The 72,089-nt window shown below is 30.6% G+C and overlaps 3 protein-coding genes and 3 pseudogenes across 5 annotated transcripts; all 6 read right to left on the bottom strand.

The window, feature by feature from the left end:
• Window positions 1-796: 796 nt before the first annotated feature.
• Window positions 797-5,670, bottom strand: LOC111306207 (transcriptional regulator STERILE APETALA-like; annotated as a pseudogene).
• Window positions 5,671-16,394: 10,724 nt separating this feature from the next.
• LOC111306485 (receptor-like protein 20) lies at window positions 16,395-17,058 on the bottom strand. Its single transcript, XM_022904330.2, has 2 exons — window positions 16,688-17,058; window positions 16,395-16,581 (listed from the first exon to the last, which is right to left on the bottom strand). Exons 1-2 carry the CDS (start codon window positions 17,056-17,058, stop codon window positions 16,395-16,397), a joined length of 558 nt encoding a protein of 185 aa, XP_022760065.2.
• Window positions 17,059-20,859: 3,801 nt separating this feature from the next.
• LOC111305550 (glucose-6-phosphate 1-dehydrogenase 1, chloroplastic-like) lies at window positions 20,860-24,891 on the bottom strand (annotated as a pseudogene). The gene is made up of 9 exons (XR_016331291.1): window positions 24,171-24,891; window positions 23,386-23,573; window positions 23,135-23,229; window positions 22,909-23,023; window positions 21,937-22,143; window positions 21,701-21,850; window positions 21,488-21,608; window positions 21,096-21,325; window positions 20,860-20,959 (listed from the first exon to the last, which is right to left on the bottom strand). The product of XR_016331291.1 is annotated as a glucose-6-phosphate 1-dehydrogenase 1, chloroplastic-like (transcript).
• An 8,613-nt stretch (window positions 24,892-33,504) lies between these two features.
• Window positions 33,505-36,845, bottom strand: LOC111306206 (receptor-like protein 7 pseudogene; annotated as a pseudogene). The gene has a single exon (XR_016331354.1). The product of XR_016331354.1 is annotated as a receptor-like protein 7 pseudogene (transcript).
• Window positions 36,846-44,606: 7,761 nt separating this feature from the next.
• Window positions 44,607-49,454, bottom strand: LOC111306205 (transcriptional regulator STERILE APETALA-like). Its single transcript, XM_089750542.1, has 2 exons — window positions 49,227-49,454; window positions 44,607-46,253 (listed from the first exon to the last, which is right to left on the bottom strand). The coding sequence occupies exons 1-2, from the start codon at window positions 49,449-49,451 to the stop codon at window positions 45,138-45,140; spliced, it is 1,341 nt and encodes a 446-aa protein (XP_089606668.1). The 5' UTR covers window positions 49,452-49,454; the 3' UTR covers window positions 44,607-45,137.
• Window positions 49,455-65,658: 16,204 nt separating this feature from the next.
• Window positions 65,659-66,322, bottom strand: LOC111306476 (receptor-like protein 9DC3). Its single transcript, XM_089751100.1, has 2 exons — window positions 65,925-66,322; window positions 65,659-65,845 (listed from the first exon to the last, which is right to left on the bottom strand). The coding sequence occupies exons 1-2, from the start codon at window positions 66,320-66,322 to the stop codon at window positions 65,659-65,661; spliced, it is 585 nt and encodes a 194-aa protein (XP_089607226.1).
• Between the last annotated feature and the right edge of the window lie 5,767 nt (window positions 66,323-72,089).

Genomic DNA, 72,089 nt, shown 5'->3' with positions numbered 1-72,089 from the left:
CATCTTGATCATGCGACTTGAACTAATGAATCAAACGAGGGAAGGTGCCAATATTAAAAACCAAAATACCACCTTAAACAGTGGAGCTGAACAGTTGGGATACAATCAGCATAGACAGAAACCTTTCCTTTGTCAGGTAGCAAATGCATTTGGGTTTTCCAAGTTCAGCCCGCAGTAACCCATAACAAAGAGTTACTAGTAGTTACTTCACCACGAAGAAATGTTGAAAGGTGACAAAGATCGTAAAATACCTTGTCAATGGCAATAACATAAGCTGCGCCAAGCCTAACTCTGGTAGTCTGGCTCAACCATTAGCCTGTCGGGGAATGAGTCCACCAAGTCTTTGAATTGAAAGATACATGGCCAAACACACTCAAGTGCAAAAGTACATTTAATTTTCACTATAGCGATTAAAGATTCACACCACACTTTTGGGGATCACAATTCACCATTTTAGAACATTCAGCTTCCACATTTTTTTTTTCATATTTTGACAGTTAAAGTCCATATCTATCGATATCATATTCATTCCTATGATATTTAATTTAATATGTTTTACAAGAACTCCATCCGGATATGAAAATTGCCCGGTGATTGTGTAAACCCAAACACACGAACTACCATTGCAGCATGATGGGCCAAAGGATATATTATCAAAATTAATGAACATGAATTTTATAAGCAGAAAAGCAACAATAACAATATTAAAAATTTTCCTTTTTAAAAAAAATGCATTCTTTTACTAAATGAAAGAATACAAAAAATTAGAAACCAAATGTTGTGGATTAATATTGGAATCCAAGAAAATACCCAACTAAGATCAGAAATGACCCCACTTGCCTACCCAGGAAAAGCCATTTCCATCTCTCTCCATTCTCGGCACTTGGCAATTCCCCTTCAATTAAAAATATAAGTACAGTGCAGAAGAAAGGCACAACTCGAAGGAGATAGAGATAGAGAGAACTATGGACCCATAGGGCTTTGTTCTGCCATCTTTTGTTTGCTTTTTTTTTTTTTTTTTACTTTGTTAATTTCAGTAAAAACACCAATTTAAACCAGTTTCCCTAGGGAAGTCATTGGTCAACACCGGGACACTCTCCCCGACCAATTTTTTTCAAAACCCAAAAAAGTTCCCAAAACAGCGAATCCCACGCCCATCCACATCCCTCTTCCGTCTTCTACCAATATCACTTCCCCAAAGTGCATTTTCTCTGACTCGCTTCCCCCACCTCGGGCCCTTCCCTTCCATATCCCTAAGATCACGCTCCTGTCACCATCCCCCTTACCCACCTATGCCCTAAAATCCATACCCTGTCACTCGCTCTTACCCTACTGCGCACCAAAATGCCATAGATGTATCGTCGTGTCACTACTTGCTGCTGCCACGTGCCTGTCACCCACCACCATCCCGTTAACCGCCCTATGTTCCCATTAAAACGATACAAGTGTTGCCCAGGCTGATGCTCTATGCCCCACACCCTAATTACACCTGCGGCGCATATTAGCGCGTATCCTAAGTTCATGCAACCCATGGCGTTCATCTGCTGTGTGTTAAACCTACACAGCTCCTCCAACGTATCCACCCGGCGTACGACGGCCCACCCACGGCTGTCCACCGTAATGAACGCCTCGTTGTTGGTATCCAAGGAAGTCACTATAAGCCCTCTCGTACTCTCCTGGTCGTGCAATGGAAACTCGGGATACCTCAAATCCAAAACCATGTACCTCGAACTCGTAGATGCCACCGCGGATTCCTGGCTCGTCATCCTGACTCGGCCTAAGGTTTCAGTCAACCTGGTCAACATGTTTCAACCCCTCAGGGCTTCTGGGTCAGTCAAAGTTGCGTTCACGAAGACTAGCTCTTCAGTGTTACCATCCCAAATGTGGAAAGAACGGCCAGGTACGCCTGCGTAAAGGCCCACCCACCAGCGCCCACATCCGGTGAAGTCCACCAATGCACCGTCGTCCACGACGTTACCCATGTGAGCCCTGCGCGCTTGGGGCTGCCCGTCTATGATTGCCACGTGGATGTCGCCATCCAAGGTGGCGAAAATGATCCTGGGGTCCGAGATGACAATACCAGCTACGGCGCGTGAAAAGCGGCCTAAACGATCACGGTGGTGGGGATGGAAGGTGCAGACTTGTAAGCCGGTGGCAAGGTCGAAGAGGCGAACGATGCCATCAGTGAAACCGCAGGCAAGGTGGGTGTCAGAGAGGTTAAGGCAACGGCACGTAAGCCCATCCGGTATGTCCACGCAGGTTGGATCGAAATGGTGGGTCTCGTAAAATGATCTCCCATCACGAAAATTCTGAAACGTTTGATGACGGTATACGTATTCCTCACGCCACGTGGCCCTCATGCGGTGGTCCGGGCCCATATGATGCTTGTGAGACGGTGCTACAGTGGATCAGAACTAGAGACAGCTTGCCACGTGGAACAAACCTGAATGCAAACAAATTCCTTGTAAGAAAAATCAGAAAATAAAAAAACGAAAGTACAAATTATTAGCACATGCATCCACGTAAATCTGTATAAAACTTTAGAGTTGCAATTCATAAAAGCAGAAAAAATGAAAACGAAAGAAGCTTAACCATAATTAAAAAAGATAGAAACAGACAACAAGAATCGCGAAGATGATGTAATAATTAAAATATGCGTTACGTTAGTATTCGTATAATTGGAAGACAAGCTATTTATTGCTTAATAAAGGTTGTGGATTGATCCAGCAAAAGTCGGTTGATGAGAGCAGCAACAACGTAAAGAAAAGGATTCAGTTCAGGAAGCAATGCGCTTTTTAACAGTGGCACCAACCATTCCATGCGCGTAAAGGGCTTTTAATAACGAGAGAGTTGAAGCTGGCCAGGCAGCGATTGGCCGGTAGGAGAGAATATGCCATAGAAAGAGCAGATCACAGAAAAAGGTTGTTTTAGGGTTCAGATGTCAGAATCAGCCAGAGCTCTTAATGAAAAGAAAAAGGGCGTTATTTGTTTCGATAAAATTTTATTGTTTTTCATTTCTTAAAAATATCAGTGTTGAATCGACTTGTCTTGTAGCATAGATTAGTAGTCCAATAACCTAATCACATATCCTACTCGGTCAGGGAGAGTGTGACAGCTCTTTCTCTTTCCAAACCCTTTTGTTTCAAACAATTTTTCTTACAATTAATCGGTCGATTTATCTTGGTTTCATGAGAGACAGCCAACAAGAGAACAAAGTTACAGAATTTGCAGCTGCTGCTGCAAGAAAATGACAGAATCCTCAGAGAAAATGACCTTAAATGTGAAGATCATGAGAAAATGAGAAGCACGATATTCTTGAATGATTTTATGCATTATGAGAATTTGAGAGGAAGGAAAAATGACAAGGAGGGATACTATTAGCTGTGGTATATAAAGAGTTATATATACAAACACTCACGTAAAAGCACGGTATGGCAACTTTCGAGCGTGCTTCAATAGCTAAGCGTATCATGTATATTAATTTATATTTGATATATATTATTAATGAATTAAATAATGATAATTTATTAATAAAATAAATCAAATAATAATATTTTATTAATAAATAATTTATTTTAATTTTTATATATTTGTTTTAAAAATTAATATTTATTTATTAATAAATTATCATTATATGATTCATTGAAAAAATATAAAATTTATATATTAATAATATATTATATTATATATATATATATATATATATATATATTCCTCTCTCTTTCATTTCGAAGAAAGGGTTGGCCAAAGGCCTGTCTCGTTAAAAGCAGAGAATCTAATAGCCTTCCCCAGCTTACCTTTTTTTGCTCTGTCTTTGACTCTACCCCATGCTTCCACTTCCCACATACTTGCTCCAGCCCAGTCCTCCTAGTATATGTTTCACTTGGTTTTGGCGACCCATCTATAGATCGACCATTATTATTATAATGAAAAGATTGGATTTACTTCCTTTCTTTTAAACATTCATAATAATAATTATTAATTATTATATGATTGTTTATTTATTAATAAATGATGTTTGACCGAGTAAAGTACTGAACAATAAAACACCAAGGAAAGAAAAATCTTAACTTCTTCCATTAGTCTTTGAATAAGCCTTAAGCAAAGGCTTGAATGTTTCCGCTTATAATTATTATATAAATTTAAATGCTTTACTATGTGTTGGTTGTGAATTACTTATCATTTTCTTACTCTGAATCATTTTCTTGATTTATTCATTTTTGAGTCACAGCAGACAATAATAAGCATTTGAATTGAAATTACTACTAAGATTTTAAGATTTAAAACAACGGTTTATGGTATGATCATGTAATTTAAATGTTGCAAATCTGGTTTAACTTGATTACCGAAGCTTTTCCATTAACATGCTCCTGCAATGAAAATTGTTATGGCTTGACTGGGGTAAAAAACTGTAGATGCGCCTGATCTCGTTTGACACATAAAATGACAGACATTATTACAAAATGAGATTGAAGCATCAAGCGCAGAGCATGCTGTGAACTTGGGGAGAAAGAGAGAGTAGTGCCTACACCTAAAGTCCTTAACTATTTCTACATATATATATGTATGTATATAAGAGGCAACAGTCCCTATATATCTAAGAAGTTTCCAGCAAATGTTAGACTTACATGAGCAAGGTAAGGGACATGCAAAAGACCATTGCCTTAAATCATGCAATTAAAGTAGGCCTCAAAGGTCTCTACATTTGAGCATTTGGAAAGAAAGAATCCCATGGATTTACTAGCAGCATATGGTTTAAAAGGTCAGTCAAAAAGTTGAAAGGAGTTCTAGAGCTTAAAAAAGGATCATACCAAGAAAGGGAAAAAGGAAATTCAAAAACCCCAAAAGCCATTTTTCCTCTTAACAAGTGAAAAGAGGTCCAAAAATAGACATTTCGGTTGTGGTAAAAAGGAATTGGAGTAACTAACATTGCCGAGATGAATGAAACTACACCATCCGAAAGGGACATAAATTTGATAGAAATGGACCCATCCAAAGTCAGTTCCCTTCCCAGAGGCAGTTTCCTCCTTGGATGCTACTACATCCAAGACTAGACACTATATATCCGCTTTCACTCTGCTCTCTTTCATTGATTAGAATTTCTCAAGAAGGAAAAAAAAAAGACCAGAATCTGTAAAATTACAGTGTTTTTTCAGGGTTCATAACGATATTGTTGACCAGACTCAAATTTTGTCCTTTCCCAGAACTTCCTATCTTCTTAATGTAGTGATTTTGCTGTGCCCTCCCCATGCCATTAAGATTGAAATGAAAACATATATTCTAAGTTGATAAAAAAAAAAATGGTAACAAAAACAAAATCCGAATCAAGAATTCCCTAATTCAATCAATTCCATCTCCTTAAAATCAATAAAAAAGAAATATGAAGAAAAGGGCATTGCAGATGATAAGAAAGAAACCTACCTGAAACACATTGGCAACTGCAGCAGCTGCGGCAAGGCGGCCAAATGAACGAGAAGCACCAATGGCAACTTGGACAACAAGATCTTCAACAAAAGGCCCTGGCCAGATTTCATTATTGGCACGTCTACGAGTTCAAGATGGGCCTTCGAAATCACCAGCACCTCTTCTTGCACCATTGCCATTGCCATCTTCAGAAGAAGACGATGACGATGAAGAAGAAGACATAATTTGTAAGTGGAAAAACTACAAAGGGAGAAGAAAGATATGGGCTACAAGGAAACAAGGACAAAAAGGCGTCGATAAAGACAGCACCTGAAGGACCTAAAAGAGGGTGTTTGGAATTCTTGGATAGATATATATATATATATATATATATATATGAGATGAGAATTTCATCACTTTATTTTATGTTATACTATCCATACATATTTTTTTACATACAAAATACACCATTTATCAGTATATCTATATATATACACATAAATATATCTAATAAAGTTATTATTTGGTATTTTTTAGAGGTTTCCCCGCCCAGCAAAGACGGCGGGGACTTTGTTTCAGTTACGCAAGCGAAACTGATGGACTTTTCGATTTGCCACAGTGTTTTCAGGTGCTTTGCTAGGCGTATCTCTCTTTTGTCCAACTTTCTCCTTTATCCTTTGTTAGTACCATTTGGGTTCAAAATAGAAATAAAAACTTTGAAAGGCAAATGAACGTATGGATATAACAATGGCGTGTTTGGAAGGGTTCTTATTCAGTCTATAGACTGGCCTCCTCCGATTTAACAGACCTACTCAACTATTGTGGTTGAAAAAGCTAGAGTCACAGTCTCTCATAGCAACCTTAGTCCCGTATGTATTTTATTGAACTTTCGTAATGATACGATTAAGTTTATTATATTTTTAATTATATTTAAATATTAATTTTAATAAAATTAAATCAATATAAATTTTTTATTAAAATTTTTTAATTATAATAATAATTTTTTTAATCACAATTATTTAAATTTTTATTATTATTTTTAATCTTATCATAATTTTTTTTTGTAAAAAAAATCGAAGATAGATAAACTATTCAATTTCTCAAATCAAGATAAAATATGTTGTATTTCATAATTTAAGATAAATAATTACAAGTCATATATATTTAAAATGATCACAATAAATTATTACTGATAAAATTCGAACTTAAAATATCTTCGTTGAAAAAAATGAATCTAACTAATTGAATCAATCACTTGTTAATCGTAATTAATCTCATCGTTATCCAAATTGAGCTTTAATCTTCAGTTGTTGGGCCCGGCCCCCATCGCTCGCCCCTGGCCCCTGCCAAACTGCCAAGTGAGCCTTGCATCCATAGCTTGGTAGTATAATAAGGGGGAAAGGGCCGATCTGTTTTTCCCCACTGCTAATATTTTCTGTAAAAATGATTCGTTAATGATCCCATTTCATGGGAACCTTAAAACATTCCAGAGCATAATGAAATGACACTAATCACAGGAATTTTGTTCTCTCAAATATGAAATGAGAGAATCTACCTGAGATTGGCTAACCGTAGGGCTCCACACGCCATTTCGTTGTAAGCGTCTTTCTGAGTTAATTATGTGAATCGGTCAGGAGGGTGAAACTGAAATATTTAAACTTCATATATTTAAAAGCTGTAAGACCTGACCTTGTTGGAGGTAATTTTTTAGGAAATTTTTTACAATAGGTAGGATATGTAAGGAATTACATTCAGTTTGTTAATCAATTAAAAACACAATGCAATTTGTTCAAAAAAGACACTCTAAAATTGAAGTTTTGTTTCAGTAGTTTTTAGGATTTCGAATTTTGAAATGCATAGATTGAGATTTATTACGAAAAATAATATAATATTTGTACCTTTTATATATTTTTCATTTATCGAATTTAAGCAAATTATTAATATGATCAAATTATATGATTAAGAGAAACTATTCACTTATTGAGTTTTTAGGTTTTATAAATAACATTAGTAAAATAACACATATCTTTATATAGTAAAAATTTTTTAAAAATTAAACATATGATAATCTTTTAATTTTGTTTGAAAAATAAAAAAAATAACTATCAATATATTAAAAATAAATTTTATAATTAAATCATTTTATTTACTCAAGCAAAAAAAAAAGTCATATACTTTTACTTTTATTTATAAATCATGAAAACAGTGAATATAATTATGGGTGTTGATCTTGCTCTAGCTAACTTGATGGCGCAGGCAATTAAAGCACTAGATGAAGGGAAGTAACTAAAGGCAAGTGGCTTTGACTAGATCTTTTGCATATGATATGCAATGATGAATGATATAAATCTTGAGATTAAGCGAAACGTGCCAACTTAAATCAAGCGTGAAAGGTTTTGTCCCTTTTCCTTAGGCAGGAGCATATGATATGTGATGATTATTTTGCCATGTACAATTAATTTCTTCCCTCGAACTTATTAAAAAATGATTACAAAGTTTTTTCTTTTTTTAATTTTAGGAATGATTTGCTAGTGTAGGGTCTAGCAAGTTGCGAAAGTAAGATACTTTAAATTTTTTTTCCGATAAGAAGTAGTATTTAAAAAATACAAAAATATAATTATTGAAATTGAAATTTTAAATTAATTAACTAATATTTTTCAAAAAATACTGTTATTCAAGCTTTTAAACCTAAAAACTTTGGAGATTAAAGAATTCCATTGAACTGTTATTTTTTTCTTGATATAGCACTCATTTTTAAATAATTTAAATGTAAATTTTATCAATTTAAAATAGATAATACATGTAAATTTGCATATGTATTTATAGTACTCTAAAATCTTTTAATAATAATTTTATCAATTAATTTACATATCTTAATTGTAAAGACCAATGAACTTGTAATAACGTCTAATCTTTTAAAGTTAATTGGTTGAAGGTTTTTGTATTTTGCTTTTTTTTTTTTAATTTTTTATTTTTATCAAAAATAAAAATTAAAAAATCGACAAGCAGAGTCTTTTTTTTTTTTTTACTTTTTACATATATTTATGTAACAGTTCAATGTACTTGTTGTGATTCCTAATATATATTATTTAAAATTTAATTCAATGATATGTAGTGTAAATACCTATTTTGTTCAAAATAAATAATAATAAAATAAAAACAAAAATAAGTAAAAAAAAAATTTCAACTCTAGCAATTAAAATCAAATTTCTAAAAACACAAAAAGGCAAAATCGATACATTTTCTTTGATTTAAGGTTTGGAATTTAAAAAAAAAAAAATTTTGAAACAAGTGTTTATGAGATAAAAATGATTAATTTGAGATTTTTTGAAATTTTTTTGGGTCATCAGATTTTGAAAAATCTTTGAAGTTTTTGATAACTAATGAATTTTTCGATAACCGAAATTTGAAAAAATGGCCTAAATCTAAAAATGGTTTTAAATTTTTGGGTGCTAATTAAAATTTTCGATGACAGTGCAGCAGCTATTGGCCAAAAACTAGGTATTTGCTGTTGTCAGTGAAAGGGAAAATTTTCTATAGAGAGAGGGGAAAGAAAAAAAAAAAAAAAGTAATTTTGACATTTTATAAGTCCACCTAAACGATGTGGTTTTGAAGCTTATTTCCATACCCGACCCATGCTAAAATCCGTTCATGGACCTACGCCTGACTCGACCAAGTGGTGAGTTTTCATTTTTTTTCTTTTTATTTTTTGATTTTCTTTTTATTTGTTTTATTTATTTTATGATATTATTTATTTACTTATTTATTTCATTTTATTTTTTGGACAAATAAATAAATAATTTTAAAAATATAAAATTAAAATAAAAGGGTCGGTTTATTAAAATAAAAATAAATAAAATCTTAAAAGTATAATTATAAACAATTTTGTATTAACTTTTTTTTGCAATAAATTATTTTTGTTACATGATAAAAATAAATAAATAATAAAATTATAATAATAATTGATTATTTAAATAAATATTCTACAAATGTAATTTTTAAAGAAAATTGAAATAGTTCAATTTTCTTAATGCAAGTCAAAAAAATATTTTTAGATTTCATCGATGAGTCGGGATAATTTAAAAATTATTTTTCACTAAATAAATATATATTTAAATAATAATTAAAAATAAAAATAAAAATATTTCTTTAAATAAATCTCTTAATTATTACCAAAAATATATTTGTGGATTTCACCAAATAGTTTGAATAATTAAAAAAAAAGTATTATTTTCAATAAATAAACATTTATTTAAATAATAAAAAATTAAAATAATAAATAGTAAATAATAACAAAGAGTAAAAAAAAAAAGTTACAATAAAAATTAATTAAATGTTTAATTAAATCTCTTAATTATCATCAATAAAAATGATTTTATTTAAGATTTCGTTAGAAAGTTTGGATGATCTTAAAATCTATTTAAAATTTTTAAGAAAGTCATGATAATTCTAAAATTTGTTTAATAAAATTACTTTTAATAAATGAATAAATTATTTTATAAATAAATTTTGAGAATTTTGTGAATAGTCAGTTTTCTCAAATTTTTTTATAGATAAAGATTTTTTATAAATTTTGCCAAAGGGTTTGAGAATTTATAGAATACAACAACAACAACAACAATAATAATAATAATAATAATAATAATAATACTAGTTTAGTAACAAAAAAATTTTTCATAAATAAATTTTAAGAAATTAAATTTAAATATAAAAAAATCGTATTATCAAAATTAAAGGATTACATATGTTTAATTGGTATCGTTTTTTAAACAAGCAATATGAATGTGTTAATACCTTATTCACTCATAATCGTAATCCAAAATCCAACATTGATTTTCCAAACCTAAGTGTCTTTCAAATAAATCTTAATTAATTTCAAGGTTTTTATTAAAAAATGATTTTTTTTTTGTGTTAAATCACATTCTACAAAAAAAATTTGATAATGACTCCGAAAATTTTCATCAAGTCTGACGAATCATTCTTGATAAAAAATTATTATGACACGTAGCTTAAAAAAATGTAAATATTTATCTATTCAAAGCATTAAAATTCAACTCTCTCTTCCTCAACAAGTATAGTAGGATGCTTAATTAAAAAGAAAAAAAATATTATGAACAACTGATCCAATCAATGGTGAATCTTGACATATAATTTAGAGGAAACTAACTAATAATATATTTATAAGAATATAAAATTATAAAACAAAAAAATCATTATGATGACATTATACTTTTAATAATAACATGATTTACAATTAACTGTTGAATTACTAATTACATATAAATTTTTGTTGACAATTTAAAAATGAAATAAAAAGCATGAATAAATCAATCATTAAACATTTTATCAAAACAAGAAAATTAAATATACTTTTAAAATAATGAAGATGAAATTTTGAAATTAGAAGTTTGATGTTCTTATGTTCTTTTGTAAAATAGTTTAAATATGATCTTTTTGTTGAAAAAGAACTATAATATGTTATAAATATCTAAAGTAAAAATAAAAATAAAAAATATACAAAGAAAAAAATTCTTAACAAATATAAATATGAGATTTTATAAGTAATAAATATTGAATATAATAAATAAATAAATATAAATATGATTTGAACATATCTTAAATTATAATGCATAAATTTAATTTATAAAACAAAAAAATAAAAATAACATTTTTTAATTGAAGGACTATTTTAAATGTATTTAATATAAATCTATATACATACTAAGAGGATTTAAAAATTTTAGGGGCCCAGGCCTCCTCAGCTTCCCATTAGGAACTGTCCCTGGATCAAATTACCTTAAAAATTAATTATTATTGTTTAAGTAAAAAGACAACGAGTCTAGATAAATCATTTTTTTCCTTTTTACATATATTTATGTAAAAGTTGAACGTACTTGTTATGATTCGTAATATATATTATTTAAAATTTGATTCAATGATATGTAATTTAAAAAAAATTGTAAATATCTTCCCATTGAAAGCATTAAAATTCAACTCACTCTTCCTCAACAAGTATGGTAGGATGTTTTATTAAAAATATATATATTTCATATTTAATATATCAAACATAATTTATAATATAATAATTTTTAAATTATATAAATAAATATAATATTTAAATTTTTTGCCGCAATTGATAACTGATTATTAATTCTCTCTTTTCTTTTTTCTTTTTCAAAAATCACTATTATTAGAGAAAAAGGGTTCCCGTCGTGGATTTATGCAAGAAGATAAAATCCCACGCTTTTGCCCTGCAAGCAAGGTACAAGTTGCCTCATCGCTTTTTCAAGTTTAGATAATTGAGAGGGACATAATTACTGGGTCAGGGTCTTGACCTACTCTCCCCTCCCTACTCTGCTCTGTCTGCATCTGCCACAAACCGAAAACTACAGCTAGCTAACTAGGATTTAGTGCTTTTTCGTTTTGGAGATTTGCAAACAGCAATCCCTATCGGGATGAAGAACTTCGAATCAGGTAGAAGAAATTTCAAACTTTCATTAATTTGGTTAACTACTTAATTTATCATATAATAATGTTTGGATTAATTTTTAAATTTTTTAAAAATCAAGATTAAATATTTTTTAATTAACTTAAATTTAAAATTTTTAGCGGGAATGAATTACGCATGTAAAAACTAGAGTGAAGCATATTAATTTATACTTAATTTAAGATCTCATTTGAATCACCTACTATTGTTCATGGTGAGATGGGATTAATATCTCAAATTAAGTGGGTGTTTAGATGCTATTAGAGGTGTAGTTAAACTTTAAACATTATTAGTTAAATTTAAATATTAATTTTAATAAATTTTATTTAATACAAATTTATTTTTAAAATTTTTTTAATTATAATTATAACCAAAATTTTAATCGTAATTATAATTTTTTTTAATTATAATAATAATAATTTTTTTTTTAATTTTATCGAAATAAATTCTACCTATCCTCCTAAACTAATCATCCTTGTGGATGACATTTGCGGCAAGGTACAAATAAATTTTTACTGCACACCGCCTCTTATCTTTTCAAAAAGAAAAAAGGTCTCTTTCTTTTGTTTTTGCTCTTGAGATTAAGGGTATAAAAGTCTCTTTTTTTTGTTTTTGCTTTTGAGATTAAGGCTGAAAATGTACTTAGCTTTACTTCTCCATTATATAATTATAATTATAACTATAATTATGATTATTTATTAATTTAATACATTAATTAAAATTTATAATTATACAATAAAATATAATTATTATATAATTAAAAATGGAATAAATACATAAATAAATAAATAATTTATATAATCAAATAAAAAATTAATAAATAAAATAATATTTCTGTAACGAGTATGAGTTAACTATAATAAATATTTACATAAATGATCAAAACTAAATATTAATTCATTTTTATTAGATAATTATATTATTATCTTTTGAAATAATAATTATTTTTTATAAAAATTATCATATAAACATAAATAATAATAAATAATTAAATATTACATTGTGAAATATTCAATTTATGTAAATATATTAGTATCAATTTTTAAAATAATAATTGATATATTACCACCATTTTTTTCATTTTTTATTAATTAAAAAAATTTATTTGTAATAAAAATAATTTCAATAATTTTTAATTATTTATTAACTTCATCAATGACGAATATTCTAAAATTTAATTACATACAAACTTTAATATAATATTTTTAATGATAATTTTTCTTCTTATAACATTTCATCTTATTTATTATTGTATTTATATATAAACACATATTTCATCACTAATTTTAATCTCTTCTTTACAGTATTCAATCTCACTACTATGATAATTAATCTCACTATCATCATTATTTTTAATTTCTCCAAAATTAATTTTATCACCTATTTAAATAAACCCTAAGGTAGAAAAATTAGAAAAAATTGTACATTAAAGCAAGGTTAAAGGTATAAAAAGCCCCAAACTATAGCTAAAAAAATCATCCAAGTACTTTTGTTTTTTTATTACAATCAATTAACCCACTAACGTGTATTTGCATCTAATTAAGCCTTTATTTGGATAAAAAGTTGGCATTAGTAATTTTTTGCCAATTAAAATAAAATTTATATGACATCAATAAAATAAATGAAATTTGTAATGTTATACAATTAATATATGTAAAAATAAAATAAAATAAAATATTTTATTTTTATTTTTATTTTTATGTCTCTATCTCTTTAGAATTCCTCTAAAAATTAAATTGACTATAGTTGAGAGATTGATTGATTAAATTTTATAACGTGATTAGATTTCATCTATTAAAAATTCAATTAAGTTGAAATAAAAAATTAAAAACTTAATTAATTTTAATAAAATATTAAGGATTTAATAATTATTGAATTATAATTTAAGGGTATCTTATACCCTTTAACCTTTAAGGCATTAAACTAAATCAAGAAAAATAAAATGCGGTTTATTGTTCTCCTATCTCGCTGTAATTTTAATTATATTAATTGGTTACTAGAATATTAATAATTTTTTTCAAAACAAATTGATTTATAATTTCATTTTTTCTTTTTAAAATATTTATTTTTAAATCACTAATTAATAGATTATGAAAAAATAAAGACATTTTGTGTTGGTACCATTTTACTTAAATTTAATGGATAGTAGAATATAGAAAAGTTATATGAAATAAATTGAATTTGAAAATATTGAAATTAATACAACAATATTGTTTTTTTTTTCAACCAACTGAAATAAATTAAGGGATAGAAAAATATGAAAAAATTTCAAAATTGATTGGAACATTTTTTTTTATTTTCTTGTTTTCAAATAATTCATTAAAAAAATATGAAATATTAATTCAGTATGCTAACTTCTAATATTTTATCTTTTTATTAATATTATCTATTAAAAAATAATTAATTCTTACAAATATTTAAATTAATATAATATTTATTTCTTTATTTAAACTAATTTTAAATATATAAACATTTAATATGTGTATTTATTGCGTAGATATCTATCGTTGCATATATATAATATATATCTTATATTTAATTATTTTGATCAAAAAGGTAAAAAATATGTAATTCTTACATTAATATAAGTAGATCTCATCTCTTTCTTTATCTATATATAAATATATGCTAACTTTTCATATTTTATCTTTTTAGTAATATCAAAAAATGTAATCAATTTTCATGTTCAAATCTTATCAAAAAGAAAATGTATTCAATTGAATTTCTAATTTAACTCTTAATAAATCAAAACATTGCACATTAACCGCGATTTTTATTTTAAATCGAACACCGCCAAAGATAATAGTAACGGAGGAGCTAAAACGTCTAAATTTGGGAGCTGGGCAGGGTGAGCTCATTTAATTGCTTCGGCTTTTCTATTGCTTGTGTTGGACTGGGCTTTTGCTCTTCCATTTGTGGCTCTAAATATTTGAAGCAGCTCCTACTTCCATTAGAACCCGGGTTCTGCTGATGCTATCGGAGGCCGAACCGTACTTTGTGGTAGAATGTTACCGGGAAAAATTAATGCATGCACATGTTGTAAGAATCAGGATCTAACTTTATTTTTTAATACATATTTAAACGTATTTCACACATGTCAAGTAATGAAGTTCATAATTTATTGATGTGGGTTTTTTTTGTCACCGTTTTGATGTCCTTCTTTGCATACGAACAATAAATACATTACGTGACATGAAATTTCACAAATAAAAATAATGGATCTATATGACATAAAGACTAAAATAAATTGTTTATTAATTAAATTGATCAGACTTGAAAGTGTCTGATCATATAAATATAAAATGATTGTTTTATTTACTCTCAATTAATTTTAAATTGAATTTTCATTTTCTATTTTAGGTTTAAGCTTTTTTTCACTTGAAATCAGTGGCCGAAAATTTCTTGAAAGATTATAGAGTCCAATGAGAAATTTTCTCATAAAGCTTGACTTGTGGTACACATAACACAACGAAGTGAGTCTAATATATTTATGTTTAAACTCGACTTTTATGTTTTTGGTTAGTGAGCTGATTTTATGCAATTCTTTTTTTTTAATAATTTTTTGTAATTTACGATTATCTTAATTTTTTAATTTCTTTATTAGAATGAGGCTATAAATACCCTCTTTTACATAGATCTTTAGCTAAATAATACATCTTTAGCTAAATAAGTTCAATATCAATAAAATTTGATTTTTTTAACAACTCCGATTGTAAACTTATTTTTTCATTCTTAAAATACTTAAAGTGACATGTATATTTTAGAATATATTAAAAAATAAAAATTAATGAAAAAATATTTATTCATTTTTTAATCTTACCTGTAAAATTAAAAAAATTCACTAAAAATGAATTATTCTGTTATCATTGTACCATAAATTATAATTTATTGATAGTGGATAAAAGTGTACACTTTATTCGTCAAATATAAACTCTTCAATGGATTCATTTCATCATGGATGAGTGAATAGCAGTTGCAACCCCTTAACAGGATAAATCCAAATCCCAGCAGCACATTACCTGCAACAAACAAGATACCAGTTATCATTTGACCAACAATCATAATGAAGAAGAAACTGAAACTAAAGTAGTGCTATATTGCCTGACTATGTATGGAGTATTTCAGTTTTCTAAGTTGACAAAGCACAAATTTGGTTTCTTCCTTGTAGCCTGCAGCCCTGCATGAACCTTGTCCCATGATTTCTCCCTTTCCTTCTAGAAATCATAATCCATTTGCCTCCAATCTTGCTCAGTGTTGTATATCCAATAGAAAACCCAATTATCAGTCCAAACCCATATTTTCCAATGAAATAAGCTGCTTCTCCAAGAATCATCATCTTCATGGTGCAAAGGTGGTGGCAAATCATTGTCATTATTTTTGCATGTTCTAGTCAATGGTGACCCACATAATCCAGGGTTTCCCTCATAAGAGTCATTTGAAAATGTATTAAATTGGTTACCTAGTGGTATGCTCCCTTCAAGTTTTGTAAGAGAGATACATTACTTCAAGAAAATTCCGGCTCGTCAATTGAGGAGGAATTTCCTGAGAGTTTGTTCCGTGAGAGGTCTAATGACTCCAGTTCAGTCAAGCTTCCAAGTGATGGGATTCGGCCCATGAATCCTTTTCGAGACAAGTTTAGCACTATTAGTGCTTTGAGATTTCTGATCCCTTCAGGAATTTTCCCATAGAAGCTGTTGTTGGAGAGATCAACACAAGTTAAGATGGTTAGGATTTTTGCTACTTAATTTCATTCCCTTTGTTATAAATTACCAACGAATCCTGATAGTACGCATCTACAATATATTTTGGCTGCCATCACTTGCATTAGTCACCATCGTTGCCCTCAGAGATAGGAAGAATTCAATAGACAGTTCCTCCGAAAACTTGTTCGAAGCAAGGTTCATTGTTTGCAACACTGGGAAGATTTTTGCATCTGAAGTATGATCAACTATTGGACCGTAGAATTTATTTTTTCTCAATACAAGAACTCTCAATGCGGGCAATTTCTTCAACCAAGAAGGGAACCTATCACATATCATATTGTTGCCAAGGTCCAAAAGCTCTAGCCTGGAACAATTTGCTAATGATTTTGGCAGCTTCCCTTCTAAATTATTGCTATTGAGTTTGAGTGACCGGAGCTTGGTCCCTCGGTCAAAATTCAGTGACATGCTGTGGAAGTCATTTCCTTCTAGATTCAAACCGTAGAGATTAATGATACTGCCTAGACAGTCTGGTATTGGGCCAATAAAGTTGTTATTGGATTCATCAAGCAGAATGAGATGCCTCAAATTGCATATAGCGTTAGGTAAAAACCTTGTAACAAGTTGGCTTGGAGATCAAGAGTACGCAAGGAAAGAGACTGATTCAGAGAAAATGTTTCCCAAGAATGGAGTTATGAGAAAGATTCAGGTGGAGTAATTCCTTCCCCCAAATCCAGTTAGGTATTGGTCCCTGATGTCGTTGTCTGAAAGGTCAAGATACCACAGGTTTTCTTGGTTTTTTATTAGTAACTCTGGAAATCTAGTTATTTTACAGGAACGCATATGCAATTCATATAACCTCGGGAAAGAAGTATTTTTATCACCATTGAAGACTGACATGCTGCTATTTTTGACCCTAAACAAAGGTTTCTCCAGAAAATCTGTTATGAATAATGATTCAAATCTCATAAAAAATTTGTTTGAAATTGGATAGATATTGTTTGATGGATAAGAAGATTTGTAAAAGAAGAATTTAAAAAAAAAAAAAGATTTTTAATAGATAAAGTTTAATTTATTAAAGAATTCTAAGAGGAAAGAGATTCGTAATCGGTAATTACGTATGGCTATAAATAGATAAAATTTCTGCAAGATTATATATGAGAAAAAAATATAAGAGAGTTATATGATTTTATGGAATAGACACTCCATAAGACTACTGGAGATTTATGTCTTATGGGTGTGTATGTTTATTTGTGGGTGGACTAGAGGAGACTGAAAGGATTCACATAGATATGATGAATTGATACATATGGATATGTGTTTGTTTGTGTTAAAAGAGTGCACATGAGATGTGTTTGTTTAGGTTGAGAATACTCCATAGGAGTAGAGAAGATTGAGAGAGTTTATGTGTTTTGATTGTTAAGTGGTTGATATATTTTAATGTATGTTTGTAATTCTCTATAACTAATGGATCTTGTTTCTCATTCGTGGACGTAGGTCAGTTAGATCGCATCACATTAAATTATTGTTTCTTATGTGATTGATTGTGATTATTTGATTATACTTCCGCTATGTGATTGGATTGGGGTTTTTTAGTCTAACAAATGGTATCAAAGCATAGTTCAAGATATGGAAAAAAGTAAGCTTAGAGGAGTTCGATTCAAAGAAAAAGTTTGAGTTCATGTTTTGAGGATCGATTTACGTGAAGCATGAAGGCACACAAGAGAAAATAATTGTAAAACTTCTATTGCGGTAGAGCCAAGTGTGTTTAGCATGAAAATAGATGATTTGGTGAAATTTGAGTCAATGTGAAGATTGTTAGGAATAATGACTCAAATCTCATAAAATATTTGTTTAGAATTAAAGAGATATTACTTGATGGATAAGAAGACTTGCAGAAGAAGAATTTTAAAAGAAAATAGATTCTTAATAGACAAGTTTGACTTGTAAAAGAAGAACTTTAAAGGAAATGAATTTTTAATAGATAAGTATATATGGCTATAAATAAATGAAGTCTTTGCAAGATTAAGTATAAGAAAAAAATATGAAAGTTATAGGGTTTTATGGGATAAATACCCTATAAAGATTTACGTCTTATAGGTATATATGTTTATTTGTCATTGGACTATAAAAGATTGAGATAGTTCACATAAGTATGATGAATGGATAGATATAGATATGTGTTTGTTTGTGTTGAAATGTTGCACATGAAATGTGTTTATTTGGATTGAAAATACTCCATAAGATTAGAAGAAATTGAGAGGGTTTATAAGTATTGATTATTAAGTGGTTGACATATTTTAATGTATGTTTCTAATTCTCTACAATTAATGGATCTTGTTTATCATCCGTTGATGTAAGTCAGTTTGATCGAATCACGTTAAATTATTGTTTTTTATATGATTGATTAATTGTTTGATTATGCTTTCGTTATGTGATTGGATTGTGATTTTTTAGTCTAACAAAATCAACATTGTTGTAGGAAAGATCTAACACTGATAGACTAGTTTTCCATATCCAACTACGTATGTCACCAACGGTTTTGTTGTTGGAAAGTTATCGAAATTTCAAAACTGTTTTGTGTTTTAAGGAAACTTGAGAATTCAGTAATGTTACAGTAACTCAAACTCAGTTCCTCTAATCGGGGAAGGGTAGAGCTTGTGTCGTCATTTTGAACAGATAAGTTGTTTCCAGAAAGATCAAGAGAGATTAAGCTCTTGAGATTCAAGAATATGCCTAGTTTCAACGAACCAGTGAAGTTGTTATAAGCCAGTGAAATAACGTTGTGCTCTGGAAGTTCAATGATTGATCTTCGAATTGGGCCTTTTAGATTGTTTCCTTCAATAATTAAATACGTTATTGGCGAAGAAGATGCATTATGAAACTCTTCGAGTTCTCCAACAAGTAGATTTCTCGAGAGATCCAATGACTGCAGGGATGGGAGTGCAAACAGAGAGGAAAATACGATTCCATTGAGTTGGTTTGAAGACAAGTCAAGTGTTTTAAGATTTGTAGCTCCTTCTCTATGAAATGGAGGGAGTGGACTGCTGAAATTATTTTCGGAAAGATCAGCACCCCTGAGGGTAAGGTTTGCAAGAGATGATGGGATTGAACCAGAAAATTTGCAAGAACACAGTCGTCAAGCCCCTAAGGTTACCGTCTTACCGAATGAGGCTGGCAAACTTCCATAAAAGTTCGTCACAGAACTTCAAAGTACTGTTAGAGGAAATTCGGTAAACATGCCTGTAAGGAGTGGGTTTTCTGAAATGTCCTGGCTTTTCAGTCTTGGCAATTGGAAAATGTGATCCGGAAAATTCCCATTCAAGTTGCAATATGCTAGGCTGAGAGAAGACAAATGAGGGGAATTAGCATACAACATGGGTGGTAGCGAATGAAGTTTGTTCCTGTCATTCAATTATCTGTACTTTCACAAATCAACAAAACAAAGAAAATCACCCACCCTAAAAACACATGATGCACTTAAATGAAACAACTGGGAGTGATATAATGAGCCCTGCCATGGTTCATGAGTAAACAAAATTAGTTTGTTCAAATTTTTTGGGAGCATTATACTTATAAGTCTTCTCCGCTGAGATCACCCCATCGAACATTGTACTTGGCCGCAAGATAATGTGCTCCAACTGGTCCTCTACTCCCGTACGGGTACAGCTCTGGAGCAATCGTTTTTACTTCGAGTTCCTTTAGCAATGGTGTAAACGGTGACCAAGCAGCATCTAGCTCATCACTTCTAATGAACAACCTTCGTTCCCCTGCTGTAGCATCTAAGAGCAATCTCTCGTATGCATCTGGGATTTCTTTTGAATACCTTCATACCATAACCGAAGTTTTAAATTAATTGCATCATTGACACTTGAAAGGAAATAAGATGAGATATACTTGCATGAGTTTTCAGACAATGCTAGTCCAAATATGATCTTTGTTTTTCATGTTGAAGCCTGGTAGATATCAGCTCATTTAATCCATTTGATTTTAAGGGAAAGCTAGATGAGTTTTACTAATGAGTATATGCTACTGAAGATAAACATATGGCAGCAACTATTGTTTTAATAGGCAGAACATTTTAGTTTCAACATCAAGCTCAGTGATAATACACTCCAAATGTCAGTTAAGTGCAGTTCAATAAACTGAAGCAGCATATATATTGAGTTAATAAAAGACTGAATATCCCCATACCTTGCCTGATAAAGCAAATTAAGGTCACTGCGATCTAATCTCATTCCAAGACCAGGAACTTTGTTATTGATCTTCAGATAAATGGCTTCATCAGGTTGCACACGCAGCACACGCAGCACAAGCTCAATTGTAGCCTTGTCCAAATCAGTTCCAAAATTCCGCTTGTACAAATTACCTGGAACATGTCTAAACTGAACTCTGATCTCCGCCCTGGATTTTCAGCCCACAACTTTTCAGGCCATTCAATTATAGGGATGATTACAAGGCATGGGCCCTCAAAATAAAATCAATAAATAAAAATATCCACCTACCGCTTAGTATGGAGTGCTTTGCCAGCCTTCATGAGAAAAGGGACACCATCCCATCTTGCATTATTTATAAACAGAGCTGCTGCCGCAAATGTTGGTGTAATACTGTTATTTGGTACAGTTGAGTCATCACTATAACCTGGATATCTTCTACCGCCCTTGTTGTGGCCCTTATACTGACCAACAATGACATCCTCAAGCTGCAGTTGTTTCATTGATCTCAGAACCTTTACCTGAAAATGGGCCATTCCCATCATGTTGTACCAGATTTTAAAAATAGAGCTTTAGGAAACATAAGAACAACAGAAAGTAAATCAATGAGATAAATAGCAATTAATCACCAAGTCAAAGCACATTCTCAATGGTACTTATCACGTCAAAGGAAATCACAATACCTTTTCATTCCTAATGTCCTCAGCATCTAAGCTGACAGGAGTCTCCATTGCAAACAGTGCCAGAATTTGCAGGAGATGATTTTGCATTATATCTCGAATGATTCCATAATGATCAAAATAACTGAAATTAACAAGAAACACTTAAGGGATCTTGGTCTTTGAAAAGAACCATGTTTTTAAATACAAAAACATCAGCAAGAGTATACAACTCACCCCTCTCGTCCTTCAGTACCAAAGTCTTCAGAAAATATCAATTGCACATTGCAGATATAATTCCTTGACCACAAAGGTTCAAAAACAAGATTTGAGGAGCGAAGGACTGAGAGATTCTCAACAAGTTCCTTGCCCAAGTAATGGTCAATCCTAAAAAAAGCATAATCAAAATTGAGCTGTCCTTTTAGTTTTGTCAATTGCAATTTTCTATATAAAAACTATAAAGCAACATGTACCTGAAGATCTGATCCTCAGTTAAAAAACGCTTCAGACATCTTGTTAGCTCAGCAGAGGACTCTGAATCACGGCCAAACGGCTTTTCAACAATGACCCTTGTCCACCCATTTGCTGAAGAGGCTTTGAGGCTGGCACATCTTACCCACATCCACGAATATGTTTGGAGGTATTGACAAGTAAAATAACCTATTTAACAGTTTTCCAGCCTGGAAAGAAGCATTTTTCAATATTAGGACGGAGAGAAGTCTAAGACGGAACCAGCAACTCAGTTTCCATCCACTGCATATTTAGTAGGCAAAAAAGGAAATCCATCAGTTGGTTAATTAACATGATACTATTTTGTTTTAGTTCAATAACATACAAGGTGTTTAGCCACCATTCAAAATTTAAAAGAGCAATCTAACCTTCTGTATTATACTTTATTAAGTATGAGATCTTAATCAATCTTTTCTTAGACCAATTCTTCTTGTATTAATCCTAAAAGAACGAACATGAAAAACCTTTCCTTAATGCACCATTCTAAAACTGCCAGGACTAAAACAAGAAGACCAGGGGGCATCACAAGTTGAATGTGAAACAAATTGTAAAATGTTATGAACACGCTGGATGTTTTTGTTGCGATAATTCAGTTTTACTCTCAAATCCAATACTTCAACCTTTTAAAAGATAAAATGGTTTCAGAGACTATTATAAGATAAATACATCAAACTTAGTATGCTAAAAAGAATAAAATTTTGTAAAAGAAAATTTCCCTAAATCTTAAGGATAATTATCACATTCTCAATTTTATTTCATCCTATTCCATAAAGAGATAGTAAACTTAGTGCCATGAGGTACGCAGTGATAAACCTTCCAACTCTTGTAACTACCATTACATTCCTAAACTACTTGCAAAATTAAACATGAAAACATTAGAATAAGATTCAATGGAGGTTAAGAAACCTGAGGAAAAATGCAAAAGAAGATGTTACCTCTTTCTCTTTCAGCTTGCTGTCTAGTTCTGCAAAATGCTCCTCAGAATTATACTGACCTGAATGGTAAAAGCATCTGTTCAAGAACTGCTCCGTTTTAGCTTCACAATTTTCCCTATAAGTCATACCAGACACCACATAATAAATTAACACAACGGCATACAGAGTTTTTAGATATAACGTGATAGAGATTAGTCAAATTACTTTAACATGATATCAATCTTACCTCTTATCAATTCTACAAGTTAAAGTTCCATTAATCATGTTCCTGAGCTCTTCATCTGTCAGTTTAGTACGAGCATAACCAAAAACCACAAAGTTCTGCAATACAAGAGAAAACATAAGAAAAAGATACAAAGTCACTAGTCATTGAAAATATCTTAGCTCTCTGCCAAATATAAATTATCTTGACTCTGGTTAATGAAAATTATTCTATCTTCAGAAAATGAAACCCTGTGAAGAAATGAAGGGCATTACCTCAGGAAGACAATCTTCATAGTAAAGAGCAAAAAGTGCAGGAAAATTTTTCTTCTTAGCAAGGTCCCCTGAAGCCCCAATAACAGTTATGCTGAGAGTAGACTGTACTTCCTCTGGGTCTGAGAAGTCAAAGAAAACTTCTACCTCTTCAGGCTTGATTCCTTTGGCCAAAGGGCTTCCATCCACTCCTAATCCAAAGAGCACTTGAAGGCTCAAAATTGAGAAACTAAACAAAGGACAAACTTGATGAAGAAACGATTGCAAAAGAAGTTCCTAGATGAGGAAAAAGACTAGTTGGAAGGCAAAAAGCACAGGATTTCCAGAATCCAAACATACTTTGAAATGGCAATTTGGATTACATGTCCAAATTTTCACCACAGCATGTCATTGGTATCATACATGGTAAAAGAAACTATTGCTCCATCAGATTCAATCCAAATCCTTTAAGAAATGTTGAAGTTGTTTTATTTGAGAAATTGATAATTATCCACCAAAATTATACCAGCACACAACATCAAAACTTCCCAGAAATCAAACATTGGTGAAGTCAAGTATTTCTATTTCTCCAATCTCGAAAGCTAAAAGCAGCGTATTTCTTTCCACAATTCCAACGCCAACTGAAGAATACTTGCAAACAACAGATTACATTACTAACAGAAAATCAATTATCTAAAGTAAAAGTAAGTTTCATTCACAAAGATAATTCATTGCGTACTATAACAATCAAAACAGATAAACAGAACATCAAAGAAAAAACAAAATAAAATTGAAATAAAATGACTGACCATCTTGCATAGAAACAGCATTTAGTGGATGCCCATTTGAGGATTTGATCTGGAGCTGGTTTCTTGCAAGGATTCTTGAACGAACTTGAGAAACCCATTTGGAGAAACAACATTTTCTTGGCTTACAAACATTGAATTCAGAAGAAAATTAAGTGAAGAAGAAGAAGAACAAGGAGTAATGTGCCGTTATAATCCGAAAAGAAATGATCGACAAATGTTCTAATAGCTCAAGAGTTGGTGAAAGGGTATCACAAGAAAACATTATCTCCTCGATATGCACTTAAAATTGATCTGAGAAAGGCATTTGATTCTATTAATTGGGATTTTCTGTTCCCAGTTCTAGAAGCTTTTGGAGTTCCAAAATTCACTTTGGCTATCAATGGATATGCTTATTTGGCTAATTCTATAGTACAAAAAGGTTAGTGATTGCAATGAAAGTGTTATACACCTTTATTCAACAAAGCTGCTTCTAGAGGTAGCCAAATATTCAAATTGGTATCTGAAATTTCAGAAAGAGTAATGCGAGACTTGAACTAATAAACTGTTAATAAATTTGACACTTGGATGAATATCGTTAGTAAACCGTTACTTGAAAAAGATCAGTTTGCTTTTATACAATAGAAACGTGGCACATATAACACCACATATATATGAAATTAATTTTTGAGTCATGAAAAAATTCCACGTCAACTTATATATGGCATATTATCATTGGCCAAAAATTTTGGGCTGCAATTATATTGCCAAAGAAAAAAATTGCATTTTTTTTCCAAAAAAAAGAAAAAACTTAAAACCCATAATCAGAAACTTATATTTGCTAGTGCTTTATCATTAATATGTTCGGTTTATTTTGTATAAATAGTTTCATATTTTTCCTTTGAAGTCTTTAAGTAGTTTGATTCATATGTTAGGATCAAGGTCAGAAGCCTATTTTAGCTCATTCGGTAACATTATCCTGTATCTACGCATGAAATGTTTGTTTCCGTGTCAGTGTATAATTCTGTCGTTTATTCAAACTAAATTGCAGCAAACAATGACTACAACCATTGAGGTGCTTCTAGTTTTCCAGATGGTTGAGCACCAGGAAATTTTCTTGTTGGTCTAATTCTACCACTTTGACAATGGAGCAGAAGGAATATAAGGTGTGGCCATTAAGCGCAAACCATACTTTCTCCTAACATTTACTCCAAAGGACTCTCAAGTCTTGTGTCAAGTTGTTTTGGTCTGAGTCCATTTGGCAGTTTCCAACCGAAATGACACAATAACATGCAAGGCAAGTGGAAGTTCGATATTTGCAATACCGTAAGGCGTACGAGATGCCTGGATACACCCTCCTACCAGCTCCAAATGGAAGGAACTCAAAATTTGCCCTTTTTAAATCGATGGAAGAATTACGAAACCTTGTTGGTTCAAAGCACTCGGGATATTATTCCAGTATATATTCTGGATCCCTTCCTATTGCGCATGCATCAACGACGAGTCTAGTCTTAGTAGGTTTTTCATATCCACTTATTTGACATCTGCTTCTGTTAGGAGAAGGGAGTAGGACGATGAAACCTAAGAGTTTCTTTTGGTGGAGGCTGTAACTTGAGAACAGTGACGGACGTTAACATTTGATGTTGAGGGGCGGATTAATATTATGTTTTAATCTATTTTTTTATAAAACATATTTATTATATTTCTTTAGCAAAAAATATGCTTTATCATATTTATTAATATAAATATATATGTATAAAAAATTAAAAAATGAGTTTATAAAATTATAAAGAAAAAATTACTATAACACACATTTAAAAATAATATATCTTTTAAATTAATAGTAGAATTACTAATTAAATAGTCTTTTAACGAAATATAAAATCTTTCTTGATTTCTTTTTAGTTTAAATCTAAAATAAAAAGTGCGCAAATCAATATTTTTATAGACATAAATCGATCATTAAAAAAATTTACAAACAAAAAAAAAAATAAATACAGTTTTAAAAAATGAAGATGAAAATTTTGAGATTGAAAATCAATGGTATTTTTTTTTCTAACTTTTTCAAGTGATTTGAATATGATTTTTTTTTTTTAGAAAAATATTACAAGATAACATTATTGATAGTTTAAAATGTAATATATCTCATATTTAATAGAAAGATCATTTGTATGTAGTTTAAAAGAAACTATTTGTGTTTTTTAAATAATTGAATTAATTATTAGAGTGGACTAAGTTATTTAGGTATGTTAAACATTTTTTTAGTGAGTCAAATAATTTTAAAAATAAAAAATTGAGTACTTATTAAATTTTTAAAATATTAATAAATTAATATTATTTTTATTTTGAATAAACTTCTTAGAATATAAAATATGACCACAAAGATTGTCATAATTTTTTAATAGAAATTGTGACTATTCGTTAATTATAAATAGATATTTTTACATAACCAATTTCATTAATTTTGATTTATGTCTTTGAGCACTTATTAAAATTTTAAAATATTAATAAATTAACATTATTGTTATTCTAAATAAACTTGTTTGAATATAAAAACCATAACTATACATATTGTCATAATATTTTAATAGAAAATTGGGACTATTTGTTTATTATAAATGGATTTTCTGTATAACTAATTTTATTAATTTTGATTATAGAGTTTTAAAGTCTTATTATATCTTATACGTATAATTACCTTTAAATAATATTTTTTACGCATTAAAATCATTTTTTTTTATTTTTATTTTAATAATTTAAAGACAATTATTATGACTATTACATCTACTATGGATCATACTGCTATTGATTTGAAATCAAATATGAAGGTTCATTTTTAGAATCAAGATGTAATCAACAACGCTGGAAGTAACCTATAACTATAATTGCTATCCAAAGCTGCTGATTGGAACCCAGAAAAGAAATTTTAATTCTTCAACAGGCAGAACAAAAGAATTTTGTTGGCTGATATTGAGTCATTGACACATATTTTCCTGTTGTATCTTAATTGACCTTCACTTCATCCTTTTGCAAAGTCACCTTAGGTCTAGAGAGTCTGTTCAAATTCAGAATTATTGGCTCTGGATGACTAGAATATAGGCAGTAGGATTTGGTGAGATTCAGATTGTCTTGCTCTTCATTTGTTTTTTATTTAAAAAAATGAACTGAAATTCCAGATTTTTGGTGATTGAGGAGCTTGGCTATAAAAATATGCCTGAAAGCGTATTTAATTTCTTTTACATTATAAGCTGCATCCAAGTACGAAAACAGCTTCTTTTACTGGACACCAAAAAAAGTCATATCAAAGTATCTTATGTTTGATCTTCAAATAATAATAATGAGTCTGTGGGAAACAGCCAAAGCAAAAAGAAGACCGCTGAGATCAAGGTGAGGAGGCAACTATTTGGTTGTTGTCTTTTGGGGGTTGAATTCTGGCCCAGAAAGGAAACCCCCAAATCCCTTTGAGTCAGAAAGGATATAATAAATTATCATCAAGATAAAGGGCTTGAAATTGACATTAGATTTACAAGGCGCTTTTCTTCTGCTCTGTGAAAAAAGGGCGTATATTAGAGAGTTTTTAATTCGGAGACTTGTTCTGTCTTGTGCTGGACTCATTTAAGCAGGCACTGTTCCCTATTCTTTCTGGGAAGAATTTGATGATTGCAATATTGCAAGGACAAACCCATGAAGTGCGCAAAAATTTCACAGTTTCACTTACTAAATGAAAAACAAAGAACAACGAACATTGGCTAATTGGTGTAGACACCGATTTTATCGGGATCTACTATTTTTATTTCAATATAATAGTAATAATTTTAATAATAATAATAATAATAATAATAATTTAAATAAAATAATTATTAATTTTATAATAAAAAAAAAAAAAAAAATAGAAAGTAGGGTGACTGGAGTTACTGCCGCCCTTGACCAGCCATCCTACAACCTTCTGACCAGCCCTTGACTAGCCACCTTACATCCCTTTGACCAGCCCACTTACAACCCAAATCCTCTTTTAAACACCTTAAAAATTCCCAACTTCAAGCCCCTTTAAAAGTTTTGGGAACCCCTCATTTTCTGAAACCTCTCATTCGAATCCCTTCTCAAAAGAACCTTCGAACCCACCTTTTCAAAAACTATCAGACCAAGAAAATACCCTTCTCTAAAAACCCCAAACAGAACCCACACCAACCATAAAAAAAAACAAACAGAAAAACAGAAACAAAAAAAGATACAAACACAATCATCCCCGCAATGAGGAACCCAATGCCAAAGCTACCTGCAAAAGTAAAAAAATTGCATCAGTCTTGCTTCAACAAAATAAAAAAAAAATTGAAAATAGAAACTTTGAGCCATGATCAACGTTTTCGACAAAAAGGAGGTCAGATCTTAGAAGAATGCGTTTAAGAGCGCTTCTGGAAGTATTTTGGCATTTTTCGATCACCGATGACGATCGGCAGCGACCGCCGATGGTGACCCAGACGACGGCTGACGCGGTGGTTCGATGACCGGACGGCGAGAGCTCTGGAGCTCTCCCCCCCCCTTTTTTTTTTCTGAAAACAGAAACCAAATGAACAAAAAAATTTTTTTTTTGGTTATATATAAAAGACTAAGGAGCAAAACGACGTCGTTTCGATCAAGGAGGATCCGCGCGTTGACTCGGATCCAACCCGAGATCCGCGCAACTCGACTCGTGGACCCGCTCTTCAAACGGTTGCTGATCGATCCAATTGAACCGGTTTGAACCAGATTGAACCGCAGATCATTCAACCGAACCAACCCTTTTTTGGTCCATCCAAACCAATCGTTGATCTGTTCGGTTCAGGTAAATTTTTTTTTTTGAATTTTATAAATTTTTTTATTATTTTTGTTTGTTGTTTTGAGTTTGTTTTATTTATTCTTGCATGATAAATTTCTAAATTTATTAGAATAAATGTTTAATTGTTTTAATAACAATAAAATTAAAACAAATAATAATTAAAAATATATTTAAAATGTTCAAAAAAATATTTATTATTATTATTATTATTATTCTCTTCGCCTAGATGTTGGAGGGAATAAAAATATTTTTCTAAAAAAAATAATTTCGCCTAGATATTGGGGAATTATTGTTAATAAATTTTTACAAAAAATATATATATAAGAAAATTTTAAATTAATTTTAAAAAATTATTAAAATCGAACCTGCTTCGAAAATCTGCCTAAATGTTGAGAATTTTTAGAGATGTTCGTATTTTTTTAAAAAAACGAAACCTTAAACACTAATTCTTAATTTTCAAAATCCTAGGTTTCTAAAACCCCTAAAATCCAAAATCCAAAAATTCAAAATCCTAAAATCCGAAACTCCTAAAAATCCAAAATCACTCAAAACCCAAACCCTAAAATCTCTAAACTCTAAAATCAAAACCCTTAAAAATCCAAAATCCCAAAATTCAAGCTTTAAAACCCTCTAAACCTTAAAACCAAACCTTCAAAACCTCTACTCAAGCCCTTACTTAAAACCTCCTAAAAATCCTAAGGACACGTGTGAAAATTCTATTTGAAGCAATTTGTTCCCGAATGTCACCTAGATGATGAGATATTTAAGAAATTTTACTTCGTTAAGTCTTTTCACACGATTTTTTAATTCGCATTAATAATAAAATTAATAAATAAAAAGTATAACAGTAAATTGGAATCTTAAATATAAACAGTCGCACCTAAGCTCTGCTTAGATGTTGGAGAGTCGGGGTGGTCTCATTATACTTAAGAACCCAACTATTAAATTGCATTTCATTTCTCATGACATTCATTAGTATACATACGTTAGCATGTTATCATCGATAATTGTCTGCATTATTCTCTTTTTAATTTACTGTTTGATGATAAAATATTTTATAATGAAAAAAATAATACTTTTAAAAAATTTTTTTGTGATATTATAAAATAAAACAAAAATAACATTTCGAAAGAAATAATTCTTGGTACTCTGTCTAGATGTTGGAGAGTCACTAACAATTATTTTCTATAAAGATTGTTATTTCATTTTAAGGATTATTGTGTTAAATCTTAAGCGAAAAGAATTATTTTAAATTCTGCTTAGATGTTGGAGAATTTTAAGATAATTCTTTAACTTAAAGATTTTCTCAATATTTCTAAATAAAAATTTTAGCAAAAATATTTTTTAAAACGAAGGGAATTAATATTAAATTTCAAGTCAAAATCATTTTTATCTAATACCGAAAATAGCGCATAATTAAATGGTACCAATTTATGGGCGTTGGTGGGGTGCTAATCCTTTCTCACACGTAACCAACTCCCGGACTTAACCTAATTTTTCGTAAATCGAATTTATCTTTATGATAAACTTTAAATTCGTTTTTATAGTTTTATTAAAAGGATAAACTTTTGGGTGACCAATCACACCCTAACAAAGATTGGTGGCGACTCCCCTTTTATTTTTCTTGATTTTAAAATATTTTTACATCTGACGGTCTCAAAACCGTTACGACAATTGGTCAACATTTCCACATAAGAGCTTTCACCATTTTATCCATCTGCATGTTCTGCAATACTATACAACTTCATTAAAACATGCACCATAAAATTGACCGTTCACTCAATTTTTCACCCTTTTAATTTTATTTTAAGCTGGACTTGGATGGGTAAATCTTGGGTTTGCATGAACAACTATTTGGGGAGCTGGGCAGAGACTGAAATTGGGTCAGTACTGTTAGAAGTAGAGAGAAAGAGAGGCATAGCCAAATGGACTAATACTTTTGGCTTCTTAGTTGTTGTTTACTTGCTTCTTGTGTGAGGTATCTTAAGTAATTGTGTCATTTACAAGATTTAGGACAAGAAGATGTCTTGGCTTGTGTTTGAGTAACAATTCCCACACAAAAACCCATAACTTTCAACCAGAGTAAAAAAATTCCAAATCAAATTTATCTGTTTGAAGGTATCCATATGGCCAGGTTCTCTCTGTAGTTTTTGCGGGAAGGACCCATTTGCATTAATGCCGTTAAATATGTAATTTTTTTAAAGTAATATGCAAGGTCAAGAGATAGATATATATCAAGTAGTAATATTTGTTAGTAAATTGGATCATTGCATGGAATCCATAGAGGCACATTTAAATGATGGAAAACAATGTAAAGAAAACAAACAAGCAGATAAATGATAAACAGAATAGGACCTGGAAAAACAAATAATGAAATTACAGCCAGTAGGGGTTCTAAATCAATTCCATACATGACTTCTTTCCCCTAACTGCTCTCTTAGCTTGAAGTGATCCATCATGGAATCTGGAGTACTCATTGGTTCAAGATTTTAGCTACAATTGGTTGTAATTTTCTTTGTGTTTTTTGTTCTTCCAAGGGGTTAAAGAGATTTGGTTGGACTTTCCTTGTTTTATGGGTTACTTTTGGTAAGAAACTTCTAATCCAACTTACAAAGTGATACTAACATACTGACAAAATTTTACTGATTGATAAACTCTGACATGGGCATCTTTTTTTTTTCACTCAATTTTAAGCCAATTTCTTTCCAAATTCTGCTCAAGGCTTCCAGAGATTTAAGCATCAAAACAAGGTGAATGGGTTATGAAGAGACTTCTAATTTGAAAAGGAAAGAAATAAGTTAATCATATGACTAGTCTTCATCACGCTTGGTTGGTTGGGCACTAATGTGACACGATAGAGTGGTTAGGGTTTAAGAAATTAAGAGCAATATTTATTTGATTTAGACCAAAATCTAGCTGTAAAGAATGGATTAAGGAAAATTCTAAAGCATTATGGAATTATTTTGTCTTCCACATTGTGATGCAGATTTAAAACTAGAATTTTGTCTAACATTATGTTACTGCTAATCTTCAATAGCAGTGAGAAAAATATGACATTTTTCTTATACATGTGACACTTGAAAATGAAATTAATCTCCAACCATCAGTGTTGTGAACAGCTATAATATTAATATTTCAATATTTTGGAATATAGCTAATTGCCCAGGCCCCAGATTTGAACCGAGGAAATTGTGGCAGGATTACACAGAGAAAGCTGTAGGAAACTAGGAGCAGAGTTTAAGAAACTTGGCTTGCTTTACGTTTGCATTTCTTCTCCTCAAGAACATTGCTGCAGAACACCGATGATATGGTTTTCACGAAGTATTAATCAATGTATTTTTATCAATTCTAGAAGTTCTAATTTAGATTCATTAGCAACGGTTCACTAGTTCACTGAACTCTGCTATAATTGAGTACTGAACGGTACTAAAGCAGAACACTGATGAATGGACTAGCATTTTTCAACATCTGATGTCAAATTTGATGTAAGGGGTTGTTAACAACCAATTGGTTATGTATTTATTTTTTTGTAGCAGATTGATTTCCTGCTCTCAACCAATTATCCCCCCCAAACAGCTCAGCTCTTCATTGACCCTTCTTAAACCAAAAGCTATATTACAATGATCAAATTACACGATTAACTTGATCACCTAAATACTGTAAAAATTTTGAGTTTTAGCTACACTTATTTTCATTTGTAGCATATTTCTTTATGCACTGAAAACTTTAAACATGAAGGTATTTAAACTTTAAGTTGCATTTTCTTTTTAAATTCAGTTGCAATAATTGAAGTGCTTAATTTCTTTTTTTAGTATAAAGAAAACTGCAATTTAATAATAAGAAAAGAAATTATAGCTATTGAAAATTGAACCCTAAATTTGTTAAATATTAAAAGTAATTATATGTACCAATTGAATTAAATTTTGAGTTCAAAATATTTAATTAATTTTTTTGCTAACGTATGCCAACCTCTTTAATCTATTCAACATCCTACTAAAAAATTATATTATAATATATCTAAATCCATAAAAGAGCTTTAACAGTGTAAAAAAAAGTTAAAACCACAGCAGAAAGGTTTACCATGTTAGAAAATAGGAAAAAATAGAAGTCAAGACATACGAGCCAGGTTTGGTGTTCATAGTCATACTTCTATAGGTTTCGAGTGTTATTTGTTTTTCATTTGTGCTTCAACTTTTCTATATACTTGTAATAGACAACTTTCTTTGCTATTTGCTAGCATATAGCTAGCTCTTTAACGTTTTTATTCCTTTTGAATTTTCAAATAAATCTCTTCTACTTAGTAAAAAAACTATCGTATCAATCATATAATCCCTTAATAAAGAGTTGGACTTTTAATTTTAATAATAAAAATTTTAACACTTCTCAAATAAAAAAACTATTAAACTAGAATAATTCGAGTACAATACCACATTTTTGTCTTCAGTTAAAATGTGGGAGACATCATCATTGAATGATGAGTTTGAAAGCTTGCTTTGGTTCCTCTTCAAACTCATCATTCAATAATGATATCTCCCACATTTTAACTAAAAAAGAAAAAAAACACCCAAATCATTTTCCCTTTTCCCTTTTCTTTGTCCTTTTACTTTGGTGAGGATTGAGGACTTGATTCACCTCACTTACTAATACTACCACGACATTGTGCACATAATCTCAATTCTTTTTTGCTCAAAGTAGTCTTAATTTATTAATACCGGAAAAGAAAGATTAAACCACATTGGTTTACATTGTTATTTCATTAATACTTGCACATGACCACTGATCATAGCTCATAGCCAAGGGAAAGGCAAGAGAGAAAAAAAAAAAAAAAAGAAAGAAAAAGACCAATCAATGTATAACATAACAAAGAAATCTATGCGTACTGCCTGAAAATTAAGCATTAAGTTAATTCCTGCCCCTCCTCCGATTCTGCTGCTTCCTCCCAAAGTACTTGACAAACCACTTGTGTTTCATTGGGTTGAAGGAGTACCCAAGAACCAGTCCGTTCACTAGCCCGCTTCCATACCCCAACAGGACAACCTTCCAACCAAATTCAAGCCAAGACCCGCCGCCTCTATCTTTCTTTGACAATGAAGGTGGTGGTGGTGATGAATAGCATTTCTTTGACAAAGGATTCCCGCATAATCCTGGGTTGCCCTCAAATGAGTCGTTTTCGAACGTAGCAAATTGTTTTCCTTGTGGTATGGGTCCTATCAGCTGATTGTTGGAGACATTAAAAACTTCAAGGAAAGTGAGTTCCACGAGCTCTCGAGGGATCTCTCCTGAGAGCTTGTTCTGAGAAAGGTCCAAAGATTGAAGTCCCGGTAGATTCGCCAATGATGATGGAATTGGACCTGAAAGTGAGTTGCTGGAGAGGTTGAGGAATTGAATTGCTTTTAGAATCTGAATGTCTTCTGGAATGCAACCTTCAAATCGATTGCTTGAGAGATCAATGGCTACCAAGAATTCTTGAATCTTCTCGTATTTTGTCTGCGTGCCTTTATTTGTCATTGTCATTGAGTAATAAATGGTACCATACCATTGGTTGACTGTTGTTTCAAAACTGGTGTTTGCCTCCAAGTACCTTAACTTGCTAACATCAACAACTTTCATGGCCTTCCATAGTTGGAAATGACGAGATGGCAAACGACCAATAAATTTATTGAAGGAAAGATCAAAGATTCGCAACTTGGGAAACTCTTTGGTTTTTGGTTTTCCAATTGCACCATGAAATCCATTATGTCGTAGTATGAGAATCCTTAACTCTGGAAGCCTGCCCAACCAAGAGGGAAACGTATCCACTATTTGATTATTTCCCAAATTAAGAACTTCTAGCATGTTACAGTTAACCAGTGATCTGGGAATCTGTCCTTCCAATTTATTCTGGCTAATGTCAATCATTCTCAATTTGCTTCCCTTTTTGCATGGTTGAGGAATAGGGCCATGAAAGCTGTTGTTTCGTAGATTCAACATTGAAAGTGAGCTGCTTAGGTTGCCCAAACATGGTGGAAGCGTGCCGCTTAATTTGTTATTTGACAAGTCAAATGTAGTTATAGAAGTCAGATTGCAGATCATTGATGGAATTTCTTCCGTCAATAAATTGTCTGAGACATCGTAATGGTAAATGGAAGCTGATGGCATTGGAAGGGATCCTCGTAGCTTGTTAGAACCAAGGTCCAAAATTCTTAGAGTGGTCCATGGAGGAACAACAGAAGGTTGGTGGAAACCTGTAAGAAAGTTTTCACTTAAGTCTAAAAATTGAAGAGTTTGGGCACAAAAGCCCCATATCCATTTGGGGATAAGCCCATAGATTTTGTTCCCAGAAAGATCCAGACACTCCAGTTCATCCTGACCAGAAAGAAAATCTGGGAACTCAAATAAGTTGCTTGAACCCAATGTTAACAATGTGAACTTTGGAACACTAACATTCGTAACTGTAGTGGTGGTAAGCAATGAAAAATTATTACCGGACAGTTGGAGCCTTTTGAGATTTTTAATATTTAGAAGGGATTCTAATTTGATGGCACCGCTTAGTTGATTATGACATAAAGCAAGATCTTCGAGATTCATTAGGGTAAAGATTGATTGTGGAATCGGACCCCAAAATTTGTTTGCACCAAGATTCAAAATGATCAGTTGTGTAAGATTCCCTAACCATGATGGGATTTGGCTGGAAAACTTATTATAGCAAAGATCCAAAGCAGTAAGCTGGGTAAGGTTTTTTAGAGAAGGTAGGATATCATCATATGAGTTTGTAGATGCTACATCCAACACAGTTAGTTTGGTTAGCTTACCAAGCCAAGACAAAGTGCCAGGGCTAAACCCATTGTAAGCAAGTGAGAGAAAATTGAGCTGGGTAAGGTTAGCCAAGGATGAGGGAATTCGTCCGGAAAAATGGCAGAGACCAACACTCAAATGTGATAATGACTTAAGATTCCCAATTGATTTTGGTAGCTCACCAGAGAGACTTGTATTGGCAAGTTTCAATGATTCAATAGAAATATTTTTGTGAAATTCTGGTAAACTTCCCGTGAGATATGGATTATAGGATACCCTTAAATACCGAAGATTGGGTAGTTGGAAAACTTCAATAGGAAATTCACCACGTAATTCACAATTCTCGAGGGAGAGATATGTCAAATAAGATGAATTTGCCAAGCTTTGAGGAATCGTAGAAAATGCGTTTACCTCATCAAGATTAAGATACTTGAGGTTTACTAATTCCTCGGCTAAACTTTTCAGGCTTGGATTTTGGAGATCTAATCCATTATTCCGGGAGAGATCAAGCATCACCAACTTCGGGAGCTCTAGAACTTCTGATGGAATTTGACCTGAAAATCCAGAAGAAGAGAGGTCCAAATGTGATAGCCTTGAAAGGTTCCCAATTGCAGAAGGAATTTTAGAGTCATTGAAATCATTGCCCGCAAGATTGAGCCTTCTAAGGTGATGGAGGTGGAAAAGGCTGCTGTTGGAGTCGATAGAACCATAAAGAAAGCTGCTGCTTAGATCAAGTCCAATAATGTGACCAGTGTTGTCATCACACTCAACGCCATTCCAAGAGCAGCAATCCCCAGCAACTTGTCCTTCAAGTTTCCATGAACCAACCTTCGGATAAGCCAAAGGATAAGAAGATGCAGACCAGTTGAGAATGAAGCTTTCCTTCAACTGCAACAAAGCAGAGCGTTCAGAATCCAGACAAGGTCGCTGCATGGAAGAAACACATTGAGTGAGAAAATGAGGGAGAATTACAAAGAGTAAGCATTTTAGCAGAGAGTAATGTAAGAATAGCCCCATAATAATTAGTTCAACAAAATTTTTTTTGTGTTAAGAGGTTGCAAACGGCCATCGCTTTTATAGACAAATATGATCATTCAATGAATTCATTTGACACATGCAATATGCATATAGGTCATTTGACAATCACGTGTAGAAGTTTCGAACACGAAAATTATCAAAGGTGGTCCTCGTTCCATTTTCTATTGTTGTCTTATAAGTAGAAATTAGGATCCTCAATTAGTCAAGTCTTCAAATTGGACAAATTAAAAGCAGTTAATTAGTTTAGTCTACTGTTAAGTTATGTTGATAGAAATCAATCCTTTATCAATATTAAAAATGATAATGGCTGAAAATTACGTGTATTTAGGCGGCATTAGCGGAGTAATTAAGGTACCATGCATGCCTGCCTCTTGGTTTGCAATAATTAATCCATGCCGTGCTAAACGGTCAAGTCTTCTTTTTCTTGTCCAATTACAATAACAGATTCAGAATCGAAGACAGTGGCATTGACCCACCCCAAGTCTTCAAAAATATATTATCAGAAATTTTTTTATATTACTTTTTTACACTAACCCCACTACATCAGACGAAAGTAAAAACTTAAAAAAAAAATGTTAAAAGAGAGATCATCAAGTACATTTCATTTTTAATGTTCTTTCCTTTGTGCATATGAATAGTTTGATTTTGATTTTGTACCAAAATTTAAGAAATTTCAAGTTAATGTTTGATCCATTCATTGATTATAAATTTTCTTCACAGAATTAATCTTAATTTAATAAAAGAAGAAATTAAGTGATAATTATAGTCAAGGTAAATAAAGGAAAGTAATAATGATTTTTTTTATAAAATTATTAATAAAAGAGAAATTGTAATTTTAATCAAGTGTTACATATATATAAGAAATCATTTAAAAGTTAAACAACTAACCAATTGATAAATCAATACATAATTAGAAAAAATCAATATAAAATTTGACCAAACCTACATGTAGTGATTTTTTTTTTTTGTTGATTGATTTGTCTATTTGATTTATTTCAATAAATTTGTATATAATTAAAATGTAATATTTGATGATGATTTTAATTTTTACTAGTATTGATGTAATTTCATAAAGAAACTAATCTTTACGAATTGTTAATATGCTCATTTAACTCTATTAATATCTATCAATTTTGATTTTTGATTTTTAATTTTACTTTAATCTATTTTAGTTGAAGAAGTTGATGAACTACAAACACTGACCCAGGAAATTAAAATTGTACAAATTAAAGGCATGGCCTGAATTTGTCCAAAAAAAAAAAAAAAAGAGGCATCGGTTAATCTAACATTTAACAGGGATGAGGGATTTATGGGAAAGGAAGTGTTTGAGATACCCATGTTGTCATGTAAAATAAAATTATTTTTTCAAAAAGAGATGATAACTATAAGTTATATTGGGAAAAATGCTTAATTTGACAAATAGATAATCTATTGGGTTTGGGACTGAATCTTAATAAATATTAATCTATGGACAATACATAATAAGTAACATTTTTAAGTCCCTAGGGACCGAATCTTAATATAAATATATTTCCATTATTTAAAAGAGGCAAAGTCTACGGGCATTCTTTTTTTCTTTTTCATTCTTTATCATCTTGCCTTCGTCCAATCAATGGAACTCACGTTTTTCATCACTTAGTTTGGAATTCCCTAAACAAGTCGAGTCAATATCGTAAATCACGTTTATTGGAATTTTTAAGTCAAGTGGTCTCAGCTCTCCAGTCCTACAAAGATTTAATAGCCTATTGGAAGACAGGTAGAAAATGAAAATGAAAATGAAAATGATGGACCCATTGAAGAAGTTTAGGACAATTCAAATGCTGTCCCTCACCACTGTCTGGAATGATGTAATTAAAGCCACGTCTACTTCTTTCAAAGTGGTAAGTGACATATTCAACAATTAATTCAATTATTAAGTTCTTAAAGTTCAAAATCCAAAGTAACATGCTTGATTTTAGAATTTAAACTAATCTCTTGCTGCCCCACAATTTACAAATGTATTTCTGTGGTTGTCTTATAAGTAGAAATTAGGATCCTCAATTAGTCAGGTCTTCAAATAGGACAAATTAAAAGCAATCGATTTTTATAGTCTACGGTTAAGTTATGTTGATAGAAATCAATCCTTTATCAATATTAACAGTGATAATGGCTGAAAATTACGTGTATTTAGACAGCACTAGTGGAATAATTAAGGTCCCATGTCTGCCTCTTGGTTTGTAAGAATTAATCCATGCCGTCCCAAACGATCCAACCTTCTATTTCTTGTCCAACTATAAACAGAGAGATTAAAAATCGAAGAGAGTCGGATTGACCCACTCCAATATTTAAAAAATATGTTATCAAAAAATTTGTTTTCTATTAAAAAGAAGATGAGAATGATAGAATTCGAATTCTTACCTTACATGTATTTTTAAAACTTTTTTTAACTATTAAATAAGAAAACTGAAAACTATCAAAAAAATTTTTATTGTACATTAACCCCTCTACAGCAGCTGTAAATAAAAAACTTAAAAAGAGTGATCGTTAATGTTTTATCCCTCTCATTGATTATTAATTGTCTTCAAAAAATTAATCTCAATTAAAAAATAAGTTTGAGGTAGTTATAGTTAAGGCTAATAAAGGAAAGCAATGATTTTTTTTTATGAAATTATTTATAAAAGTGAAATTATAATTATAATTAAGTATTAAATGTACATATAAAAAATACAAAATATCAAATAAACAAATAAGTACTAATAAAATCAATGTAAAATTAAATTAAATTTATATATAATGAAATTTAAATATTAAAATTTAAAGGTTTCCTTGTCGTTGAGTCAATACCTCATGAATTTGAAATAATAATGATTTTTGTTTGATTTTTCAAACGAGACATTAATTTGATAGGTCAATAACCGTATAATTTTACTAGAATATTAAAATTTTAATTTTAATAATTAAAATTTAATTATATAAAAAAATAATTTGTTGGAGTAACTATCATTCTTATTTAATTGTTAATGGCTATCAATTTAAAAGTAATGAAAAACAAAAAAAAAGGCTGCTGTTAACACTAACATTAAAATAGTTTTTAAAGGTAAAATTTATTAGAAAGGCTCTTTAATTAGCTCAAGTTTATCAAATATAAATTAGACGACGTGGTACTACACTTTCACCGTAAACTTCCTTCTTTTCCAACTCAATCGCATCGTTATATATATAGCGCTTTATTTTTGCATTCGAGTTCCAGAACTCAATGGTTTAGCCCAACCAGAGCTGGCTCGGTGACTGAAACCGAAATCAAAGCATATTGTTTCGCGGGTAAGCAAATGCTTATAAATTTTAGACCCCATTAACCGAATCTTAATAAAAAAAATATTTCCATTATTTTTTGAAAGCAAAACGGACATCCTTTTTTTGTTTTTTTCATTCTTCATCTTGCCTTCATCCAATCAATGGAACTAATGTTTTTTTTCACCACATATTTGGGTATTATCTAAACAAGTCAAGTCAATTTCATAAATTAAGTTTATTAGAGCTTGTAAATCAAGTCGTCCCAACTCTCCAGCCCTGCATGATTAGATAGCCCATTAGAACACAGATAGATTTTTAAATGCTAGAAAATGAAAGACCCATTAAAGACGTTTAGGACAATTCAAATGCGGTCGCTCACCACTGTATCAATGGGATGAAGTAATTAAAGCCATCCTCTACTTCTTTCAAAGAGGTAAGAGACATTCAGCAATTGATTCAATTATTATTACTTTACTTCTTGAAGTTCAAAATCCAAGTAACGTGCTTGATTTTAGGCCAATTTCTTGCTTCACAATTTACAAATGTATTTCAAAGAAAAAAAAGTCACATTTTTTTTCAAAAAATAAAAAATAAAAGAGCCCATAATCAGAAACTTATATTTGCTAGTGCTTTATCATTAATATGTTCGGTTTATTTTGTATAAATGGTTTCGTATTTTTCCTTTGTAATCTTTATGTAGTTTAATTCATCTGTGTTAGGATCAAGGTCAGAAGCCTGTTTTAGCTCATTCGGTAAAGCTAATCATTTCAGTTTCCAATAGAACTAGTTTCTACCAATTATCCTGTATCTATGCATGGTATGTTTGTTTCCATCTCTGTGTATAATTCTGTCGTTTATTCAAACGAAATTGCAGCAAACAGTGACTACAACCATTAAGGTGCTTCTAGCTTGTAGGTCCAATTCTACCACTTTGACAATGAAGCAGAAGGAATATAAGGTGTGGCTATTAAGCGCGAACCATTCTTTCTCCTAACATTTACACCAAATGACTCTCTCAAGTCTCAGGTCAAGTTGTTGAGGTCTTAGTCCACTTGACAGTTTCCAATCGAAATTATACAATAACTAGCCAAGTGGAAGTTTGATATTCTTGGATTGAACCAAATCTTATAAGAAATTTGATTAGAGATTTATTTAAGATGGAATTAATTAAATATTGATTGATAGACAAAAAAATTTCTAGAACAAGAATTCTAAGAATTTTAATAGGTAAGTTTGTATATTTATAAATAAATAGAGTTTCTATAAAATTAAAATGAGAAAAAGATGTAGGAAAGTTGTAAGATTTTATTAGATAGACAACTCAAAAGAGTAGAGGAAATTGAAATGGTTTTTATGGGTGTGTGTATATAAAGAGAATGAGATGGTTTACATAAATATGATTTATGGATATACGAGTATGTGTTTGTTTGAATTGAGAATATTTCATGAAACTAGAGGAGAATAAAAAGATCTATATGTATTGATTGTAAGTGTTTAATTTGATGTTTGTTTGTAATTTTCTCCAACTAATGAATCTTTTTTCTCATTCACAGACGTAAGTCAGTTAGACTGAATCATGTTAAATTATTGTCTCTGTGTAATTCATTGATTGATTATTTGTTTATACTTCCACTCGCTTGATTGTTTAATTGGATTGAGCCTTTTCTTGCCTAACAACTAATATCAAAGCTATCGTGTGTGATCCTAATAACTTGTATTAAAGCTGAAGATTCAAGATGTGAGAAGAAACAAACATAGAGGAGCTTGATTTAAAAGATAAGTTCGATTTCATGTATTAAGAGATCAGTTGCGTGAAGCGTAAAAACAAATAAAAGAATAAGATTATTACAAGACTTTCATTGTAATTGGAGACAAACATGTTTAGTATGAAAATTGAGATTGATAGAATTTAAGTTAAGGTGGAAATTGTTAAGATTGAATCAAATCTAATATGAGATCTTGATAGAGATTTATTCAAAATGGGATTGATTAAATATTGCTAATAGAGAAGAAAACCTGTAAAAGAATAATTTTAAAAGGAAATAGATTTTTGATAAGTAAGTTTGTATAAATTAAGTCTCTATAAAATTAGAATAAGAAAAACATATGAGAGAATTGTAAAGTTTTATTGGATAGACATAACTAAAAGAAATTGAGATGATATTTATGGATTTGTATGTTTAATTGGATTAGATAAGAATGAAAATGTCTACATAAATATGGTGCATGAGTGCACATAAGTGTGTGTTTATTTGAGTTAAAATATTCCATAAAACTAGAAAAAAATAAAAATATCCACATATAGTGATTGTGAATGTTTGCTTTTATGTTTGTTTATAATTTTTTATAATTAATAGATTTTTTTTTTCATCTATAAATGTAAACTGATTAAATTAAAATACGTTCAATTATTTCTTTTATATGATTAATTGATTATTTAATTAAATTGAGACTTTTTTGTCTGACCACTATATCAAAACTGTCGATATCCTAATTAATATTTGCAACACCATAAGGCGTACGGGATGCCTGAATACACCATCCCACCAGCTCCAAATGGAAGGAACTCAAAATTTGCCCCTTTGAAATCTATGGAAGAATTACGAAACCTTGTTGGTTCAAAGCACTCGGGATATTATTCCAGTATATATTCTGGATCCCTTCCTATTGCCCATGCATCATCAACGAGTCTAGTCTCAGTAGGTATTTCATATCCACTTATCTCAAATCTGCTTCTCTTAGGAGAAGGTAGCAGGTCAATGAAACCTAAGAGTTTGTTTTGGTATAAAGGAGATCATAACTTAAAAATAAAAAAAAAATACATATTACAGATGCTAGAATTTTAATTCCAGATTTATTGGATATTATTTAATAGGATGATTATATTAACCAATTGGGTAACTAATTCAATAATTAACTTCTTTTATGTCCTTATTTCCTTTGCGGACATTTCTTATTTCGGCTTCTGCCTTATAGATCATTATAAGGTATTTTATCAGTTCTGACATAGCCCATTCTATGGTTGTTGATGAAGTATCACTACCTGCAGTAAAAATATCCTGGAAACAGAAAAAGAAAGAGTTTCAATTTGAAACTAAGAAATTAAATGGACAAAAAGCAATCTAATGCAGCTATCGAAAAGAAAAAGATATGCTCTCTCCAAAGTCAGAATATAATATCAATAATCACAAATATTAGCATGATGCACCCTGATGTTCCATTTCATTTTATTGAAAAATTGGATAAGATGAAGATGATTAATACTGATGACCAGCACCAATGCCATAGCTTTTTCAGTATAGCAATGACACCTTATGTTTAAGCCGGAAGATTAAAAATAAGGAAAAATATTGCAGATACTAGAATTTTAACTCCGGATTTGTTGGATGTTACTTTATAGGAAGATAAGAGTATTTTCCTTCCATTTCCTGGAAAAATGGGAAAATCATCTGTCTCACAGATATGAATATTTGATTATAACATGAAAAAAAAAGTGCAACAGATTGCAGATACATGAAAGATCGATGATCAAAATCCTGCAATCTGAAACAACAAATACCCATTTACAGCTCTCCAAAGAAGATGGTTCACAAATGCACACTTAAATGCATAGTGTATGTATAGTTTTGAAAACATATATATATATATATATATATACACCAACAAAGTATTTGTACAGTGGAACTTGAAAAAATATTTACTTTTACCATTATCATTATGGATTACTGCTATCAAATTCATTCATTTTGGCCTATTAAACTAGAATATCATCTTGATCATGTGACTTGAACTAATGAATCAAACGAGGGAAGGTGCAAATATTAAAAACCAAAATACCACCTCAAACAGTGGAGCTGAACAGTTGGGATACAATCAGCATAGACAGAAACCTTTCCTTTGTCAGGTAGCAAATGCATTTGGGTTTTCCAAATTCAGCCTGCAGTAACCCATAACAAAGAGTTATTAGTAGTTACTTGACCATGAAGAAATGTTGAAAGGTGACAAAGATCGTAAAATACCTTGTCAATGGCAACAACATAAGCTGCGCCAAGCCTAACTCTGGCAGTCTGGCTCAACCATTAGCCTGTTGGGGAATGAGTCCACCAAGTCTTTGAATTGAAAGATACATGGCCAAACACACTCAAGTGCAAAAGTACATTTAATTTTCACTATAGCGATTAAAGATTCACACCACACTTTTGGGGAACACAATTCACCATTTTAGAACATTAAGCTTCCACATTTTTTTTTCATATTTTGACTGTCAAAGTCCATATCTATCAATATCATATTCATTCCTATGATATTTAATTTAATATGTTTTACAAGAACTACATCCAGTTATGAAAATTGTCCGGTGAGTGTGTAAACCCAAACATACGAACTACCATTGCAGCATGATGGGCCTAAGGATATATTATCAAAATTAATGAACATGAATTTTGTCAGCAGAAAAGCAACAATAACAATATTAAAAGATTTCTTTTTTTAAAAAAAAGGCATTCTTTTACTAAATAAAAGAATACAAAAAATTAGAAACCAAATGTGGTGGATTAATATTGGAATCCAAGAAAATACCCAACTAAGATCAGAAATGACCCTACTTGCCTACCCAAGAAAAGCCATTTCCATCTCTCTCCATTCTCGGCACTTGGCAATTCCCCTTAAATTTAAAAATATAAGTACAGTGCAGAAGAAAGGCACAACTCGAAGGAGATAGATATACGAGAGAGCTATGGACCCATAGGGCTTTGTTCTGCCGTCTTTGTTTGCTTTTTTTTTTTTTTTTTACTTTGTTAATTTCAGTCAAAAACACCAATTTAAACCAGTTTCCCTAGGGAAGTCATTGGTCAACACCGGGACACTCTTCCCAACTAATTTTTTTCAAAACCTAAAAAAGTTCCCAAAACAGCGAATCCCACGCCCATCCACATCCCTCTCCCCTGTCTTCTACCAATATCACTTCCCCAAAGTGCATTTTCTCTGACTCGCTTCCCCCACCTGGGGCCCTTCCCTTCCATGTCCCTCCTGTCACCATCCCCCTTACCCACCTATGCCCTAAAATCCATACCCTGTCACTCGCTCTTACCTTACTGCGCACCAAAATCCCATAGATGTATCGTCGTGTCACTACTTGCTGCTGCCACGTGCCTGTCACCCGCCACCATCGCGTTAACTGCCCCTATGTTCCCATTAAAACGATACAAGTGTTGCCCAGGCTGATGCTCTATGCCCCACACCCTAATTACACCCGCGGCACATATTAGCGCGTATCCTAAGTTCATGCAACCCATGACGTTCATCTGCTGTGTGTTAAACCTACACAGCTCCTCCAACGTATCCACCCGGCGTACGACAGCCCACCCACGGCTGTCCACCGTAATGAAAGCCTCGTTGTTGGTATCCAAGGAAGTCACTATAAGCCCTCTCGTACTCTCCTGGTCGTGCAATGGAAACTCGGGATACCTCAAATCCAAAACCATGTACCTGGAACTGGTAGATGCCACCGCGGATTCCTGGCTCGTCACCCTGACTCGGCCTAAGGTTTCAGTCAACCTGGTCAACATGTTCCACCCCCTCAGGGCTTCTGGGTTAGTCAAAGTTGCGTTCACGCAGACTAGCTCTTCAGTGTTACCATCCCAAATGTGGAAAGAACGGCCAGGTACGCCTGCGTAAAGGCCCACCCACCAGCGCCCACATCCGGTGAAGTCCACCAATGCACCGTCGTCCACGACGTTGCCCATGTGAGCCCTGCGCGCTTGGGGCTGCCCGTCTATGATTGCCACGTGGATGTCGCCATCCATGGTGGCGAAAATGATCCTGGGGTCCGAGATGACAATACCAGCTACGGTGCGTGAGAAGCGGCCTAAACGATCACGGTGGTGGGGATGGAAGGTGCAGACCTGTAAGCGGGTCGCAAGGTCGAAGAGGCGAACGATGCCATCAGCGAAACCGCAGGCAAGGTGGGTGTCAGAGAGGTTGAGGCAACGGCACGTAAGCCCATCCGGCACGTCCACGCCGGTTGGATCGAAATGGAGGGTCTCGTAAAATGATCTCCCATCACGAAAATTCTGAAACGTTTGATGACGGTATATGTATTCGTCACTCCACGTGGCCCGCATGCGGTGGGTCCGGGCCCATATGATGCTTGTTAGACGGTGCCACAGTGGCTCAGAACGAGAGACAGCTTGCCACGTGGAACAAACCTGCATGCAAACGAATTCCTTGTAAGAAAAATCAGAAAATAAAAAAACGAAAGTACAAATTATTAGCACATGCATCCACGTAAAATCTGTATAAAACTTTAGGGTTGCAACGATAAAAGCAGAAAAAATGAAAACGAAAGAAGCTTAACCATAATTAAAAAAGATAGAACCAGACAACAAGAATCGCGAAGATGATGTAATAATTAAAATATGCGTTACATTAGTATTCGTATAATTGGAAGACAAGCTATTTATTGCTTAATAAAGGTTGTGGATTGATCCAGCATTTGATGAGAGCAGCAACAACGTAAAGAAAAGGATTCAGTTCAGGAAGCAATGCGCTTTTTAACAGTGGCACCAACCATTCCATGCGCGTAAAGGGCTTTTAATAACGAGAGAGTTGAAGCTGGCCAGGCAGCGATTGGCCGGTAGGAGAGACTATGCAGTAGAAAGAGCAGATCACAGAAAAAGGTTGTTTTCGGTTTCAGATGTCAGAATCAGCCAGAGCTCTTAATGAAAGGAAAAAGGGTGTTATTTGTTTTAATAAAATTTTATTGTTTTTCATTTTTCAAAAATATCAGTGTTGAATCGACTTGTCTTGTAGCATAGATTAGTAGTCCAATAACCCAATCACATATCCTACTCGGTCAGGGAGAGTGTGACAGCTCTTTCTCTTTCCAAATCCTTTTGTTTCCAACAATTTTTCTTACAATTAATCGGTCGATTTATCTTGGTTTCATGAGCGACAGCCAACAAGAGAACAAAGTTACAAATTTGTAGCTGCTGCTGCAAGAAAATTACAGAATCCTCAGATTAGGTGGTTGAAAAACCTTAAATGTGAAGACCATGAGAAAATGAGAAGCACGATATTCTTGAATGATTTTATGCATTATGAGAATTTGAGAGGAAGGAAAAATGAGAAGGAGGGATACTATTAGCTGTGGTACATGAAGAGTTACATATACAAACACTCACGTAAAAGCACGGTATAGCAACTTTCGAGCGTGCTTCCCTAGCTAAGCGTATTATGTATATTAATTTATATTTGATATATATTATTAATAAATTAAATAATAATAATTTATTAATAAAATAAATCAAATAATAATATTTTATTAACAAATAAATTATTTTAATTTTTATATATTTATTTTAAAAATTAATATTTATTTATTAATAAATTAGCATTATATGATTCATTGAAAAAATATAAAATTTATATATTAATAATATATTTTATATATATATATATATATATATTCCTCTCTCTTTCATTTCCAAGAAAGGGATGGCCAACGGCCTGTCTCGTTAAAAGCAGAGAATCTAATAGCCTTCCCCAGCTTACCTTTTTTTGTTCTGTCTTTGACTCTACCCCATGCTTCCACTTCCCACATACTTGCTACAGCCCAGTCCTCCTCGTATATGTTTCACTTGGTTTTGGCGACCCATCTATAGATCGACCATTATTATTATCATAAAAAGATTGGATTTCCTTTCTTTCTTTTAAACATTTATAATAATAATTATTAATTATTATATGATTGTTTATTTATTAATAAATGATGTTTGACCGAGTAAAGTACTGAACAATAAAACACAAGGAAAGAAAAATCTTAACTTCTTCCATTAGTCTTTGAATAAGCCTTAAGCAAAGGCTTGAATGTTTCCGCTTATAATTATTATATAAATTTAAATGTTTTACTATGTGTTGGTTGTGAATTACTTATCATTTTCTTACTCTGAATCATGTTCTTGATTTATTCATTTTTTGAGTTACAGCAGACAATAATAAGCATTTGAATTGAAATTACTACTAATATTTTAAGATTTAAAACAACGGTTTATGGTATGATCATGTAATTTAAATGTTGCAAATCTGGTTTAACTTGATTACCGAAGCTTTTCCATTAACATGCTCCTGCAATGAAATTTGTTATGGCTTAACTGGGGTAAAAAACTGTAGATGTGCTTGATCTCGTTTGACACATAAAATGACAGACATTATTACCAAATGAGATTGAAGCATGAAGCGCAGAGCATGCTGTGCACTTGGGGAGAAGGAGAGAGTAGTGCCTACACCTAAAGTCCTAAACTATTTCTACATATATATATATATAAGAGGCAACAGTCCCTCTATATCTAAGAAGTTTCCAGCAAATGTTAGACTTACATGAGCAAGGTAAGGGACATGCAAAAGACCATTGCCTTAAATCATGCAATTAAAGTAGGCCTCAAAAGTCTCTACATTTGAGCATTAGGAAAGAAAGAATCCCATGGATTTACTAGCAGCATGTGGCTTAAAAGGGCAGTCAAAAAAGTTGAAAGGAGTTCTAGAGCTTAAAAAAGGGTCATGCCAATAAAGGGAAAAAGGAAATTCAAAAACCCAAAAAGCCATTTTTCCTCTTAACAAGTGAAAAGAGGTCCAAAAATAGACATTTCGGTAGTGGTAAAAAGGAAATGGAGTAACTAACACTGCCAAGATGAATGAAACTACACCATCCCAAAGGGACATAAATTTGATAGAAATGGACCCATCCAAAGCCAGTTCCCTTCCCAGAGGCAGTTTCCTCCTTGGATGCTACTACGTCCAAGACTGGACACTATATATCCGCTTTCACTCTGCTCTCTTGCATTGATTAGAATTTCTCAAGAAGGAAAAAAAAAAGACCAGAATCTGTAAAATTACAGTGTTTTTTCAGGGTTCATAACGATATTGTTGACCAGACTCAAATTTTGTCCTTTCCCAGAACTTCCTATCTTCTTAATGTAGTGATTTTGCTGTGCCATCCCCATGCCATTAAGATTGAAATGAAAACATATATTCTAAGTTGATAAAACTAAAAAAAAAAAAAATGGTAACAAAAACAAAATCCGAATCAAGAATTCCCCAATTCAATCAATTCCATCTGCTTAAAATCAACAAAAAAGAAATATGAAGAAAAGGGCATTGCAGATGATAAGAAAGAAACCTACCTGAAACACATTGGCAACTGCAGCAGCTGCGGCAAGGCGGCCAAATGAACGAGAAGCACCAATGGCAACTTGGACAACAAGATCTTCAACAAAAGGCCCTGGCCAGATTTCATTATTGGCACGTCTACGAGTTAAAGATGGGCCTTCAAAATCACCAGCACCTCTTCTTGCACCATTGCCATTGCCATCTTCAGAAGAAGATGATGACGATGAAGAAGAAGACATAATTTGTAAGTGGAAAAACTACAAAGGAAGAAGAAAGAAATGGGCTACAAGGAAACAAGGACAAAAAGGCGTCGATAAAGACAGCACCTGAGGGACCTAAAAGAGGGTGTTTGGAATTCTTGGATAGATATATATATATATATATATATTATGAGATGAGAATTTCATCACTTTATTATATGTTATACTATCCATACATATTTTTTTACATACAAAAATACACCATCTATCAGTATATATATATATATATACACACATAAATATATCTAATAAAGTTATTATTTGGTATTTTTTTTAGAGGTTTTCCTGCCCAGCAAAGACGGCAGGGACTTTGTTTCAGTTACACAAGCGAAACTGATGGACTTTTCGATTTGCCACAGTGTTTCAGGTGCTTTGCTAGCCGTATCTCTCTTTTGTCCAACTTTCTCCTTTATCCTTTGTTAGTACCATTTGGGTTCCAAATAGAAATAAAAACTTTGAAAGGCAAATGAACGTATGGATATATCAATGGCGTGTTTGGAAGGGTTCTGATTCAGTACATAGACTAGCCTCCTCGGATTTAACAGACCTACTCAACTACTGTGGTTGTAAACGCTAGAGTCACAGGCTCTCATAGCAACCTTACTCCCGTATGTATTTTATTAAACTTTCGTAATGATACGATTAAGCTTATTATATTTTTAATTATATTTAAATATTAATTTTAATAAAATTAAATCAATATACATTTTTTTAAAATTTTTTTTAATTATAATAATAATTTTTTTAATCACAATTATTTAAATTATTATTATTATTTTTAATCTTATCATAATTAATTTAAAAAAAAATTGAAAGTAGATAGGTTATTCAATCTTTTAAGTTAAGATAAAATATATCGTATCTAACAGCTTAAGATAAGTGATTGCAGATCGTGCATTCGATATAATTTCAACAAGTGACTATCAACAGAATTTGAACTTAAAATTTTTTCATTAAAAAAGACGAACTTAACCAATTAAACCAACCACTTGTTAGTCGTAATTAATCTTGTCGTTATCTAAATTGAGCTTTAATCTTATGTTGATGGCCCCGGCCCCCATCGCTCGCCCCTGGCTCCTTCCAAACTGCCAAGTGAGCCTTGCATCCATAGTTTGGTTGTATAATAAGGGGGAAAGGGCCGATCTGTTTTTCCCCACTGTTAATATTTTCTGTAAAAATGATTCGTTAACGATCCCATTTCATGGGAACCTTAAAACATTCCAGAGCATAATGAAATGACACTAATTACAGGAATTTTGTTCTCTCAAATATGAAATGAGAGAATCTACCTGAGACTGGCTAACCGTAGGGCTCCACACACCATTTCGTTGTAAGCATCTTTCTGAGTTAATTATGTGAATCGGTCAGGATGGTAAAACTGAAATAGTTAAACTTCATATATTTAAAAGCTGTAAGACCTGACCTTGTTGGAGGTAATTTTTTAAGGAAATTTTTTACAATAGGTAGGATATGTAAGGAATTACATTCAGTTTGTTAATCAATTAAAACACAATGCAATTTGTTCAAAAAAGACACTCTAAAATTGAAGTTTTATTTCAGTAGTTGTTAGGATTTCGAATTTTAAAATGCATAGATTGGGATTTATTACTAAAAATAAAACAATATTTATACCTTTTATATATTTTACATTTATCTAATTTAAGCAAATTATTAATAAGATCAAACTATATGATTAAGAGAAACTATTTCATTTATTGAGTTTTTAGGTTTTATAAATAACATTAGTAAAATAACACATATCTTGATATATTAAAAAAAATTTAAAAATAAAACATATGATAATCTTTTAATTTTGTTTGAAAAATAAAAAAAAATGACTATCAATATATCAAAAATGAATTTTATAATTAAATCATTTTATTTACTCAATCCAAAAAAAAAAAAGAAGTCATATACTTTTATTTATAAATCATGAAAGCAGTGAATCCAATTATGGGTGTTGACCTTGCTCTAGCTAACTTGATGTCGCAGGCAAGTAAAGCACTAGATTAAGGGGAGTGACTAAAGGCAAGTGGTTTTGACTAGATCTTTTGCATATGATATGCAATGATGAATGATATAAATCTTGAGATTAAGCGAAACGTGCCAACTTAAATCAAGCGTGAAAGGTTTTGTCTCTCTTCCTTAGGCACGAGCATATGATAAGTGATGATTATTTTGCCATGTACAATTAATTTCTTCCCTTGAACTTACTAAAAAATGATAACCAAGTTTTTTTTTTTAATTCTAGCAATGATTTGCTGGTGGAGGGTCTAGCAAGTTGCGAAAGCAAGATACTTTAAATTTTTTTCCAATAAGAAGTAGTATTTAAAAAATAAAAAAAATTATAATTATTGAAATTTAAATTTTAAATTAATTAAATAATATTTTTTAAAAGTACTGTTATTCAAGCTTTGAAACCTTAAAACTTTGAAGATTAAAGAATGCCATTGAACTGTTATTTTTTCTTGATATAGCAATTATTTTTAAATAATTTAAAGGTAAAATTTATCATTTTAAAATAGATAATATATGTAAATTTGCATATGTTTTTATAGTACTCTAAAATCTTTTAATAATAATTTTATCAATTAATTTACAAATCTTAATTGTAAAGGCCAATAAATTTGTAATAACGTCTACTCTTTTAGGGTTAATTGGTTGAAGTTTTTGTATTTTGCTATTTATTTTTTGTTTTTAACTTTTAATCTTTCATTTTTTATAAAAAATAAAAATTAAAAAACCGACAAGCGGAGTCTTTATTTTTTATTTATTTTACTTTTTGCATATATTTATGTAACAGTTCAATGTACTTTTTGTGATTCCTAATATATATTATTTAAAAATTAATTCAATGATATGTGGTGTAAACACTTATTTTGTCCAAAATAATAATAATAATAAAACAAAAACAAAACAAAAAAGTAAAAAAAAAAAAGATTTCATCTCTAATAGTTGAAATCAAATTTACAAAAACACAAAAATGCAAAATCGAGATCATTTTCTTTGAACTAAAGGTTTGAATTTTTTTTTTTTTTGAAGAAACTATCTGAGGATAAGTGTTTAGGAGATAAAAAAGATTAATTTGGGATTTTTTAAAATTTTTTTGGGCCATCAAATTCTAGAAAAACTTTGAAATTTTCGATGATTGATAAGTTTTTTTACCATTGAAAACTAGAAAAATTGCCTAAATCTAAAAATAGTTTAAATTTTTTTATGCTAGTTAAAGTTTTTAACGATGACATGGCGATGATTGGCCAGAAATTAGGTATTTGTTACGGTCGATGAAGGGAAAATTTTTCTAAAGAGAGGAAAGAGAAAAAAAATTAAAAAAAATAATTTTAGCCTTTTATAAGTCCACTTAAATGATGTTGTTTTGGAGTATTTTTCCATGCCCAACCAATGCTAAGATCCGCTCGTGGACTTGCGCCTGACCCGACCTTGTAGTGAGTTTTCCTTTTCCTTTTTTTATATTTTTTTATTTATTTTCATTGTGTTTTATTTATTTTATGATATTATTTATTTATTTCATTTTATTTTTTTGGACAAATAAATAAATAATGGTAAAAATATAAATTTAAAATAAAAGGTAGGTTTATTAAAATAAAAAAATAAAATATTAAAAGTATAATTATAAAAAAATTAAATTAAGTTTTTTTTTTGTAAGAAATTATTTTTGTTACGTGATAAAAATAAATAAAAATAAAATTATAATAATAATTGATTATTTGAATAAGTATTCTAAAAATGTAATCTTTAAAGAAAATCAAAATAGTTCAATTTTCTTAATGCAAGTAAAAAAAATATTTTTAGATTTCACCGGTGAGTCAAAATAATCTATAAATTATTTTTTTACTAAATAAATATATTTATTTAAATGATAAATAAACAAAAATATTTCTTTAAATAAATCTCTTAATTAATACCAAATATTATTGTGGATTCACCAAAGAGTTTGAATAATTCAAAAAAAATTATTATTTTTACTAAATAAAGATTTATTTAAATAATAAAAAAATATTAAAATAATAAATAGTAAATAATAACAAAAAGTAAAAAAATGTAGTTGCAATAAAAATTATTTAAAATGTTTAATTAAATCTCTTAATTATCATCAACAAAAATTGTTTTATTTAGGATCTTATTAGAAAGTTTGGATGATCCTAAAATTTATTTAAAACTTTTAAGATTTTGCTGAAAAATCGGGATAATTCTAAAATTTATTTAATAAAATTAATTTTCATAAATGAATAAAATATCCTATACAAAAATTTTGAGAATTTTGTGAATTGTCAATTTTATGAAATTTTTTTCTAAATAAATATTTTTTATAAATTATACCAAAACGTTAGAGAATTTATAGAATATGAAAATAATAATAATAATAATAATAATAATAATAATAATAATAATAATAATAATAATAATAGTTTAACAACAAAAAATGTTTTCGTAAATAAATCTTAGAAAATTAAATTTAAATATAAAGAAGATTATATCGTCAAAATTAAATGATTACATATGTTTAACTAGTACTGTTCTTCGAATAGGTGATGTGAGGGTGCTAATGACTTTTTCACTCATAATTATAATCCAAAATCCAACCCTGATTTCACAAACCTAAACATCTTTTAAAGAAATCTTAATTAATTTTAAGGTTTTTATTAAAAGATGATATTTTTATGTCCAATCATACCTTACAAAAAAAGATTGATGACGACTTTGAAAATTTTTACCAAATCTAATAATCGAATCATTCTAGATAAAAAATCATTATGGTATGTAGTTTAAAAAAAAATGTAAATATCTTTCCATTCAAAGCATTAAAATTCGACTCTCTCTTCCTCAACAAGTATGGTAGGATGTTTAATTAAAAGATGTTGTAATGATTTTGGGACTGTTAGACGTAAATATATTTTAAAATCGAGAAAAATAAAAAAGAGTCGCCACCAATCTTTGTTAAGGTGTGATTGACCACCCAAAAATTTATCCTTTTAATAAAACTATAAAAACAGGTTTAAAGTTTATCAAAAGATAAATTTCGGTCTACAAAAAATCAGTTGGGTCCGGGAGTCGGTTACGTGTAAGGAAAGATTAGCACCATCACAACACTCATAAATTGGTCCCATTTAATTACGCGTTATTTTTTGTGTTGGACAAAAATGATTTTAATTTGAAATTTAACACTAATTTCTTTCATTTGGAAAAATAAAATTTTGCTAAAATTTTTATTTTGAAATATCAAGAAAATCTTTAAGTTAAAGAATTATCTTAAAATTCTTCAACATCTAGGCAGAATTTAAAATAACTCTTTTCGCTTAAGATTTAACACAATAATCCTTAAAATGAAATAACACTCTTTATAGAAAATTGTTGGTCACTCTCCAACATCTAGGCAGAGTACCAAGAATTATTTCTTTCGAAATATTATTTTTATTTTATTTTGTAATATCACAATTTTTTTAAAAGTATTATTCTTTTTTACTATAAAATATTTTATCACCAAGTAGTAAATAAAAATTAAAGATAGAATAGTGCAAATAAATACTGATAATAACATGCTAACGTATATATGCCAATGAATGTTATGTAGGATGAGATGCAATTTAAAAATTAGACTCTTAAGTATAATGAGATCACCCCGACTCTTCAACATCTAGGCAAGAGCTTAGGTGCGACTGTTTATATTTAAGATCCTAATTTACTATTATACTTTTTTATTTATTAATCTTATTATTAAAGTGAATTTAAGAAATCGTGTGAAACGACTTAACGAAATAAAATTTCCTAAATACCTCATCATCTAGACGGCATTCGAGAACAAATTGTTTCAAATGAAATTTTCACACGTGTCCTTAGGATTTTTAGGATTTTGGATTTTAAGGGATTTTGGATTTTAGGGAGTTTTAGAAACCTAAGATTTTGAAAATAAAAAAATAGTGTTTAAGGTTTCGCTTTTAAGAAAATGCGATCATCTCTAAAAATCTCCAACATCTAGGCGAATTTTTGAAGCAGGTTCGATTTTAATAATTTTTTAAAATTAATTTAAAATTTCTTATATTTATTTTTCATGAAAATTTATTAATAATAATTCCCCAATATCTAGGCGAAATTATTTTTTAAAAAAATATTTATTTTATTCCTTCCAACATCTAGGTAGGAAAAATAATAATAATAATAAATATTTTTTTGAGTATTTTTAATATATATTTTTAATTATTACTTGTTTTCAATTTTATTATTATTAAAATAATTAAACATTTATTCTAACAAATTTAAGAATTTATCATGCAAGAATAAAAAAATACTCAAAATAACAAAAATAATAATATAAAAAAATTTTAAAAAAATTTTTTTTACCTGAACCGGACCGTTAACATTGTCTGAACCGATCAGATAGGTTCGATGGTTCAATCTATGATTCGGGTGATTCAGCGGTTCAAACCAGTTCGATCGGTTCACTAGCGATTCGATTCCGGTTCAAATGGACCACTTTTGAGCTGAGGTAAAAACAAATCGCGGGTCAGGTTACACGGATCCCAGGTTGGATCTGAGTATATGCGCGAATCTTCTCCTTAAGCAAAACGACGTCGTTTTGCTGCTTTGGCTTTTATATAAAAGTCAATTTTTTTGTTTCATTTCATCATTTCTTCCAAGAAAAAAATTTTCAGAGCTCCAAGAGAGCTCTGTGGACTTTGTCGACATTCGACTGCTAGCACTCTTGCAGCCGCACCAGCCACCGTGTTGACCATCCCCGATGGTTGTCGTCGATCAACGAAAAACACCAAAAAAACTCCCAGTCGTTCACTTCCATGCCCTTTTTCCAGATCCAACGTCTGTTTTGCCAGAAACAGCCCTGATGGGCGTAGATCGAGGCTTAAAGCTTTCAGTCTCCTTTCTTTTTTTTTTTTTTTAAGAAACTGATGATTTCTTTGCTTTTACGGGGAGCTCGACGCTAAGGTTCCTCCCTACAAGGAGGACTATTTATCTTTATTTTTTGTTTCTGTTTTTGCGTTTCTGTTTGGGTATGGGTTTGGTGTGGTGTTTAAGGTTGTTGAAAGTGTTTTGAGAGGGGTAATTCGTCTGAGCTTGGTGATTTTTGGTAGGAGTGAAATGAACGGGCTCCTAGGCATCCAGAGAGCTTTCGAAAATGGGGGTCCGAGAGAGAGGTTGAAGGGGAAGAGGCTGTGGGTTTTAAAGAGCTTCAAATAAGATGATAGATGGTGGTCGTAGGTGTGGTAGGGTGGCTATCTGGTCTAGTGGCTGGACATGGGACTGGTCAGGGGTGGCAGCAGCGTCGTACACCAACCACCCTACTTTCTGTTTTTTTCTTTTTCCTATTTTCTCTTTTTTTTTTTTTTAATAATTAATAATTATTTTTTTTAAATATATATATATTTTTATTATTATTAATTTTAATAGTAGACCCGGATAAAATTGGTATCTAAAAAAAAAATATTATGAACAACTTATCAAATTAGTGGTGGATCTTTGACATATAATTTAGAGAGAACTCACTAATAATATATAAAATGTTTTATCTAATTTATTTTTTAAGACCTATTTTATTATATTTATTAATATATATAGGCAAACAATATATTAATAAAAACATTATAAGAACATAAAATTATAAAATAAAAGTATTATTATGACAACAATATACTTTTAATAATAACATGATTTACAATTAATTGTTGAATTACTAATTATATAAAAATATTTTTTGACAATTTAAAAGTGAAATAAAGAAGTATAAATAAATCAATCGTTAAACATTTTATCAAAACAAGAAAATTAAATATATTTTTAAAATAATGAAAATGAAAAATTGAGACTAAAAATTTGATGTTTTTTTGTTTTTTTGTAAAATAGTTCAAATATAATTTTTTTTATTAAAAAAGAATTATAATATGTTATAAAGATCTAAAGTAAAAATAGAATTAAAAAATATACGAAGAAAAAGAATTCTTAACTAATATAAAAATGAGATTTTATAAATAATAAAAAGAATTCTTAACAAATATAAATATGAGATTTTATAAATAATAATTATTGAATATAATAAATAAATGAAAATATGATTTGATCATATCTTAACTTATAATGCATACATTTAATTTATAAAACAAAAAAATAAAACTAACATTTTTTAATTAAAAGACTAATTTAAATGTATTTCATATAAATATACATACATGCTAAGAGAGTTTTAAAAATTTAGGGGGCCGAGGCCTTCTCAAGTTCCCATTAGAACTGTCCCTGTATCGAATTACCTTAAAAATTAATTATTATCGTTTAAGTAAAAAGACGACGAGTCTAGATACTCATTTCTCTTCGCTTCGTGACCTTGGAATTCCTTTGTTAGATAATTTGATCTAAAGAGAATGATCTAAGTTATGAAAAATGTGTATATTTTTATACAAGAAAGATTGTAATTTAAAAAATTATAAATTATAAATTATTTAAATTTATTTAAAATATATATATGTACGATCCCATTAAATTAAATCCTAATTTAATAAAAATATCATCAAAAGTACAAAATTTTTATTAAAAAATTTTAAAAATTGTACGACCTTTAATAAAAGGATGGATAATTATATTTAATTATACTTTATAAGTAAAATGTTCAATCTCTAAGACTTTTTTCTCATGCCTTGTTGACCTTATTTAGTTGTACTTGTTTTTGATCAAATTGTACTTATAATTATAAATATACTAACACTACTACCTTTTTTTAATGAAAGCCGGGGAAAAGAGGGTACATATAAGGAGGGCAAAATCACCCGAACCCGTCGGGTTTCGACCCACCCAATCCTTTAGGGTCGGTTTTTTTTTTTTTTTTAAAAATCGGGTATCGAGTCGGGTAGGGTCGGGTATAGTGAAAAAAATTTCGGGTTCGGGTCGAGGTTGGGTTTTAAGCAAACCCGACCCTACCCGACCCGATATATAAAAAAAAATTATTTTTTAATTTTATATTTAATTATATATATTTTTATATATATTTAATTTTATATTTATATTTAAAATAATATTTTATTAATTCAGGTCTGGTCGGAACGATTTGATTTTATACATTGTCGGGTCGGGGTCGGGGTCGAGGTCGGGTTCGAGTATTAAAAAAGAAAACATTGTCGGGTCGGATATGAGTACGGGTATTGTATATTTAAAATCGGGTCGGGTTCGGGGCGAGCAAAAACTCACCCCGACCTGACCCGTTGCCATCACTAGGTACATATCATTTAATTAGTTGGTTGTTTAGAGAGAAAAGAAGAATAAATTGTAAACTTAAGTATCTTTTAAATAATATTTTTAGTGTTCAATCATATTTTATAAAAAATATTGATGATGATTCTGAAATTTTCATCAAATCGGTTGAATCATTCATGATGAAAAATTGTTATGACATGTAGTTTTAAAAAATGTAAATATCTATTTATTCAAAGCATTAAAATTCAACTCTCTCTTCCCTAGTACGTATAGTAGGATGTTTAATTAAAAGAAAATAAATTATGAATAATTGATCAAATCAGTGGTAAATCTTGACATATAATTTAGAGAAAATTAACTAATAATATATCATATATTTTATCTAATTTATTTTTTAAGACATTTTATCATATTTATTAATATATATAGGCAAACAATATATTAATAAAAATATCACAAGAACATAAAATTATAAAACAAAAAAATTATTATGACAACATTATATTTTTAATAATAAGATGATTTACAATTAATTGTTAAATTACTAATTACATAGAAGAATTTTTTGACAATTTAAAAGTGAAATAAAAAAGTATGAATAAATCAATCATTAAATTTTTATCAAAACAAGAAAATTAAATATACTTTTAAAAGAATAAAGATGAAATTTTGAGACTAGAAGTTTGGTGTTCTTATGTTCTTTTGTAAAATAGTTTAAATATGATATTTTTGTTGAAAAATAATTATAATATGTTATAAAGATCTAAAGTAAAAATAAAAATAAAAAATATACGAAAAAAAATTCTTAACAAATATAAATGTGAGATTTTATAAGTAATAAATATTGAATATAATAAATAAATATAAATATGATTTGAACATATCTTATATTATAATGCATAAATTTAATTTATAAAACAAAAAAAAAAGATTAACATTTTTTAATTAAAAGACCATTTTTAATTACCTTAAAAAATAATTATTATCGTTTAAGTAAAAAGACAACGAGTCTAGATACTCATTGTTCCTCACTTCGTGACCTTGGTATTCCTTTGTTAGATAATATGATCGAAGGAGAATGATTTAAGTTATGAAAAATGTGTATATTTTCATATAAGAAAGATTGTAATATAAAAAATTATAAATTATAAATTTTTTAAATTTATTTAAAATATGTATTATACGAACCATTCAATTAAACCCAAATTCAATAAAAATGTGCATAAAAAATTCAAATATTTTTTCTTAAAAAAATCGCACGACCTTTAATAAAAAGATGGATAGTTATATTTAATTGTACTTTATAAGTAAAAAGTTCAATCTCTAGACCTTTTTGTCATGCTTTGTTTGCCTCACCTTTTGTACTTGTTTTGACCAAATTGTAAATGTACTGACACTATACTTTTTTTAACGAAAAAAGGGTAAAGAGGGTACATATCATTTAATTAGTTAGTTGTTAAGAGAGAAAAGAAGAATAAATTGTAACAGGAAAAAGCCAAGGCGGTAGAGAAATACTGTATGTGAGTGCTGATGCAACAAGCAAAGCATGGAGGGTGATGGTGGTGGTGGCACAGCTCCCTGGGACTGGAAGGGTAAAGTGACATGGACATTGGGAAGGAGTAGTGCCAGCCTTGAGCCAACCCAAAGACCAAAGTCATTCTTTTTTACTAGAATTAAGCAAACCAAGTTTTGAAGAAGGGAACGGGTTTGCAATCGGCATGCTCATTGGCATGCTCATGTCTTATCAACGATTCTCGATGAAATAATAATTAATGCAAGTGGAAAAAATAATTATTTTTATTATTTTAAAAATAATAATTTAAAATTAATTTATTTTATAAAAATAAAAAATATATTTCATATTTAATATATCAAACATAATTTATAATATAATAATTTTTAAATTATATAAATAAATATAATATTTAAATTTTTTGCCGCAATTGATAACTGATTATTAATTCTCTCTTTTCTTTTTTTTTTTTTTTTTAAATCACTATTATTAGAGAAAAGGGTTCTTGTCGTGGATTTATGCAAGAAGATAAAATCCCAAAGTAGAAGTTGCCTCATCGCCTTTTTCAAAGTTTAGATTTTGAGACGGAGGGGGTCTTGACCTACTCTCCCCTCCCTACTCTGCTCTGTCTGCATCTGCCACAAACCAAAACTACAGCTAGCTAGCTAGGGTTTAGTGCTTTTTCGTTTTGGAGATTTGCAAACGGCAATCCCTAGCGGGTTGAAGAACTGCGAATCAGGTAGAAGAATTTTCAAACTTTCATAATTTGGTTAACTACCTAATTTACCATATAATAATTTTGGATCAATTTTTAATTTTTTTAAATCCATATTAAATATTTTTAATTAACTTAAATTTAAAATTTTTAACGAGAGTGAATTACGCATGTAAAAATTAGAGTGAAGCATATTAATTTATACTTAATTTAAGACCTCATTTGAATCACCTATTATTGTTTTTGGTGAGATGCGATTAACATCTCAAATTAAGTGGGTGTTTAGATGTTATTAGAGGTGTAGTTAAACTTTAAACATTATTAATTAAATTTAAATATCAATTTTAATAAAATTTATTTAATATAAATTTAATATTAATTTTTTTAATTATAATTATAATAATTTATTTAATCATAATTATAATAATAATAATTATTATTTTTAATCTTATCAAAATAATTTCTACCCATCCTCCTAAATTAATCATCCTTGCGGATGACATTGGCGGCAAGGTACAAATGAATTTTTACTGCACACCGCCTCTTATCTTTTCAAAAAAGGTCTCTCTTTCTTTTGTTCTTGCTTTTGAGATTGGGGATGAAAATGTACTTAACTTTTCTTCTCCAGTATATAATTATAACTATAATTATGATTATTTATTAATTTAAGACAATAAATAAATTTTATAATTATTATATAATTAAAAATGGAATAAATACATAATAAATAAATAAATTCTATAATCAAATAAAATAATATCTTTGTAATTAGTATGAGTTAACTATAATAAATATTTACATAAATGATCAAGTCTAAATATTAATTCATTTTTATAAGATAATTATATTATTATCTTTGAAATAATTATTAATTTTTTATAAAAATTATCATATAAATAAACATAAAAAATAAAAAATAATTAAATATTACATTGTGAAATATTCAATTTATGTAAATATCTTAGCATCAATTTTTAAAATAATAATTTATATATTACCACCATTTTTATTCATTTTTTATTTATTAAAATTTTTTTATTTGACATAAAAATAATTTCAATAATTTTTAATTATTTATTAACTTCATCAATCACAAATATTTTAAAATTTAATTACATACAAACTTTAATCTAATATTTTTAATGATTATTTTTCTTCTTACTACATTCCATTTTATTTACTATTACGTTTTATATCTAAATACATATCGCACAATTAATTTCAATTTTATCATTACAGTATTTAGTCTCATTACTATAATAACTAATATCACTATCACTATTTTCAATCTCTTCAAAATTAATTTTATTGCCTATCTAAATGGACCCTAAGGTAGAAAAAAAAAATGTAGATTAAAGCATGCTTAAAGGTATAAAAAGCCCCCAAACTATAACTAAAAAAATCATCCAAGTCCTTTCTTTTTTTAATACAATCAATTGACCCTCTAACATTTATTTGCATCTAATTAAGCTTTTATTTGGATTAAAAAGTTATCATTAATAATTTTTTATCAATTAAAATAAAATTTTTATGACATCAATAAAATAAATGAAATTTGTAATGTGATATAATTAATATATGTAAAAATAAAATAAAATATTTTCTTTTTTAAAAATTTTTATGTCTCTATCTCTTTAGGATCCCTCTAAAAATTAAATTAACTATAGTTGAGGGATTAATTGATTAAATTTTATTACGTGATTAGATTTCATCAATTTAAAGATTCAATTAAGTTGAAATAAAAAATATTAAAAATTTGATTGATTATAATAAAATATTAAAAATTTAAATAATTATTGAATTATAATTTAAGGGTATACTTTTTTTCCTTTAACCTTGAAGGCATTAAACTAAATAAAGAAAAATAAAATGCGGTTTATTGTTCTCCTGTCTCCCTGTAGTTTTAATTATATTAATTGGTTACTAGAATATGAATAATTTTTTTCAAAATAAATTGGTTTATAATTTCATATTTTCTTTTTAAAATAATTATTTTTAAATCACTAATTAATAAATTATGAAAAAATAAAGATATTTTGTGTTCGTACCATTTTACTTAAATTTAATGGATAGTAGAATATAGAAAAGTTATATGAAATAAATTGAATTTGAAAATATTGAAATTAATATAACGATATAGTTTTTTTTTTTTTCCAACCAACTGAAATAAATTAAGGGATAGAAAAATACGAAAATTTTTCAAAATTGATTGGAACATTTTTTTTTTTAATTTTCTTGTTTTCAAATAATTCATTAACAAAATATGAAATATTAATTTAGTATGCTAACTTGTAATATTTTATCTTTTTATTAATATTATTTATTAAAAAATAATTAATTCTTATAAATATTGAAATTAATATAATAGCTTTTCATATTTATTTATTTATTTAAACTAATTTTAAAAATATAAACATTTAATATATGCATTTATTGCATAGATATCTATGGTTGCATATACATAATATATATCTTTTGATAAAAAAGGTAAAAAAAAATTGTAACTCTTACATTAATATAAGCAGATCTCTTTATTTTTTTCTCTCTCTCTCTCTCTCTCTATATATATATATATATATATATATATATGCTAACTTTTTATATTTTACTTTTTTATTAATACAAAATTTTTTATTTTTAAATGTTTATTTTCAAATAATTAATTAATAGAATATGAAATAAATTAGTATTCCAACTTTTCATATTTTACCTTTTTAGTAATACCAAAAAATGTAATCAATTTTCATGTTCAAATCTTATAAAAAATAAAATGTATTCAATTGAATTTCTAATTTAACTCTTAATAAATCAAAACATTACACGTTAACCACAAATTTTATTTTAAATCGAACACCCCCAAAGATTATAGTAACGGAGGAGCTAAAACGTCTAAATTTGGGAGTTGGGCAGGGTGAGCCCATTTAATTGTTTCGGCTTTTCTATTGCTTGTGTTGGACTGGGCTTTTGCTCTTCCATTTGTGCCTCTAAAAATTTGAAGCAGGTCCTCGTTCCTTTAGAACCTGGGTTCTGCTGATGAAATCGGAGGCCGACCCATACTTGGTGGTAGGATGTTACTGGGAAAAATTTGTGCTGTATAAGATGAATGTACGCACGTGTTATAAGAATCAGGATCCAACTTTATTTTTTAATACATCCTTAAACATATTTCACACATGTCAAGTAATGAAGTTCATAATTTATTGATAAGAATTTTTTTTTTTCACCGTTTTGATATCCTTCTTTGCATACCGATAATGAATATATTACGTGATTTCAATAATTTACTTTAAATTATCAAATACGATATATTTTATTTTAATCTAAAGAAATGAACAATTTATTTATTTTTAAATTTTTTTTTACAAAAAAATAAATATATTATGTGACACGAAATTTCTCAAATAAAAATAATGGATCTATATGACATAAAGACTACATTTTTAAAATGATGGTAAAAGAAATTGCATATTAATTAAATTGAACAGACTTGAAATAGTCTGATCATATAAATATAATATAATTGTTTAATTTACTTTCAATTAATTTTAAATTAAATTTCCATTTTTCATTTTAGGTTTAAGCTTTTTTTGACTTGAAATAAGTGGCCGAAAATTTTTTGGAAGATTATAGAGTCCAATAAGAAAATTTCTCATAAAGCTTGACTTGTGGTACCCATAACACAACAAAGTGAGTCTAATATATTTATGTTTGAACCCGACTTTTATGTTTTTGGATAGTGAGCTGATTTTATGCAATTTTTTTTTAAATTTTTATAATTTACGATAATCTTAATTTTTTAATTTCTTTATTAGAATGAGAGCTTAATTTTTAAATTTCTTTATTAGCATGAGAGCTTCGGCTATAAATACTCTCTTTTACATAGATCTTTAGCTAAATAAGTTCAATATCAATAAAATTTGATTTTTTTAACAATTCGATTGTAAACTTATTTTCCCATTGTTAAAATACTTAAGAGTGGCATGTATATTTTAGAATATATTAAAAAAATAAAATTTAATGAAAAAAATATTTAATAATTTTTTAATCTTACTTCTAAAATTAAAAAAATTCACTAAAAATGAATGATTCTTTTATTATTGTACCATAAATTATAATTTATTGATAGTGGATAAAAGTGTACACTTTATTCGTCAAATATAAACTCTTCAATGGATTCATTTCATCATGGATGAGTCAATAGCAGTTGCAACCCCTTAACATGCTAAATACAAACCCCAGGAGCACATCACCTGCAACAAACAAGATACTGGTTATCATTTGACCAACAATCGTAATAAGAAGAAACTGAAACTAAAGTAGTGCTATATAACCTGACTATGTATGGAGTATTTTCAGTTTTCTAAGTTGACAAAGCACAAACTTTAGTTTCTTCCTTGTAGCCTGCAGCCATGCATGAACCTTGTTCCATGATTTCTCCCTTTCCTTCTAGAAATCATAATCCATTTGCCTCCAATCTTGCTCAGTGTTGTATATCCAATAGAAAACCCAATTATCAGTCCAAACCCATATCCAATCAACACAGTTTTCCAGTGAAATATGCTGCTTCTCCAAGAATCATCATGGTGCAAAGGTGGTGGCAAATCATTGTCATTATTTTTGCATGTTCTAGTCAATGGTGACCCACATAATCCAGGGTTTCCCTCATAAGAGTCATTTGAAAATGTATTAAATTGTTTATCTAGTGGTATACTCCTTCAAGTTGGTTGTAAGAGACACACATTGCTTCAAGAAAATTCCGGCTCGTCAGTTGAGGAGGAATTTCCTGAGAGTTTGTTGCGTGAGATGTCCAATGACTCCAGTTCAGTCAAGCTTCCAAGTGATGGGATTCGGCCCGTGAATCCTTTTCGAAACAAGTTTAGCACTATTAGTGCTTTGATATTTCTGATCCCTTCAGGAATTTTCCCATAGAAGCTGTTGTTGGAGAGATCAACACAAGTTAAGATGGTTAGGATTTTTGCTACTTAATTTCATTCCCTTTGTTATAAGTTACCAACGAATCCTGATAGTACCTATCTCCAATATATTTTGGCTGCCGTCACTTGCATTAGTCACCATCGTTGCCCTCAGAGATAGAAAGAATTCAATAGACAGTTCCTCCGAAAACTTGTTCGAAGCTAGGTCCATCGTTTGCAACACTGGGAAGATTTTTGCATCTGAAGTATGATCAACTATTGGACCGTAGAATTTATTTTTTCTCAATACAAGAACTCTCAATGTGGGCAATTTCTTCAACCAAGAAGGGAACCTATCACATATCATATTGTTGCCAAGGTCCAAAAGCTCTAGCCTGGAACAATTTGCTAATGATCTTGGCAGCTTCCCTTCTAAACTATTGCCGTAGAGTTTGAGTGACCGAAGCTTGGTCCCTCGGTCAAAATTCAGTGACATGCTGTGGAAGTCATTTCCTTCTAGATTCAAACCGTGGAGATTAATGATACTGCCTAGACAGTCTGGTTTTGGGCCAATAAAGTTGTTATTGGATGCATCAAGCGGAATGAGATGCCTCAAATTGCATATAGGTATAGATAAAAAACCTTGTAACAAGTTGGCTTGGAGATCAAGAGCACGCAAGGAAAGAGACTGGTTCAGAGAAAATGTTTCCCAAGAATGGAGTTATGAGAAAGATTCGAGTGGAGTAATTCCTTCCCCCAAATCCAGTTAGGTATTGGTACCTGATTTTGTTGTCTGAAAGGTCAAGATACCACGGGTTTTCTTGGTTTCTTATTAGGAACTCTGGAAATCTAGTTATTTTACAGGAACACATATGCAATTCATATAACCTCGGGAAAGGATTTTTATCACCATTGAAGACTGACATGCTGCTGTTTTCGAACCCAAACAAAGGTTTCTCCGGGAAATCAACATTGTTATAGGAAAGATCTAACACTGATAGACTAGTTTTCCATATAGCGGTTTTGTTGTTGGAAAAGGTATAGAAATTTCAAAACTGTTTTGTGGTTTAAGGAAACTTGGGAATTCATTAATGTTGCAGTAACTCAAACTCAGTTCCTCTAATCGGGGAATGGTAGAGCTTGTGTTGTCATTTTGAACAGATAAGTTGTTTCCAGAAAGATCAATAGAGATTAAGCTCTTGAGATTCAAGAATATGCCTAGCTTCAACGAACCCGTGAAGTTGTTATAAGCCAGTGAAATAACGTTGTGCTCTGGAAGTTCAATGATTGATATTGGAATTGGACCTTTTAGATTGTTTCCTTCAATAATTTAATATGTTAATGGCGAAGAAGATGCATTGTGAAACTCTTCAGGTTCCCCAACAAGTAGATTTCTCAGGAGATCCAATGACTGCAGGGATGGGAGTGCAAATAGAAAAATACGATTCCATTGAGTTGGTTGGAAGACAAATCAAGTGTTTTAAGATTTGTAACTCCTTCTCTATGAAACGGAGGCAGTGAACCGCTGAAATTAATTTCGGAAAGATCTGTTGGGGAATACCACAGCTCTGATACCACTTGTTGGGCTAAAAGCTTCCAATTCAATCACACCAGCGGAAGTGAAATCAAACAATAGATCAAACACACAAGAGACAATAATTTAACGTGGTTCGGTCCAACTGACCTATATCCACAGATGAGAAAAAAGATCCACTAGTTGTAGAGAATTACAAACATACATCATATTATCAACCTCACTCAACAATCAATACTCATAAGACACTCTCAATCTCCTCTAGTCCTATGGAGTATTCTCAACCCAAACAAACACAAACCCAAACCCTTGTGCACCCTTTCAACATAACCAAACACATACCCATATGCTCCCATACATCATACTTATGTGGACCCTCTCAATCTCCTCTAGTTCACTCACAAACAAACATACACACCCATAAGACGTAGAGCCCCAATACTTTTATGGGGTGTCTATCCCACAAAACCCTACAACTCTCTTATATTTTTTTCTCATACCTAACCGTGTAGAGACTTCACCTATTTATAACCAAACAAATTTGCCCATTAAGAATCCCTCTCTTCTTAGAATTCTTCTCCTGTAAGTCAAACTTGCCTATTAAGAATCTCTTTCCTTTTAGAATTCTTCTATTGCAAGTCAAACTTACCTATTAAGAATCCTCTTTCTCTTGAAATTCTTCTTTTGCAAGTATTCTTGTCCATCAAGCAATATCTGACAAATCCCAAATAAATCTCTAACAAATCCCAAACAAATCTCTTATGGGATTTGAGTCATTATTCCCAACAATCTCCACCTTGACTCAAATTCCATCAATCATCTATCTTCATGCTAGATATGCTTGGCTCCACCTACAATGAAAGTCTCACAATCATCTTCTCTTCTCTTGTGTCTTCACGCTTCGTACAAACCAATCCTAAATCTTCAAAACTTAAACTCGAACTCTTCTCTTGAATCGAACACTTCTAGACTTGCTTCTTCCATGTCTCAAATCATGCACTTCCCAAACCTTTAGCTCTTCTCACATCTCGAACTTTCAGCTCTTTCACATCTCGAACCTTCGACTCTTTTCACATATTGAATCTTCAACTCTTTTCACGTTTCGAACCTTCAGCTCTGATACCATTTGTTGGGGATCACCACAGCTTTGATACCACTTGTTGGGCTAAAAGCCTCCAATCCAATCACACCAGCGAAAGTGAAATCAAATAATAGATCAAACACACAAGAGACAATAATTTAATGTGGTTCGGTCCAACTGACCTACATCCACGGATGAGAAAAAAGATCCACTAGTTGTAGAGAATTACAAACATACATCATATCTTCAACCTCACTCAACAATCAATACTCATAAGACATTCTCAATCTCCTCTAGTCTTATGAAGTATTCTCAACCCAAACAAACACAAACCCAAACCCTTGTGCACCCTTTCAACATAACCAAACACATACCCATATGCTCCCATACATCATACTTATGTGGACCCTCTCAATCTCCTCTAGTTCACTCACAAACAAACATACACACTCATAAGATGTAGAGCCCCAATACTTTTATGGGGTGTCTATCTCACAAAATCCTACAACTCTTTTATATTTTTTTCTTATACTTAACCGTGTAGAGACTTCACCTATTTATAACCAAACAAATTTGCCCATTAAGAATCTCTCTCTTCTTAGAATTCTTTTTCTGTAAGTCAAATTTGCCTATTAAAAATCCATTTCCTTTTAGAATTCTTCTATTGCAAGTCAAACTTACCTATTAAGAATCCTCTTTCGCTTGAAATTCTTCTTTTGCAAGTATTCTTGTCCATCAAGCAATATCTGATAAATCTCAAATAAATCTCTAACAAATCTCAAACAAATCTCTTATGAGATTTGAGTCATTATTCTCAACAAGATCAACATCCCTGAGGATAAGGTTTGCAAGTGATGATGGGATTGAACCAGAAAATTTGCAAGAACATAGTCGTCAAGCCCCTAAGGTTACCGTCTTCCCGAATGAGGCCGGCAAACTTCCATAAAAGTTTGTCAAAGAACTTTAAAGTACTGTTAGAGGGAAATTCGGTAAGCATGCCTGTAAGGAGTGGGTTTTCTGAAATGTCCTGGCTTTTCAGTCTTGGCAATTGGAAAATGTGATCCGGCGAATTCCCACTCAGGTTGCAATGTGCTAGGCTGAGAGAAGACAAATGAGGAGAATTAGTAAACAACATGGGTGGTAGCGAATGAAGTTTGTTCCTGTCAAGGTTCAGGTGGGATAGGAAACGAAGCTCTGAGAAGGAGGAAAAAACAGGACTTGAGAGAACACAGTTTGACCAGCTTAATCTACGGCGATTAGGAAGTGCACCTGACAGGGCTTCACACAAACTAGTGCTCTGTTCAGAGATGTCAGCATCATCAAGATAGAGTTGTAAAAGAGAACTCCAGTTCAGGACAAATATTTCAAAATTTGGCCTTTTGAGCTTAAGTGCTGGATGATTTTTACTAGAACACGAATCAGAAAAATCGCGTTGACAAGAGAGATCAAGTGACTGTAACTTTGTCAAACGTGATATTGCTGATGTCACCTAACAGAAGAGGCAAGAACGTGAAAGGTTGAGATGGGTAAAAAAAGCTAGCCTATCAAAATCATGTGGGATTGGCATCATCTCCAGTTATTGCCAGCAAGATTAAGGCGCTGTAAATGAAGGAGACGAAAGATGGAGTTGAAAGTACCTGAAAGGCCGATATAGCCAAGGTCAAGCTTGACCACAGGACCAACAGCTTCATACTCGACACCCTCCAGTGAACAAGAATCTGTTTTCAGATCCCAAGACCCAATTTTTGAATTAGAGGCAGAGGGGGATTGGTCAAGAAAATCCTTACGAAGCTTCACCGAGGCTGATCTTTGATCATCCAGGCATAGGGTTTTAACAGCAGACAGTAATGGTGTTAAAGAAGAATCAACAAGGGACAAGAAGCACCAAAAGAGAGAGGAAATTTGGAACAAAAGCAAAAGGTTGCCGACATTTCTCATCCGCACTGATCTGAGCAAAGAAAAAGCAAATCATGTGGGATTGGCATCATCTCCAGTTATTGCCAGCAAGATTAAGGCGCTGTAAATGAAGGAGACGAAAGATGGAGTTGAAAGGACCTGAAAGGCCGCTATAGCCAAGGTCAAGCTTGACCACAGGACCAACAGCTTCATACTCGACACCCTCCAATGAACAAGAATCTGTTTTCAGATTCCAAGACCCAATTTTTGAATTAGAGGCAGAGGGGGATTGGTCAAGAAAATCCTTACGAAGCTTCACCGAGGCTGATCTTTGATCATCCAGGCATAGGGTTTTAACAGCAGACAGTAATGGTGTTAAAGAAGAATCAACAAGAGACAAGAAGCACCAAAAGAGAGAGGAAATTTGGAACAAAAGCAAAAGGTTGCCGACGTTTCTTATCCGTACTGATCTGAGCAAAGAAAAAGCAAATATAGATTGTTAAATTACTTGGTTAATGCTAGATATGTCTACATTGACAAGCTGTGGAAATTCAACCTTGGTTTTTGGTCAGTGACAAATATTCTTGTAATGGTTGTTTTTTAAGGACATTCTACATTCTTTGAAACCAAAATTACCAAGCTAAAGGAGGTGGAAATTCCAGCTTGGGCAGCAAGTTGCAACATCAAAAATCTTTTCCCACTAAGAGCTAGTTTGGATTCAAACGTAGCTCCAGCGAGATCACTTTTTGCATAAAAAACAGCGTAAATCGCATCAAAGTGTTGTTGGGATTTGATCGCCGGGCTCAATGGGCTGCTTTTTTCAACTGAAGCTTTTAGAAGCAGTGAATAAATTTGCACCATTTTTTTTTTTATGTCCTTGTAATTATTAAAACGATAAAATATTATTATATATAATTTTTAATTTAATATTTTCAATGATTATTTTTTTATTAAATTTATTTCATCATTTTCGTTGTATATATATATATTTAAATATAATTAATTTTAATTTTATTATTATAATCATTAATTTTACATTTATCATTATTTTTAAGCTTACTAAAATTAATCTCGCCATTTATTTGTTCTCATTTCGACTAGACGTTGATAAGACAAACGGAGAAACAATGATCGGCCTGTTGAATATGACTGAATTGCAGTCCCATTTCTTCCTGCTTAGCCCACAAAAAGGAAATATTTTTGCAGCAAAGTGCCTGCTTCGCAAGTTGGGAACTTCGTTCTTTTCAAAACATTATAGAATAATTTGCTCAAGAAATTCGTGGTATTACATAAAATTTGAAAACATCATATATATATATATATATATATGTATGTATGAATGAAATCTTAATTTTATAAAAATGTTGTATTCTTTTAATCTAATTTTGTATAGAGGATGACTATATACACAATTATACGAATGTCATATACTTATGACATTATGTATTTGATTTAGACTTTTTCCATAGTTTTTCCTTTGGAAAAAGTAAAATTATTCTTTGAAAAATGAAATTGTTGAATTTTTTATTTTTCTCAAAACAAATTCAAATACAATGAATCTTGTTTCCCCTCACACACGATAAAATTTATTAACTTAAAGTAAAAAATAGTAATTATTTATTATAAAAATAGTAATATGTTAAATTCAAGCCTCTAATCCTTTTAACTTCTATTCTGAATATATTGTTAGTTTTTTATATTTTAGATTATTATTTTATATATTAAGATGAAATTCTAACTTCACAAAAAAAA

Source organism: Durio zibethinus, chromosome 21 (genome assembly GCF_047325235.1).
Source record: "Durio zibethinus cultivar Kanyao isolate XHJ-2024 chromosome 21, ASM4732523v1, whole genome shotgun sequence".
Classification (NCBI taxonomy): domain Eukaryota; kingdom Viridiplantae; phylum Streptophyta; class Magnoliopsida; order Malvales; family Malvaceae; genus Durio; species Durio zibethinus.
This window is presented reverse-complemented; position numbering and strand designations above follow the sequence as displayed.

Excerpts from the sequence above, each read along its gene's own strand:
- LOC111306485 (XM_022904330.2), bottom strand. The coding sequence starts at position 17,058 with ATGTCACTGAATTTTGACCGAGGGACCAAGCTCCGGTCACTCAAACTC. Across the intron at positions 16,582-16,687 it reads GATGGCAGCCAAAATATATT|CTTCTATGGGAAAATTCCTG; the intron begins GTAGATGCGTAC and ends CTCCAACAACAG.
- LOC111306205 (XM_089750542.1), bottom strand. The coding sequence starts at position 49,451 with ATGTCTTCTTCTTCATCGTCATCATCTTCTTCTGAAGATGGCAATGGC. Across the intron at positions 46,254-49,226 it reads CAGTTGCCAATGTGTTTCAG|GTTTGTTCCACGTGGCAAGC; the intron begins GTAGGTTTCTTT and ends GTTTGCATGCAG.
- LOC111306476 (XM_089751100.1), bottom strand. The coding sequence starts at position 66,322 with ATGTCACTGAATTTTGACCGAGGGACCAAGCTTCGGTCACTCAAACTC. Across the intron at positions 65,846-65,924 it reads GGTACTATCAGGATTCGTTG|CTTCTATGGGAAAATTCCTG; the intron begins GTAACTTATAAC and ends CTCCAACAACAG.